Source organism: Chenopodium album, chromosome 26, assembly GCF_948465745.1.
Source record: "Chenopodium album chromosome 26, dcCheAlbu1.1, whole genome shotgun sequence".
NCBI lineage: Eukaryota > Viridiplantae > Streptophyta > Magnoliopsida > Caryophyllales > Amaranthaceae > Chenopodium > Chenopodium album.
In genome coordinates, this window is record NC_137859.1 from 35167585 (window position 1) to 35239673 (window position 72089).

The 72089-nt window shown below is 33.7% G+C and overlaps 5 protein-coding genes, 3 non-coding genes and 2 pseudogenes across 13 annotated transcripts in view; 7 read left to right on the plus strand and 3 right to left on the minus strand.

Annotated features, from left to right (window-relative positions):
* The first annotated feature begins 9946 nt into the window (after positions 1 to 9946).
* LOC145616389 (putative pentatricopeptide repeat-containing protein At3g08820 pseudogene) lies at positions 9947 to 19748 on the plus strand (annotated as a pseudogene). The gene is made up of 7 exons (XR_014107637.1): positions 9947 to 10182; positions 11418 to 11529; positions 11635 to 14233; positions 15078 to 15309; positions 15573 to 15808; positions 17662 to 18366; positions 19706 to 19748. The product of XR_014107637.1 is annotated as a putative pentatricopeptide repeat-containing protein At3g08820 pseudogene (transcript).
* Positions 19749 to 21554: 1806 nt separating this feature from the next.
* LOC145617651 (PLAT domain-containing protein 3-like) lies at positions 21555 to 22628 on the plus strand. The gene is made up of 2 exons (XM_081672374.1): positions 21555 to 21790; positions 22011 to 22628. The coding sequence occupies exons 1-2, from the start codon at positions 21713 to 21715 to the stop codon at positions 22503 to 22505; spliced, it is 573 nt and encodes a 190-aa protein (XP_081528500.1). The 5' UTR covers positions 21555 to 21712; the 3' UTR covers positions 22506 to 22628.
* A 3019-nt stretch (positions 22629 to 25647) lies between these two features.
* Positions 25648 to 30622, plus strand: LOC145618272 (putative pentatricopeptide repeat-containing protein At3g08820 pseudogene; annotated as a pseudogene). 3 transcript variants are annotated; one of them, XR_014107888.1, is made up of 6 exons: positions 25648 to 25815; positions 26944 to 27056; positions 27184 to 29008; positions 29473 to 29712; positions 29809 to 30097; positions 30203 to 30622. The product of XR_014107888.1 is annotated as a putative pentatricopeptide repeat-containing protein At3g08820 pseudogene, transcript variant X2 (transcript). The 3 variants fall into 3 exon arrangements; XR_014107889.1 differs by having other exon boundaries at positions 29551 to 29712; XR_014107887.1 differs by having other exon boundaries at positions 27184 to 29712.
* A 736-nt stretch (positions 30623 to 31358) lies between these two features.
* Positions 31359 to 31429, plus strand: TRNAG-GCC (transfer RNA glycine (anticodon GCC)). The gene has a single exon. It is a non-coding gene; the product is annotated as a tRNA-Gly (tRNA).
* Positions 31430 to 32101: 672 nt separating this feature from the next.
* LOC145617922 (uncharacterized) lies at positions 32102 to 37590 on the minus strand. Of its 2 annotated transcripts, XM_081672691.1 has the most exons (4): positions 37253 to 37590; positions 36310 to 36379; positions 36113 to 36192; positions 32102 to 32370 (listed from the first exon to the last, which is right to left on the minus strand). In XM_081672691.1, the coding sequence occupies exons 1-3, from the start codon at positions 37442 to 37444 to the stop codon at positions 36140 to 36142; spliced, it is 315 nt and encodes a 104-aa protein (XP_081528817.1). In that variant the 5' UTR covers positions 37445 to 37590; the 3' UTR covers positions 32102 to 32370; positions 36113 to 36139. The 2 variants fall into 2 exon arrangements, with proteins under 2 accessions (XP_081528817.1, XP_081528816.1); XM_081672690.1 differs by lacking the exon at positions 32102 to 32370 and having other exon boundaries at positions 35982 to 36192; positions 37253 to 37588.
* A 1318-nt stretch (positions 37591 to 38908) lies between these two features.
* On the plus strand, positions 38909 to 38979 carry TRNAG-GCC (transfer RNA glycine (anticodon GCC)). The gene has a single exon. It is a non-coding gene; the product is annotated as a tRNA-Gly (tRNA).
* A 3-nt stretch (positions 38980 to 38982) lies between these two features.
* LOC145618781 (small nucleolar RNA snoR114) lies at positions 38983 to 39072 on the plus strand. Its single transcript, XR_014108030.1, has one exon. It is a non-coding gene; the product is annotated as a small nucleolar RNA snoR114 (small nucleolar RNA).
* Positions 39073 to 43363: 4291 nt separating this feature from the next.
* On the minus strand, positions 43364 to 45830 carry LOC145617307 (large ribosomal subunit protein uL16-like). The gene is made up of 4 exons (XM_081672000.1): positions 45695 to 45830; positions 44657 to 45158; positions 44176 to 44257; positions 43364 to 43542 (listed from the first exon to the last, which is right to left on the minus strand). Exons 1-4 carry the CDS (start codon positions 45702 to 45704, stop codon positions 43447 to 43449), a joined length of 690 nt encoding a protein of 229 aa, XP_081528126.1. The 5' UTR covers positions 45705 to 45830; the 3' UTR covers positions 43364 to 43446.
* A 1844-nt stretch (positions 45831 to 47674) lies between these two features.
* Positions 47675 to 58416, minus strand: LOC145616473 (uncharacterized). Its single transcript, XM_081671200.1, has 9 exons — positions 58002 to 58416; positions 55073 to 55236; positions 54323 to 54446; positions 54105 to 54234; positions 53030 to 53091; positions 49017 to 52929; positions 48350 to 48901; positions 48099 to 48203; positions 47675 to 47995 (listed from the first exon to the last, which is right to left on the minus strand). The coding sequence occupies exons 1-9, from the start codon at positions 58154 to 58156 to the stop codon at positions 47939 to 47941; spliced, it is 5262 nt and encodes a 1753-aa protein (XP_081527326.1). The 5' UTR covers positions 58157 to 58416; the 3' UTR covers positions 47675 to 47938.
* A 10604-nt stretch (positions 58417 to 69020) lies between these two features.
* LOC145618632 (short-chain dehydrogenase reductase 2a-like) overlaps positions 69021 to 72089 on the plus strand; it is a 3802-nt gene continuing 733 nt past the window's right edge. The window contains exons 1-2 of the mRNA XM_081673405.1: positions 69021 to 69109; positions 72015 to 72089. The exon at positions 72015 to 72089 is cut by the window's right edge and continues 733 nt beyond it. Coding sequence (XP_081529531.1) covers positions 69021 to 69109; positions 72015 to 72089 — 164 coding nt within the window. The remainder of the gene's footprint in view (positions 69110 to 72014) is intronic.

The window sequence follows — 72089 nt, forward strand, 5'->3', positions numbered from 1 at the left end:
ATGTATGTTCTTTATGAAACACAGGATGTTCTTTCCGCCTTTTTTTTATTTATCCGGGTGGACGATGAGCACTGTACACCCGTGTGTATAAACCACGGATTAGTTATTATTGTTATATAATGTAATATATATAAACTATCTAAATTTCAAAATTTGTCATGGACAAAAATAAAGTATTTCTCATAATGAAGCATGGAATATCATGCTTAATTAACAATCTTATGTTTCAACCATATAAGGAAATCTATATTAGCGGAATATAGAAAGATAAAGATTGAAATTTATTATAGGAATAAAAAAAATAAAAAAAAATCCTAATAAACCATAGAAAGAAGAATTAACAAAAGAGAGACGATGTGATAGTTTTGACAAAAAATTTTATATATACCTATATACAAAGTACTTATCAGTGATCATATATTAATGTCTTGTTTTTAGTCGTTCACTTTTGCCTTCTCAATTGTATCCTTGAAGCAGATATTATGTTTGCCACACAAAAACTTATAGTAAAAGAATGTATTTTTTAAAAATATTTTACAAAGATTATATTTTGTGATTATATTTTCCATATTAGTTAATTGAATGTCAATATTTAAAAAAGGTAGATATCATTTTTTTTTTTTTTGGGTAAATATCATTTCTATTTATATAATAATTAAATTTTACAATAATTTCCTTAAATAAACTTTCTATTAAACTAATTTTTAAAATCAGAAATTGACATAGTGTCTTTTTAATTTTTTCCTCAAAAAAAAATTGATGATAAAAAATGAAAGTGTCTTTTTTAACTAAATAGATTATTTTAATCTAAAAGAAGGATTATTTTATCCTTCCAAAAAAATCAAAAGGTTAATTTTCATTTAACCTTTTCCCCATAGTTTCGATTTATTATTTTTTTTTTAAAAAAAAAAAAAACCTTTCTCTTATTGTGCAAACCCTGGCAAAGCCCTATATAAAAGGCGGCCTAACACGTACATACATTAAACGTAACCAAAATCACAAGCCAAACAAACGCTCAACCCTACTATCTATGATGTTTGTTGTTTGGTGGCGTAGCAATGAAACTGAAAGCTTGATTGAAGAAGATGACACCGAGAAAAATCTTAACAATACGGTCAACAACAATACTCACTACTATGATCCATGTAACGATTTCCCTAGAGAATTTAAGCTATATTTTACATTAATATTATGTATGATTGTTTCACCAGTATTAGTTGTATTTGTTTTAACTCATCTACCCTTTGCCCAAAACGATTCCTTTGAATTCGAATTTCAAGTTAATTCTCTTGATGTTTCTTTCATGACAATGGATAATCGTACTGGCTACATGATCGAGGCAGATCTCTCCTTCATAACCGATAAAGACTGGACACTTTTTGAGGATATGTTAGTCTCTATAGAGCACGAAGGAGAGTTCCTTTCGTCGACTACACTCGAGCCCCTTTACCTCAAGGGTAAAGGCCGGAAAAGGTTGCGAGTAGATTTAACAGTTAAGGATGTGGTTGCGGACTCAATCACCAAGGATTTGGTAAAACAACAAGAGTTGCAATTTACTGTAAAAGTTTGGAGTCATTATAGGAGATTATCAGATGATGATGATTATTCACTCAGGTGTGGCATGAAAATTGTTTGTGAAGGGATTAATGTTGGATTTTTCCCTCCATATAATAATATGACAACTGGGAGTATGATTGATGATCAACTTCCTTGCAAATTCAGCCTCTCCTGATTGCTACTAATTATAGATTTTTTTTTTATTTTTTATTTTTTATTTTTTATTTTTTTTTGAGAATAGATTATAGATTACCATGTATATTTTATTGATATTTAATTGAATTAATAAAAAATTTTCCTCAATACAATATTATCTCTTATGATTCATTCTCATAGATATATGCATATATAAGTTACATATCTTCATGATTTTAATTAGTTTATTCTAAATATGAGCATATTCTGTTCTATCTTTGTACATAAGGATATTTTTTTGGGTGCTAAGTACGGATATTATTCACCATTCCTAGTGTATCCTAATGGCCCCGCAAGACAAACGTCCGGAACAAGAGACCGATCTTGAGCAAATCTTATTTAATGTAGGAATGGAATTGAAGCGTAGGAATTGAAGAGTTGTATTGCATTGTATTGTAATTCTTTGAGAGGGTTTGGCGAGAGTTACTTGAATATTAGGATTTTTTTTTTTTTTTTTTTTTTTTTTTTTTTTTTTTTTTTTTTTTTTTTTTTTTTTGAGATTAAAAGGTGTGGTGAGTATAATTCTTTGAAAGGGTTTGGAGAGAGTTGAGTATGTTAAGTAAGTACAACAATCCCTCAAAAAAAAAAAAAAAAAAGTAAGTACAACAAAGGATAAATAAAATAAATATGTATGCAAATTGAAAAATATAATAATAAGAAAAAGCCCCAACAATTCTAAGACATTATAGCGAGTTAACTATTCTCTTTAAATCATCTCTTTTTTTTTTACTAACACTATGTTTTAAAATAGCAATTTGGTACAACCTTAAGGTCACACACTAGTTGAAACCTAAAACAATGAGAAAATGCAAGTTAATGGCGCAACCTATATATATATATATATATATATATATATATAAATTTTTCAAGGTATGTAAGTTATATGAAAAAGGGACATTATGAGAAACTATCTAATAAAACCAAAATTTTGTAAGAAATTACTTAATAAAAAAATGTTGTAACAAACTACCTAATAGAGGGTAAAATGTTGTAAGATACTACCTTTGACCGACTTTCCGTCGTTGACTTAATTTTCGACGTTGATCTACCTTAAAACACCCACGAAACCACCATGAGGGTTGGTTTTCAAGGTGGTAAGGTTATTTTTCAGATGGCTGGAGGATATTTCAAGTTTGTGAGGGTAGATTAGTGCTACGGGATGGTGGTTTTTGGGTAGAGGTGGTGGTTTTGGGGTCGAAAGGTGGTTTAGGTGTGGTAGAGGTGATTCCATGCAAGTTGTGTAGGTTTTCGGAATGAAAGCGGAGGTTTCGAGAGTATTTTGAGGTCGGTAAATGGTAGAAATTCGGTATAGGTAGTATTTTAATTACAACATTTTACCTTTTCTTAGATAGTTTTTTACAATATTTTACCGTTATAACAACATTTTTTAATTAGGTTGTTTCTCACCAAATCTTGGTTTTATTAGGTAGTTTTTGACAAAAAGTCCTTTAAATCCAGCACAAATGTTTAAAAAAATCGGATGTACAATAGTGCTATTGTAAATCAATAGCACGTGAGCCTCTTCATTACTTTCTTTTATCAGTTTCTCTCTCTCTCCTCACTTATTTCACTCATTATGGAAGCCACCGTCACCGCCACCACCGCCGCAAGCTTGAGCCTCTCTCTTTCCTCACTTATTTTTCACCCACCACGGGAGCCGCCACCACTGTCGCGAGCTTGAGCCTCGTCAACAGTTATCTGACGGTTGTTGAGTGTTTGGCCGTTCATTCCTTCGATCGCGGCATCAAGCTCTTCGTTCCTTGCTTCCGAAGGTAATAATAATGACGATGCTTGTATGGTAATTGGAAGCAGTAGCAGAAATTTTGGAATCAAAGTAAAATAATACTTGTATGGTTTACTTTTGAAAAAAAAAACAAAAAAAACTAGTGAGATTTTGATACTTTGTTTTGCAATTTGCATATGTAGCTTAGTTACTTTTGTGATAAAAAGGGTCACGTTTGTGAAAAAAGGGGTCACTTTTGTATAAAAAAGGGTCACTTATGTTAAAAAAAGGGTCACTGTTGTAAAAAAAAAGGGTCACTTTAGTGAAAATATGGGTTACTTTTGTAATAAAAAGGGTCACTTTTGTAAAGAAAAAGGGTAACTTTTGTAAAGAAAAAGGGTAACTTTTTGCAAAAATGTTCGATGTACAATAAAATTATTGTAAACCGGGGGCACACAAAAGTTTTTGTAAATCCAATAAGGTACGGAGTACTAATTCACAAAGTGGAGTAAGATTATGTTTTATTTTCCTCAATTTTGCTAATTTGATCTTATCAAAACTAATTTTTCTTATACAGTAAATATGACCTCATAATTTATTTATTTTATCTAATTTAAAAGCAAAATTTGATCTTATAAGTATGTGAATCCATAAGGAAAACAAATATACTAAAAATTCACTTTTATATGTGGCTAGCCGCATCGTGTGGCCTCCTACCATGAGACTATTACGGTTATAGAGTTGGGGTTAAGGGGTTAACTAGTTAGTTATATAGAGGTTACTCTATTAAATTAGTGCTTCAGGGATGTCTCTGTGATTTTTTTTATTTTTGGTGTTCCACCCGATTCACCCTTTGGGCTAATTCGGATTCGAGAATCAGTTCTTTGTTATTTAAGAGTTACTCAATAAGTATAATAAAGGGTTACCTTGTCAATATAATAGGGATTACTTTATCAGTGTAATAGGGTTTACTTTTTTTTTTTTACAAGCTGTGTGACCAGCCACATATAAGATTTTGTATTCAAAGTATATTAATTTGTATTTTCCAAATAATTTTCATAATTTTTTTTTATCACAGAACGAAATATAAATAGCACATTCTACAAACATATTACAAAAAGTGTAATAACAATTTTTTTTTCTAATCTAAATTAATTAATAAGTTACCGAGTACATTTTTGTAAAACTAAAAACAATACGTGAAATTAACATAAAACTAAGAGTTTATTCAAATAAAAAAAAAACTAAACTAAACTAAAAACAGTATATACACTATATAATTTTTTGTTAAAATTATTATCTATGTAAAATCATGTGTAATACTCTGTATTTTTATTATATTATATATATATAAATTAATTTTTATTTATTTATTTTATTTATTAAAATGATTTATTTCATTTTAAAAAGAAATTATTTATTTAAATAAATTATAATTGTGTGTAAATTAAAGGGATCATGAATTGAGGCAACAAAAGTATGTTTAATTGGGTTAATCCTATTTAAAAGGATAGATCAACTTATTGGGAATTTAAGGGCCAATAAGTTGACCCAAAGGGAGAATTTGAAAGGGACTTAAGGGAATAAGAATTAGTAATGGCAAAGTCATAAATATGAGTTTCATTTTTAAAAGAAGAGTATAAATATTTTAAAAACTCAAGATTTTTCCCGCAAGTTTAAGAGTCGTGGCACCCGGTTTCATGAGAGTGTGAACAAGGTCCTTTGAAATGGTTCCATAGATCTATTAAGAACAAAGTGTAGAGTTGTAGAGAGAGAGAGAATAAGAGAGAAGTTTAATCTAAAAACTAAGTAGAGAGAGAAAGACTAAGAGAAGAGGTAAAAGAGAGAGTCATCGTATCAAAACAACTAAAAGCATATTTATACAAAGCTCCTAAAATCCTAATTAGAAACTAAGTAAAAATCGTTGGAAATCGCACTCCAAAACACGCACTCGATCGGGCGAGGCACAGTCCGATCGAGCCCGCCTTTTTTTCCACGGGGCTTCTCTCGCGCCCGGTCGGACACAAGATCGAGTGAAGTGCACTCTTCCTTCATCAGCCCCGCCCCGCCAGGCGCGCCTCAGAGCGAGGGCAGCCAGTTCAGGCGAAGGGCTGTTGGGCTATCTTGGACTTCTGGATTGGGCTCCGATTCTTCGACCCAATCCGGATTTCCTCTTTGGGGCTTGAATACTCGGTGTCCAATGCCTCGATATTTCATATGTCGATCCTTTAATCACCGGTTTGATGACTCCAACTAGCCTTAGGCTACAAAAAGTGGTCGTGCTCCTCCAATGCTCGTAGTTGCTCCATATAATCTTGGGAAAATGCTCCAAAAGTGCAACTCTCGATAAAACTCAACCAAAACTACAAAGAGACTAATTAGTAATAAAAGTGGCTCTAAAGAGCCAAAAACACTACCAATTATGACCAAGGGACGGGGGTAAAATACTATTATAATATAGACATATCAGGTAACCCTACTAAACTCTCAAGTAACCCCTGACTAGAGGTGATCAAAGTTAGCCTAGCTGACTCGAATTTTTTTTTAGAGCAGGTTTGGGAATGAGTTTTTAAGCATTTTTAGTTAATTTATTTTGACCGGCCTGAAAAGCTCACACAGCCCGACCATTATGGGCGGGTTTGGGCACAAAAATTTCGGCTTGAAGCTTGGCCCGACCCTAAAAGTTGGCTGGTTTTTTCGGCTTTGACCCAGCCCGCCCAACGATCACCTCTACACCTAACTGAACCCTCAAGTAATAACCCCTGACCGATTACTCGAGTAACCTTTGACTAAACTCCTCAAATAACCTCTGATCGAGTAACCCCTCGAGTAACCCTAAACCGAGTAACTCGAGTAACCCCTAACCGAGTAAACCCCTTGAGTTACCCCTTAACTAACCCCTAACTGAGTAACTCATGTAACCCCTAATCGAATTACTCGAGTAACCCCTGACCGAACTCGTTAAATAACCCCTGATCGAGTAACTCGAGTAACCCCTAACCGAGTAACTCGAGCAACCCCTAACCGAGTAACTCGAGTAACCCCTGACTGAGTAACCCGTGACCGAGTGAACCCCTTGAGTAACCCCTGTCTGAACTATAGGACTTTAGATACTCTAAACGGAATTTCATGAATCATATTCATAAGCATCTAATAACCAAGATCATTGCATAACACATAAAGAACATATAATTGTAACTTTGAAGCGTAATTCCACGTGCAATCAAGCAAGAACAATAAGAGATAAAGAACCCCAAGGCTGATTCCTCTACTTGGTCCACGGGCACAAGTTAAACCTCAACTAATGCTAGTTAGTTGTGATTGAACGCTTCAATCAACCTTCAACGGAGAAGAGAGACACGAACTAACCACAAACCACCTAGGGTGGCCGGCCATACGGACATGAAGGGGAGGAGAAAGAGCCGTGAGTGAAGAGCGAGAAAGGGTAATTAGGGTTTGGGAAAACTGGTTGCCTTGTGTCACAATTCACTGTATGTTACTTGTGTCTCAATTCAACCCTGGGCATGGATCTTATAGATCATATCTCTAAATTAAATGAGAGTTCATATCAAGCTCAAAGTCCTAACCCTAATCAACCTACTCTAGCCCAACACTCCATGTGCTATATCATGATCTCATGAGGCCCATTGATGGGCCTCTTACTTGCTTAACCTAATACCCTTGTTGTGTGACCTCATAGGATCCATTCTATTAGACTTTGGACTATTTAACTTGCCCAAAGATCATTTGCCATATCTAGCACTAGACAATGATGACCATATAGAATGAACTAATCATCTCCATAAAAGTGATCCTTGATATATCTAGTAATTGCACTTATCGAAGACATAATTCCTTCACGAACCCCTCAAGTAACCCCAAACCGAGTAACTCGAGAACCTCTGACTGAATAAGTCGAGTAACCCCTAATACTCGGGTAACCTCTGACTGAATAACTCGGGTAACCCCTAACAAAAAAACTCGGGTAACCCATGCAGCATGGTGTGGCATGTTGCACCAAAAAGTTGCTGATATACCAACTTACTTTTATGTGTGGCTAGCCGCATCGTTTGGCCTTCATTCCTCCTTGAGTCGATTACAGTTATAAGGTCGGGCTAACTAGTTAGTTATATAAGGTTACTCTATTAGTACTTCTTTGTTATTTAAGAGTTACTAAATAAGTATAATAAAGGGTAACTTTATCAATATAATTAGGAATACTCTGTTAGTGTAAGAGGGTTTACTTCGTTTTTTTTTTTTTTTACAAGCTATGTGACCAGCCACGTATAAGATTTTGTATACGAATGAAGTATATTAATTTGTATTTTCCAAATAATTTTCATAATTTTTTTTTATCACGGAATGAAAATTAAATCACACATTCTGCAAACATATTACGAGTACAAAAAAGTGTAATAATAACTCATTTTTTCTAATCTAATATATCTAAATTAAATAATAAGTTACTTAGTACATTTTTGTAAAACTAAAAAAAAAATTAAAAAAAAGGGTGAAATTAGCATAAAACTAAGACTAGTATATATACTATATAATTTTTTTGTTAATATTATTACCTATGTAAAATCATGAAAAAAATATAGATTTTAATAAATATATTCAATCTACAAAACCTTTTTTTTTTTTTTTTTTTTTTTTGTTGTTTACATTTTGGATACTAAAAACAACATAAAAGAGCATGGGCTATGCGCCTATGCAATAACCCAAAATGTAAAATAATCCAACCCACTTTGTAAATTTTCCATTTACCTATCTTTATTGATCGATTATCTATAAATCATCTATTAGGTCTTTTTTATGTTGTCCTAAAATCTTTGCTCTACTCACTTGTTCATCATCAGCCAAGGTAAATTTCTTTTTCGTTTCTCCCTCATTTCATTTCTTAGTATTGTTCTTATCACTTGTCTTATTACTTGGTTTACTCTATAAAGATTCAAACTTTGTTCTTATTACTTGGTTTACTCTATAAAGATTCAAACTTTGTTCTTATTACTTGGTTTACTCTATAAAGATTCAAACTTTGTTCTTATTACTTGGTTTACTCTATAAAGATTCAAACTTTGTTCTTATTACTTGGTTTGCTCTATAAAGATCCAAACTTTGTTAACTGAGTGCACGTTTGATTCAAATTTTGTTCTTATTACTTGATTTACTCTATAAAGATCCAAAATTTGTTACTGGTAGTATAATTTTTATAACTTGGTTCACTATATAAAGATCATAACTTTATTACTACAATAGAAATAAAGATTAAAACTTGTGACAAATAAACTTAGTTTTCCATGGAGGAAAGATAAAAGTTAAACTTTGTTTGCTTATATTTAGTGTCACATGATTTTGTGTTGATTAGAAATTCTCACTACTGTATTATTTATACAATTGTTTAATCGTAAAATTTATTTTATGCTTAATGTTAAAATGAAGGTTTGTCATGGACTCATCAATATTAACTCCAATCTTGGTGGAAAGTAACACTGACAACAGGAGGCGGTATATTTCCCACTTAAAATTTTTATTAAGTGTTTTAAATATTTTCTTAGTCACTAATTTTAAATTTAATTTTTATTAATTAGTATTAAGAAACTACAATTAATTGGGGAAGCTGCATTATTCTGTTTGATGGCTGGAGCATTTGTGGAGGGTCTTTTTAGTATGACCGGATTATCACCTTTTGATGATTCACAGGTAGATCTTAAATTTTAAATAAAGTAATTAAGCTAATGTAAATTAATTAAGTGTTACATTTAACTTAATTAATTAAATGTTGCAGTGGCGATTTTATATGGTGATGGTTGCTATTTTGGTTTTCACTGGTGCATGCGGACTTATTGTCTACTGTATTGTGAGAAAGAAAAATGAGTCTGATGATAGCCCAATTGCACCAACAGAGGAACTGGAAACGAGCCCAACAGAGGAACTGGAAACGAGCCCAACAGAGCAATTGGAAACGAGCCCAATAAGCCCTGAAGACCAAGCTTGATGATTTATTCATCATGTTATCAACTTTTTTGTGAATGTGAACTTTTATTTTATGCTTTTTGTCAACTTATTAAATTAAAGGGGTATGGTGTAGTATCCTGCTTCAAGTTTCTACCAAAACACTATTGTTATGTTTATGTTATTGCTTTTTATGTTAATTTTTTTTTTTTGGTTACCGTTTTAATTTTTGCTATTTACTGGTATTATATTGTAAAAAACTTCACTTTTTTTGGGCACATAGATTCGAATATTTTGGTGAGGTATTGTTAATTACGATGTGTTAATTACGATAAAAAAAGAAAAAAAAAATTAGTAGAAATATATAACTCCATGTTGTTTTAGGATAAAGAGATAGAAGATATGGTAGGGTAAAATGAGTTTTGTTGATTAAAAGTGAATAAAAATACGAAATATAAGTAAGTGGATGATGAATCCCACAAAAAAAAAATGACAATTTTAAATAGGGATAAACATTTGGAGAGAAAAGGGGCTTTTAGTATCAAAAGTCAACCAAATAAAATGGTAAGTCGAAGAAATTTGGATTTTGGGGTATTGGATTGACAGCCTTCGAAAATAATACTACTTCGAATTACTACGAGAACTCCACCAAAAATTGAGGAATTGTTGCTCAAACAAAAAACAAAAATATCGAGAAGAAAGGATTTGGGGCATTATTAAACTTTTCAACAAATTCACTCCTTAATTACTAGGTAAATTCTTGCATTGCCTAGCTCTTTTCAATTCTAATTGAATTTCTTTTTCTTAATTTTTACATTGGCGAAGGTATTTAACTCTTAATTTGTAGTTTTGATTATGCTTTATGCCTTGAAATTGGACTAATAGATGTTTAATTCATGCCTAAACTAGTTAATTACTGGCTATTTTTTGTGTAATTTGCTAGGTTGTGCTTCTTATACTAACTGCTAATAAATAATGAAACCCATTACTAGTAATTTGGGTTTTGCCTTGCAATTGAAACTTTTCAGATTATTTGAGATTTATACTTTGAGCTTGTGTGATAATGACTCAACTTAATTGCTCTTGAATTGGTTAGAGTGTTGGTAATTTAGTGTTTGGTTTGCAATTGAAACTTTTCAGATTATTTGAGCTGTTAAATTTTGAGTCAAGGAGCTTGTTCTGGATTTTGATTTGGTTAGTGTGTAGTAATTTAGCGTTTGGCTTGCAATTGAAGCTTTTCAATTTATTTGAGCTGTTACAATATCGAGTCGAGAGAGCTTGTTTTGGATTTTGATTTGGTTAGAGTGTTAGACCATGTTTCAGGGCTTGTTCTGTTTATTTGTGGTTTAGGAAATATTTGAATGGAAGACAAGATGTGCTTGTTTGCGTTCATTGCTTAATATTAAAGGTGTTTACATGACTTCTTTCGTTCAATTATCAATTAGTATTCATATGCCATGATGTATCTTCCGATTCCTACTTTGTTATCAGTAGTCTGTAGTTGTTTCACTTGTCATTTGTTGGATTCATCAATTGATATTAATCTTTTTTAAGTACTATGTAGGACATATAGCTTTTAATCTTTGTAGTTTAGATGACAAGAGGAATAACAATAACTTGTTATCTTCATTTATGCGTGATGGGAAGCGGGTTCCTGTTGGTTACATAAAGTGCTTCATTGAATACTTTTAATTTGCTTCTGTTCATGGCTTAATGCCCAGTTCAAGTAGCATTACCGTATGGAACCCTCAAACATTATTATTTCAACAGTAGTTTAGTAGTCTTTGAGTCTAACTTTATTGCTGTTCGTTTTCGGGGGAAGCATGTCCAAAGATAATACCTTTTCTAAAAGAGTGTACGAATGATGCTAAACTTTTTACAGGTAAAATGATTCAAAAGTTTTGATTGTTGGAGTCAGAAATTATTACGTTTGAAAGTGGAAATTCAGGAACTATTTCATAATGTAATTTCATACTTTTTCTTGAAGGTTTCTTCTCATGAGTTGATGTTGCAAACTTGACTTTTTCTGCGTCCTTTGTAAGACTAAGGAAGTTTGCTTGTACAAATCGTTGATGGAAGTACCAACTTGCAATTCCAAGGTATGGTTTCGTCTCCTGGACTCGATGTTTGGTGTGTTTTTTATTATTTGCACAGTAATTGATCTGTGCCACAGCTGATGATCTTTGTATGCATAATGGGGAAAGGTACTCAAAGGAGATGGTGATGAGTTTAGCAGGAACTCCAGCAGTTCGACCGTCCATTTCTGTCATAAAAGCTTTGGAGCTGAAAAGTTGTTTCCACATTGGCTTCAGATCCTTTGAGCACCTCAAACAAGCCCATGCACGCCTTTTACGCCTTGGGTTAAGTCAAGAAAATCACCTCCTTGATACCCTTTTGGGATATTACACTCAATTTGGCAACACCCATTATTCCAAATTTGTTTTCAATCAAACCAATAAGCCCAATATCTTTCTCTTTAATACAATGATTAAAGGGCTTGTTTCAAATGACTTATTTGACGAAGCTATCAAATACTACCAATCTATGCGTTCAAAGAGCATATTTCCCAATAGATTCACTCTTCCATTAGCCTTGAAAGCTTGTGCTAGGATTTTTGACTATCGGTTAGGATTGAAAATCCATAGCCTTGTTGTAAAATTGGGTTTTGATAACAATGTGTATGTTAATACTAGTCTGGTGTCCATGTACTCAAAATGTGGGAATATATATGATGCCCGTAAAGTGTTTGATAATATGCCGGAGAAAGCTTTAGTCTCTTGGAATGTTATTATTAGTGGGTATTATGATGTTGGGAAATTTTCTGAAGTTTTGAGCTTGTCTAGAGGATTTTTGAGAAACAGTTTGAAACCAGATGGTTTCACTCTGGCTATGATTCTTTGTGCTTGTGCAGAGTTGGGTGCGCTTGAATTTGGTGAGTGGATTCACAAGTATGTTAATGTAAATGGCTTAGGAAAAGATTTGGTTCTAAATACCTCGTTGATTAACATGTATGCGAGGTGTGGATGTATGGACAAAGCACGGGGCATATTTGATCAAATGCTTGAAAAGGATGTAGTTGCTTGGACTTCTATGATTCAAGGGTATGAGGCAAATGGTTTTGCAACGGAAGCAATAGGCATGTTCTTTGAAATGGAGAGAGAGAATGTAAAGCCTGATTGCAATGCCGTTATTGCCGTGGTACATGCTTGTACAAAGCTTGGAGCAATGAATTTGGGAGAGCAGGCAATCAACTCCCTTAAGTGGGAAGAAGTGGTAACCAATCTTCCTCTTGGAACAACCATAATTGACATGTATGCTAAATGTGGGAATTCTAACTCTGCATGGAAAGTTTTTAAAGAGATGGAGAGAGACGTTGTAGTTTGGAATGCTACAATATCTGGCCTATTCATGAATGGACATGCTAAAGTTGCATTTGGTCTTTTTGCCCAGATGGTGAAATTTGGTCTCCAACCAATGGTAGTACTTTCCTAGGCCTGCTATCTGGCTGTACCTATGTCAGTCCTGTTGATGAGGGGTGGAAATACTTCAACAGCAGAGCGTATTTTTTCCGTGACTCCCGCCATAGAACATTATGGCTGTATGGTTAAACTTCTTAGTCATTGGGGATTATTACAAGAAGCTCATGAATTCATTCGAAGAATTCCCATGGAACCAGATGTGATTTTTTAGACTGTGTTGCTTGATGGGTGCAGATTGAATTGGAATAACAATTTGTCTGAGCATGAATTAAAAAATTAGTCCAATTAGAACCCTAGAACTCAAGAAATTATGTTCTTTTTTCAATTATTTACTCAGTAAACAATAAGTTTCATGATGCAGAAAGAATTAGAATAAGAATGACTGAATGAGGGATTGAAAAGATAGTTGGTTACAGTTTGATTAAAATGGATGGAATGGTACACAAGTTTGTAGCTGGTAACAAGTCACATCCTGTGTCTGATCAGATACGCAGAAATTAGGTGAATGGTGCAAGGATTTGCAAGCAGCTAAGGGAGCTATTAAGTAAGTATCACAGTGAGAAGCTTGCTATTGCGTTGGCTTGTTTAGCACTCCTCTGGGTTATGTCATTAAAGTTGTGAAAAACCTTTGTGTATGTGGTGATTGTCATTCTGCAATCAAGATTATTTCGAGGATTACTGGAAGAGATTGTGCGAAGAGACACAAACCATTTCCATTGCTTTATTGAGGGGACATGTTCATATTCATGTTTATGCAGCAAACATTTCTATGGGAAATCTTGCTACTGTAACTTGAACTTTCATAGCATACTCGATCTTCTTGATGTTTAAAGTCTGTTGTTGAAATGATAATTGCTTTATACTGACTGCTAAATGCTCCTGCGATACATACTGTACCATTATTATACTGGAAAAAATCTACCGTGCTGCTCAATGACCAGTGAAGCTATATTTCTCTGTTTCTGTATCTCTTGCTTCACCCTTTTTCTTTAATCAATACTTACTCTAAGTTATACTTCACCAAACTTCATGATTTTGAACATTGAAGATAGGTGTTTTGTTCCAGATTTGAGTAGAAGGTTCTTCATCTGATCATTCAAATTCAGAATCTCCACATCACAAGATCTCCAACATTTCTTTTCCCTTTCTTTTTCCTTCCTTTCTCTGATTTTAATCTCTTCCATTCATTTTCTTCATCTATGAGTTGCTTTTTTTTCCTCTTCTACGGTACGCTCCATCTCTCCCCTTTATTAGAGTGTTCACAATGAATCCTCCATTGAAGCGCCTTCTTAGCACTCTCTCCTCTTTTGAAGCAGCTTTTGAGGTACGCTCTTAATTTTTTTAGTTTGGCTTTTAGGGTTTTGTCTAGTTTGCAATTTATCTACTGTGTATCACCTAATTTTCTCTCCCTGTTTCTTCCCAATTTGAGATATGCTTTGATCGTTGCTTTCAATTGAAAAATCAAACAATTTTTGTATGGAGTAGTGAAACTCTGATGAATTTAGTTTGTTTTTAACTTCAATCCACTGTTTCGTTGTCTTTGAGCTCATGCTTTGTATATAATTTTTTTTTTTTCAATTGGTTATATATAGTTTGTTTAGGGTTTTAGTGAATTGGGTGAGGAGATAGGTTATTTTCCCGATTTTAATAGGTTATAGCTGATTATGAGAATAATATTTATCAGATTTCCTCTATTTTTCAACAGTTTAGTTGGTATTAAGTCTTGATTTGATAATTTGATGTCGATTGCCCTGATTATTGTGCATAAACTTTTTAATTAAACTTGTAGTTCCTGAATAAAATTTGGGTCATACAGATTTAAGTTACAATGATTTAAGGTTATGGGATGATTCAACTCATGGCGCTCAAGTTATAATCAGGGCAATTGACATCAAATTATCAACCTTAAATTTGGGCTCAGAGTTCTACCTTTTCTCAGGTTGAATTTTATGCTTATTCTTTGTTGATTTTGGAGGGTATTTTGGATTTAATTTTATGTGGGTATGATTGTTTTTAATTGATCTGACGTTTAAATTTTCTGTGTCATTTTGTTTTGATGGTATGGTTTTCCTGATTTCCTTGTGCTTTAAAGTTGACTTTTTGGTATTAAAAATATTTTGGAGATGTTCTCTCCCTGAACTTTTTGAGAGGTCATGTGAAATTTACAGAGATGAGCCCCTTCTTGGAACCAGAAAGCTGATTGCCAAGGAGACTGAAGTGACAAGAGATGGGAATCCCTTTGAGAAACTTCACTTGGGAGAGTATGAATGGCTTACCTATGGAAAAACATTTGAATCAATCTGTAGTTTTGCTTCTGGTTTGGCACAACTTGGACATTCAAGAAATGAACGGGCTGCAATCTTTGCTGATACACAAGAGGAATGGTACATCGCAATGCAGGTACTTGGTAAATCTTTTCGTTTTCCATTAATTAGAATAAGAAAAAAGCAAATTGAAAAACTTGCTGATTAATGATTATGCAGGTGCTTATCCAAAAAGAAACTTTTGTGCTGTAGGACTTACTTTTTGTGTGTATTTCAAGTTCATATTACAAGTGTTTGGATTTATAGTATTAGTTATCGATTTTGTTTAATTTGTTTTGGCTGATCTTATGAAGTAATTTTCTCATATTCAATTGAAAAATTGAACTGATTTTTTGATAGAGGAGTAGTGGAGGCCCGGGAGCTTCAAAGGGAAGGTCACAAGGGGTGTTGTTTGAGCGTGGGGTCCACTTAGGTGGAGACCAAGGTTGGCTGGGTATACTCACTGGAGGTTGAGTTTGGCCCGCTTTGACTCGAGGCAACTAGGAAAGTCGTTCACTCTAGCCTCTATAGCTCTATGTGCACCAATCTTCTTAGAGAAGCTATGGAATTTCGTTATTTCCCCTTTGCTTCTTCTGGTAATTCTCTATCATATTTATTTTGATTGATGTGATGATTTTAGTATTAGAATATGGTGGTTACAAAGATTATTTATGTTTTGTGTGTTGGTAATAACTAATAATGATAAGCTTTGTTGGTTTGAATTATTAATTTGGTTTTTGTGCCATTGTTTTACTGCACACACACCCCGCTGCATAACAATCGACTTAATTTAGTTGATGGTAGCCTATTCTATTACCACAATCAACTTAATTTAGGTGACCCCACTTATGGGATTAAGGCTTTGATTGATTGATAGCGTATTCTATAGTTGATTTGACATCTTTATAAGTGAGATTTTTGACAAATGAACCCATCTATGAAGTAAGTAGTAACATTTTTGATGACATGTCCAGGAAAGTATTTTTAGCATTGATCAATACTATGTCATACAAGTTTCTGGAAAAACGTTTTTAAAATCCAAATACAGCCTTAGGCTGTTCTGATTTACTGAAATGAGCTAAACTGAAGTGAGCTGAATGAATTGTTTATGAGAGAAGGAAATTAGGAACTGAACTGAACTGAAATTAAGCTGAAGAGAACAAGCCCTTAATGTGATGTGTGACAATCCTACCAGTTTCCTACATATGCTCCTTCCTAAACCCAGCTAATGGGTCTTGATTGAATGAACTTTGCATAAAAATAAATCTCACAAGGAAGGACTGAGATATGTATACCCTCTTTATCATCTCACTCTCTTTCCTAACAATATTGACATACCCTCCCACCTTTCTACATTCTCTCCTACTATATCTTACACCCACCCATCGTTTTACTCTCTCTCTTGTTTTTTTTTTATACCACTCAACTTTTTCCTTAACTACATATCTGCGTTGAGTCGAACAAAATAAAAATAAAAATAAAAATTTTTAAAAAATAAAAAATAAAAAATTAACGGAGGTAGTGTTACATTCATCATTGTAAAATATGAAAATCCAAGATTGTCTTGTCTGCAGTAAATATTGTACTTCTGCTTTTGGGTCACTGGCCTTTTATCTGCATGGCCATCAATTCATCTTGATCATATGATCAACACATTAGTGTATCATGTTGGTCTAAGTTCTGCCAGTTTCTGCTTCAAGACTGCTCAGAATGCTACTTTTTGAAAATTTTCAATACTTATTTTTTTCTCTTTGCCTGGTTCGCCTTGAAGCATTTATATATTTGATAAGCATGAAACACATTGCATTTTACTAGATATCCATTTAGAGACTTTCACATTCAAAGATCCTCAGAGTTGGGATGTTTATTCCGTCAATTTGATTACTGTTACCTGTGCAGCTGCACTGTGTGGACTTTGGTTTGTTTTCATTTTTGTTCATTTGATTTAATAGTGGTTTAGGTTTTGATTATGGTGTTTGTTAATTGCTTGGATCAAGGAATTGTTGTTGGTTTGATTTTGTGTTAATCCAATTTAATTCTTAGTATTTTCATCAATATAATTTTTTCTTTTGGTTAGCTGTGTTGAATAACTCTTGCAAATTGATTAAAGGGTATGATTGCATTTTATGATTATCAAAGTAGCAAATTGAAAGTTTATACGGTAGTTTGCCTTTTTGGCATGGGGGTTCGATGGAAAAGAACTGGGTCATATCAGAATTAATATGTTTGAATTGTAAAGTCTGATTTATAATATGGTTGAAAAATCTATTTTATGAAGAAAAAAAAAATCTATTTTAAATAGTATGATGTTGTGGAAAGTATCTAATTTGAGAGTGAAATATAAGATGCATCCTGTTGTTTACGTACATCATTTCTACTTTTAAAGATATATGGTTATGACTTATGAGTATATGATAGATGTTGATCACCATGTATGCTGTGCAAGCAGGATATGAAAAGTGTGGGAATGCAGTACTTAGAAGCTATTAGGAAGCTGAAGGATTCTGGTTTCGAGCCAATTCGTACTATTAGATTATCATGTGCCAGATGAAGAGATCGGGGGACACGATGGGGCTGAGAAGCTGGCCGAGTCTGATGTGCTTGAGAAAATGAATGTGGGCTTTGTGCTGGATGAGGGAATTCACCAGATAAGAAGTATTTGGCGTATAATGGGGAGAGGTCACCAATGTGGCTGGTTATCAAGGCTACTGGGGCACCTGGGCATGGGGCAAAGCTGTATGACAATACTGCCATGGAGAACTTGATGAAGAGTGTTAAGAGTATCAGGGTTCAGGGGTTTTCGTGCGTCGCAGTTTGATATGCTAAAAGCTGGCTTGAAAACTGACGTAGAGGTGATTTCGGTGAACTTGGTATATTTGAGAGCTGGCACACAAACACCTAATGTAAGTCCGTGTCTTTATTGTGGTAGAGGGTCTGATGCTCAATGATGAGAATCATTAGATCACAGTTGCCTAAGATACAATTGTTCTTGAGTGATTTTGTTATTGTCTCTTAAGGATTTGTCATGAATTTACAACCTTCTGAAGCTGAAGCAGGTATTGACATTCGGGTTCCACCTACAGCTGATCAGAAATCACTTGAAAGGTGTATTGCCGAAGAGTTGGCTCCTGCTTCATGCAACATGACATTCGAGGTAACAGTTTCCTGATTAACAAGTTTTTTTCCTTGCTGAATCACACAATGGAATAAAAACCATTGTTGCCTTGCATTGTGAAAGCATGTATCAACAAATTCAATTTCATCGTAACCTGCTATCAACTTATCTCTTTGCATGCTTATGCTATTGTTTGATCCGATTGTATATGCTGTACTACTGATAGCCATTCTTTTATTACAATTATTAATCATGGGATTCATGTCTGAATTTTTAGTAGAAAATAAGATGTATGTACGAATACTGATAGTCATTATTCTAACTTTCTAATAGGCATAAACCCATAAAGTAGTCATACTAGTATTTCTTATACTCATATTGTAAAATCAATATACTACGGAGTAGTATTAAAATAAAATAGTAGATCCATCAGAAGACTACAATAGTTAAAAATTCTTAAAGACAAAACCACTTTTATTATTAAGAGAAAACCACTTATGCATGCAATATATATATTCAAGGCTTTTATAACACTTTTTGTGAAATCAACACCTTATAAAAATCAACACCTTAAGCCGGTTGTAGGTCATTGACTTGGTTTTCCGGCGTTGACCCCTTACGTGTTTAGATTAAAACCCTCCCCTTTTTTTTTCCTCCAATTGAATTTCCTCTAATTTAATGGCCACAATTTTATTATGGCCGCTCAAAAGTCATCCAAAAAATATACTGGTATAAGAATTCCATTAATAACAAGAAAGCTAAGCCAACGTACATAAGAGAATTGGGGATAAGAATTCCATTAATAACAAGAAAGCTAAGCCAACGTACATAAGAGAATTGGTGACGAAAATTCAACAATTCCCTAGTATATTCGACTCATATATATTAATGCAATAAGATGAAATAGACATCTCAATAAAATACTTGATAAGCCAATTGAACACGTATATACTATGATGTTCAACCTTAAATGAGTAGTACTACAAAATATCATTTTTTTTTCTTGGAAAATAGTACTAGGGATATAAATCCTGCCAAACTAATTATTTGAGTGTCCTTAAATACGTGAAATCTCAACTAGCTTAGCCTTTTCTTGAGGAAGAAACAGAGAGAAGGCCTATTCAGTAAATGGCAGTCATTAAACACATATTCTCTAATTTAGTCATCCTCATCCTTATATGCTTCTCCATTTTCGGTCTATCTGTCACCGCTGTAAGTACACCTATCATTGTTGTAACATTACTGGTTTAAATTTAACGTAACAAGTAATTTCAGATAGAGTTAATCCGAGTATTATTATAATATATATAGAAGTATTCAGTCCGAGTATATTGATTTAATTGGTGAAAATTATATGTTTTGTTGGTTTAATATACAGGATGATTATGAGTGTGTATACACAGTGTATGTGAGAACAAGCAAGGCCATCAGGGGAGGAACAGATGCGATTATCAGCGTAACATTCTACGATGATACAGGCAACGGTATACGAATCAAAAACCTTGAGTCATGGGGTGGGCTTATGGGGCAAGATCACGACTACTACGAGCGAGGTAACTTGGACATCTTCTCAGGCCGTGGTCCATGTCTAAGCAGGCCTATTTGCTCCATGGAGCTTGCGTCCGATGGGTCTGTCGGACACCATGGTACAGCTAGGTGGTACTGTAACTACGTCGAGGTCACCACCACTGGGCCCCACATCCAGTGTGCTCAGCAGTTGTTTACGGTCGAACAGTGGCTGTCAACTGATAAATCTCCTTACCAGCTCTTTGCTATTCGGGATAATTGTGAGAACTCTGATGGAGTAAAACGACGTCGTCCAAGCAGTGAACTTCTTCCTGTGGAAACCCAACTTGCTCTTGCTTCCTCTGCAATTCGAACCTCTTTGTCTTGATTAATCACGAAGTTTGATAATGTAAAATTTCTTATTATATATGTGGACCTTAAATTTGTATGATCACTTAAATAATTGGAGTTTCAAAGTAATAATCTTTGATTTTAATGGCACTATATGTATATGATACGGACTATTGAGTATATTTTGTGCAAAAATATGCTGATTTTTGTCATCTTTTCTCTATTTCTTTATATTCAATCTGTCTAGAACTTTGCTAGTTTTAATACTAAGGGCCTGTTCTGTTCAAATTATTTTCTTAATTTCTTTCTCTCATAAAATATTCAGTTCAGTTTAGCTTATTTCACTTAATCAGAACAGGCCCTAAGTTATTTAAGTTTAAGACAAAATGTATGGTTTGTAATCGTCCATTCAATATTATAGATATAGAGTATTTTCGTACGTAAAACTACATTTAACATTTTTATTTTTGACAAAGACGTTTTCACAATCACTTATTCACTATACTGATTATAGACGGTTGTACATTAATAAGATGGTTCTTATATGTTTTCAAGTTTAATTTGCCATGAGTCAATATCTTGGTCGTGTGTGAACATGATTGATTAAGTGGCCAAGACAAAACCAATGCGTTTCCAGCTATCTGAAAGTAACATCTTTAAATTGACAACTCAGTCAAAACGATGCAAATCGGGATGTTAGGACTTAATTCTTTGAAAGATTGACAATTAATCTGCCTTCTTACCATTTACAATGACGCCAATCAACATATTTGAGGCTCGTTCTAATTACGTGGCACATTATTATCTATGTTGTAATCCATAAACGTGGTTTAGATTGGTGGGCATTTGTATTTTTTTTTTTTTTTTATCTCATGAATGTGGTGGAATTTTGCTCACCAAAAAAACTCATGAGGAAAGTGACGTGGATGAGTGAGAAAGTAGGTAGAGAGAAAACCGTACTCCGTGAGCATTTTTTTCTCTCATGAATGGGAAGATCTAAGGAAAGTTAGTAACGTAGCATTAGTGAAAGGGATAAAATTTTATAATGAAATGAAAAAAAAACGAAGAAAAAGAGATTTTTCATACGTTGAATTTCAGTTCAGTTCAGTTCAGCTTCTAATTTTCTTCTCTTATAAAATACTACCTCCATTACATATTAGTTGCAACTTTGGAATATTTTATCTCTCACAAATATTGCCCAAAGTTGCAACTAATATGTAACGGAGGTAGTATTCATTTCAGTTTAGTTCAATTCAGTTCAGCTGAATTCAGTCAATGAGAACAAGCCAGTTGAAGTTTTAGTACCTTTTACGTATTACTTATTCCTCTTATCAAAAGAATATCCCAATGCTCTTATTTCTATCCCTCGTATAACACGCGCATGGAAGTAATTCAAGTAATTGGACAAAATTTCTTAAATTATTGGAGTATCCTCTTTAAATAAGTCAATCCTCAGATCTATCTGTTGGTTTCTAGAGCTAGAGAGAGAAAAGCATTATCACCACCTTCATCAATTATCACAAGACAAATGGCAACCAAACACATCCTCTCCAGTTCACTCATCCTCCTATCCCTCTTCATTTTCGGTCTATCTACAGTCACCGCTGTAAGTACATCCACCTATTTTATACTACTCGAATTTAGTTGTCGCGTTATCGGTTTAAATTTAACGTGACAACTAATTTCAGACAGATCTGATCGAATTAATCATCTTAGTTTTTATTTAACTGATATTGTTTTGAGAACATAGTAAATATATCACATATATTTTCCGATATGATTTGATCTCGTATCTCTAATATGTTTGTTTGATAATATATTTACAGGATGATTACGAGTGTGTATACACAGTATACGTTAGAACAAGCAAGGCAATCAGAGGAGGAACAGATGCTAATATCAGCACTATATTCTACGACGATACAGGCAGCGGTATCCTAATCAAAAACCTTGAGGCCTGGGGTGGGCTCATGGGTCCAGACCATGACTACTTCGAGCGAGGCAACTTGGATATCTTCTCGGGCCGAGGCCCCTGCCTCAGCGGCTCCATTTGCTCAATGGTGCTAACCTCCGATGGATCCGTCGGACACCACGGTACAGCTGACTGGTACTGTAACTACGTCGAGGTCACCACCACTGGGCCCCACGAACAGTGTGGTCAGCAGTTGTTTACGGTTGAACAATGGCTTTCTCCTCCTGATCAGCTATCTGCTGTGGTTGATAATTGTAAGAATAGTCATGGTCTAAAACGACGTCGTCCTACCAATGTACTTCTTCCTGTTGAAACCCTCCTTGCTGCCTCCTCTTCATCAACTTATTAATTACTCAGTGTAATTTATGATTGAGTTTGATTATGCATTACTTTCCATTCAATAAAATATTTTCTTGGTCATTTAAATAATTGATGCATCAAACATTCAAACGTTAATAGTTTTTTATTTCAATTAGCACTGTATTTGATATTTACTCGTATGCGTTGTCCAATTTTCGCTAATCTCTTATAATTATATTCGTCTAAAATATTCTGAAAAGCATTTATCTTTTTAAAGAAGGTAGACTCGATCACAATCACATAACCATTAATTCAGTATATTGATCATGGAAAATTGTAGAATTGGACATGAATGCTAATGATAAAAGTGACATTTATTTTGGAGGTGTGGACATAATCAAATTGTCAGGACAATAATAAACAACAAAACAACCCACCAATACAGCGGCCACGTCTCTAGCTACCTGAAAGCAACTTCTTTGACATGTTATATGCTGAACGAGTTGAGGGGATTTGTGTTTTTTTTTATTATTATTTTTATTTATTTATTTATTTATTTTTTTGAAAAAATCAAAAAATTGAGTTGAGGGGATCAAACAACGTGGATTAGGCGACATTAGCGGAACTTTAATTTTATTTTAAAAGGATCATTAGTTAGGGTCTGTTCTCATTGACTGAAATCAACTGAACAGAATATTTTATAAGAGAAGGAAATTAAGAGCTGAGCTGAGCTGAGCTGAACTGAAGTGAACTGAATTTCAACGTAAAAGAACAGGGCCTTAATATTCACCCTCCCACAAAATATAAAAAATAAAGAGAGTGAGAGACAACTCATCAAGTGGTTAGAGTTTTCCTCCCGATTTCAAGGGATTTTGGGTTCGATTCTCATCATCTGTCCTTGTGGCTCCCTAAACACCAAACAAAATATAAAAAATAAACTAATAAACGTAAATCAGTGCAACTCGTGATGTTTAGGATGCGACTTAATATGTGTTGTGCATGAATTTTATTTTATTGTTTTGTTAATGATACCACCTGCTGCACTCGGTTGTTGTTAAATTATTGGTAGACCTAAAAATAAAGTATGCCAACTTTGTACAATATGGTGTTAGATATATGACATTTGGCATCCCTAATAATATTACGACTTCTTTAATACAAAAATGAATTAATTAATAATAACTTGAAGGCAAGGAGTTATTTTCTGTGATTTCAATAAGTAAAAATATAACAATTGAATTTAATAAACTATATATTGCGACAATTTCAACAAATCTCCACAAAATTATATACGTAGTATATATTCTTTTGTATAAGTAACAAATATTAGTCATAATTAATTAGATGAATAGTGTAAATAGTCAAAATATATCACTTATATAAATGCAGAGGCAGTATAAATTAAGGACATGGTTAACCCCATTTGGTAGGTGTTTGCCCTCCATTTATTTTTTCAACCTCGCTCCATTTTTACAAAATTCAAGCTTCATAGTTGAGGACTAATGAGGAGAGAGATAGCGCCCACTTAGGATCTGTTCACATATACTAAACTGAGCTGAACTGAAGTGAATTGAACTGAACTGAACTGAACTGAACTGAATTGACTGGAGCTGAACTGAATTGAACTGAACTGAAATTAAGTAAATGTGAACAGGCCCTTAATAACTTCCAAGCCAAATATATGTAAATTACGATTGTATCCCTTTGTAAAGTGTACAAAACGACTAAAATACTCACATAAAAAACACATTTTATCTTAGGTTGAGAAACTTGTAGTTTAGCGAAAATATAAGTTTCTCACTATGAGAAAAAATAATATGAATAGCGCGATGAGACCCAATTTTATTATATATACAATAAAAAAAATTCCTAGTAAAAGCATTAACTATACAAGTTAACGGTGTGATCATAATAAATAAATTCAGCAAAACTGGAGATTATTTTGATAGAATAAGTCAAGCATTAATAGAATTTCAAGCTCAATTATTTTAGCTACGTACATTGGTAGACATGGTTACCCTTACCCTTTGAGTTGACCATGCCCTTAATTTCACTCTTTTTCTAGGGTTTTTATTTATTATACTCTTTGGCGTTGTTTTCAAGGTTAACTTCCATGGAGCTTTAATAATGGCCTGGTGTTGGCGATAAGGAGGAAAAAGGCTTCAAAGGTGTCGAGTCATTGGCTTCAAAGGAGGAGCACAGAGCAAAGAGGATGAGGAAGAAAGAAGGCTTAACTCTAGCACACAAGATAATAATTCTAGTAGACGAGATATTACATATGCATGTATCTTTCAATTTAAACATGAAAATGACAAAAATACCGCTTGATAAAACAATAAGGTGAGAAAATGGGCATCCCTTTGATTTTTAGGGCCTCTTCACTTCAGCTTAATTTCAATTCAGTTTAGTTCAATTATATTCAACTCCAATCAGTTCAGTTCAGTTCAGCTTCTAATTTCCTTCTCTCATAAAATATTCATTTCAGCTCTATTCAGTTCAATTCCAATCAGTTCAGTTTAGTTCCAATTAGTTCAGTTTAGTTTAGTTCAGTTTAGTTTAATTCAGTTCAGTTCAGTTCAGCTAAGTTCAGTAAATGAGAACATGCCCTAACTCTCGTCCAAGTCATCCCATCTATAAATCTATATACTTCGTATATATTATACGAAGTACTAAAGTGGAGTTCTTTTTTGAGGGAGTTTTCTTTCCTATTTTATTTTTTTGAAAATTATATTGTATTATGAAAATAAGTAAATAACATATTTAGTTTATGTTTTCCAAATGACAACATTCTAACTACTCCATCCCCTTAAGAAAAATTATACTTGTATTGTAAAAGTATTTTAAACAATTTCTAACCCATGTATATTGACTAATTTTTTTGAACAAATATACATTGACTATGTATATATAATATAAAAATAAGTATAAATATCAAGCCCTATTCACTTTACTTATAAAAATAATAATCGTATTTAGTAAAAATAATTTCAATTCAATAAAAATAAATTCAGTTGCAAAACAATTTCACTTAAGTAAAAATGAGTAGCTTTAAAAATGAGTAGTAAAGGAGAATTATTAGTTCAACAAAACACAATTTCATTTTAATAAAATTTTAAATTCAACATAAATAATTTCAATTTAAAAAAAAATAAGGTGAGATGAACCGGCCTTTAATCGACAAAAACGTGTGGTCTCTTAATAACTCGCATCCCTATTGGAAAGAAAGTGAGTATTGGTTTCGAAAATAATTTTCCGAAGAACACAGTCACACTTCTCAAGTATGAATTTCGAGTAGAAAGAATTTGGGCATATTCAAACTCTTTTCAACAAATTCAACTCATTCACTCCTTAATCACTAGGTAAATTCTTTCATTGCACATCTCTTTCGAATTTTAATTGAATTATAAGAGTGTCAATTTGTGGTTTTGCTTATGTTTTATTCCTTGAAATTGGATTTATAGATGTAAACTTTATGCCAAAACTAGTTAATTTCTGGCTATTTTTTGGTGTAATTTGCTAGGTTCTGCTGCTAATACTTAATTGCTACTAACAATTAATATAACCCATTACTAGTAATTTGGGTTTTGCCTTGCAATTGAAACTTTTCAGATTATTTGAGATTATACTTTGAGCTTTTGTGATAATGGTTCAACTTAACTGCTCTTGAATTGGTTAGAGTGTTAGTAATTTAATGTTTGCTTTGCAATTGAAACTTTTCAGATTATGTGAGCTTGTTCTAGATTTTGATTTGGTTAGTGTGGCAGACCATGTTTTACGGCCCGATTTCAGTATAAGAAATATTTGAATGGAAGACCAGATGAGCTTGTTTGCGTTCATTGCTTGATGTTAAAGGTGTATACATGATTACTTTCGTTTTGATGATCGATTAGTATTCCTATGCCATGGTGTATCTTTCGATTCCTACTTTGTTATTAGTAGTCTATAGTTGTTTCACTTGTTTGTGTTCGTCATTTGTTCAATTCATCATTTTTTTGTTAAGTACTATGTTGGACATATAGCTTTTAATCTTTGTAGTTTAGATGGATAAGAAGAATAACAATAACTTGTCAGCGTCATTTATGCATGATGGGAAGCAGGTTCCTGTTGGTTACGCAAAGTGCTTCTTGTTGCCATTCTTGTTAATCACTAGGTTCTTATCAATGTCATCATCAACTCAAGATAATTGTCAATTAGAATTGACTTAATTGAATACTTTTAATTTGCTTCTGTTAATGCCCACTTCATGTAGCATAATTGTATGAAAGTATGAAACCCTCAAACTTTATTACTTCAATAGTAGTTTACTAGTCTTTGAGTCTAACTTTTCTAACGGAGCTTACAAAATGATGCTAAACTTTGTACAGGTAAAAAAATATTAAAATGTTTTGATTGTTGGAGTCATTTCTAGAAGAAAATTTTACGTTTGAAAGTGGAAACTTAGGAACTATTTGGTAAATGGTAATGTCATTTCATACTTTATCTTGAAGGTTTCTTCTCATGGGTTGAACGTTGCAAACTTGACTTTTTCTGCATCCTTTGTGAGAATAAGGAAGTTTGCTTGTTCAAATTGTTGATGAAAGGAACAACTTGCAATTCCAAGGTATGGTTTTCTTCTCCTGGACTCATACTTGGTGTGTTTTTGGTTACTTTTTTTTAATTATTTGAAGCATAGTAATTGATCTGTATGGAGCCACAGCTGATGATCTTTGTATGCATATTGGTGAAAGGTACTCGAAGGAGATGGTGATGACTTTAGCAGGAACTCCAGCAATTCGACCTTCCATTTCTCTCATAAAATCTTTGGAGCTGAAAAGTTGTTTCGACATTGGCTTCAGATCCTTTGAGCACCTCAAACAAGCCCATGCACGCCTTTTACGCCTTGGGTTGTGCCAAGAAAGTCACCTCCTTGACACCCTTTTGGGATATTATACTCAATTTGGCAACACCCAATATTCCAAACTTATTTTCGACCGGATCAATGAACACAACATTTATCTCTTTCCTACAATGATTAAACGGTTGGTTTCAAATGACTTGTTTGACGAAGCTATCAAATACTACCAATCTATGCGTTCAAAGAGCTTACTGCCCAATAGATTTACTATTTCATTCGCCCTGAAAGCTTGTGCTAGGATTTATGACTATCGGTCGGGATTGAAAATCCATAGCCTTGTTGTAAAATTGGGTTTCGATAAAAATGTGTATGTTAATACTAGTCTGGTGTCCATGTACTCAAAATGTGGGAGTATATATGATGCCCATAAAGTGTTTGATAATATGCCAGAGAAAGATTTACACTCTTGGACTACAATTATTAGTGGGTATCTTGATGCTGGAAAATTTTCTGAAGTTTTGAACTTGTTTAGAAGATTTTTGAGAAATGGTTGGAAACCAGATGGTTTCCCTCTTGCTAGGATTCTTTGTGCTTTTGCAGAGTTGGGCGCACTTGAATTAGGTGAGGAGATTCACAGGTATGTTAACTTAAATGGCTTAGAAAAAGATTTGGATCTAAATACCTCGTTGATTAACATGTATGCCAAGTGTGGATGTGTGGACAAAGCACGGGGTATCTTTGATCAAATGCTTAAAAAGGATATACTTGCTTGGACTACTATGATTCGAGGGTATGTAGCAAATGGTTTTGCAAAGGAAGCAATAGACATGTTCTTTGAAATGGAGAGAGAGAATGTAAAGCCTGATTGCAATGTCGCTGTTGCCGTGGTACATGCTTGTACAACCCTTGGAGCAATGAATTTGGGAGAGCGGGTAATCAACTCCCTTAAGTGGGAAGAAGTGGTGGCCAACCTTCCTCTTGGAACAGCCATAATTGACATGTATGCTACATGTGGGAATTCTAACTCTGTATGGGAAGTTTTTAAAGAGATGAAGGAGAGAGACATTGCAGTTTGGACTTCTACAATGTATGTCCTATTCATGAATGGGCATGCTAAAGTTGCATTTGGTCTTTTTGCCCAGATGGTAAAATTTGGTCTTCAACCAAATGGTAGTACTTACATAGGCCTGCTAAACCTTCATGTCTGTGGTAAATGTCATTCAGCAATCAAGATCATTTCAAGGGTTACTAGAAGAGAGATTGAGCTAAGAGACACAAACCTCCATTGCTTTATTGTCGGGACATGTTCGTGTAAAGATTATCGGTAAAGTTTCAATTCACACAGCAAAGTTCTTGGTTGGATGACAATTTAACCAAGACAAACATCATAGCTCTTTCCTCTGTGAACTTCACAAATATACGCGGAAGATGCAAAAGAAAGAAGGTGATGTTTAGTTGAGTACTTTTGTGCAGCAAACATTTCTATGGGAAATCTTGCTACTGTATCTCTTGCTTCCCCCTTTTTGTCACTCTAAGCTAAAACCAAATTTCTGATGATTCCAAGGATCATATTCATTTGTTTCTGTATCCCTTGCTTCCCCCTTTTTCCTACATCGATTCTTACTCTGATTTATACTTCACCAAACTTCACGAGTAATGAAGTTGATGATAATGAAGATAAAGCTGAATTTTGGATAAGCTTCCTGTAATGTTTTCAGGTTCTCTCTCCCTCTTTTTCTTTTCCAGAATATATTTATATCTGCTGCATTATTTATCAGTGGTATCTGTTTTCAAAAAAAAAAAAAAAAAAACAGTGGTATCTTGGGAATGGGGGATTTAGGGCTCATTTCTCTCACAGTTTCACTGTAAATTTGTTAAAAATAGCAAACATGTTTCAGTTGCAACCATTTAATAATTGACCCCTATCAGATCTTAAAAGTTTAGGTAAATCTTTAATTTGAGTTCTTTTTTTATATTAGAAAGTTTATTTGTTACCCTATTGACAAATAAATTCTACTTTTTTTTTAATATTATTTATTTATTTACTTTTGTGAATATGAGACTGGAACCAACAGGAAATTGGGGCAATTTTCTCTGGTTTAAAAGAAATTTTGATGATAATATATCTAAGCTTCTTTTATAGATCATTATGGGTGGTATATCATAATTGCTTGTGTTATAGTGCTAGGTGACCTGTCTTCAATAATGCATGGGACATATATATTTGTGTGTTGTTTAGTCACCTGTTATGCTATGCCAGCAACTGGAAAGAAGTTTTGATTCAATCGGAAGATATTCAGTAAGTTATCTTATGTATTGTGAGTTACGGAATTAAGGGAGACCAATGCTAGAGTTTTGATGAGATAAATCAAGAAGTAGCGCTTTTTGTGGAGGAAACAAAGACCAACTGAGAGCACATATGGTAAGCATGTTAACAGCCACTGGACACAGAAATGCAATGAGTTTTACCATTTTCTCCCCCCACCTTTATTTGATACTTTTCTATTTTCTTTTTCAGATTTAAACAAAATTTTGCGCTAAATGATTTGAAGGTGGTACGATTTATTAGGAAGCATTTCTATACATTGATGCATCAGCTAGATTCGCCTCTGACTACTGTGACTAGTATAGATTAGGAATCAAATAAAGACCTAACCTAGTGCAACTGATCAAGTATTGGCAATCAACAATTCAAAAGATCTTAAACATTGAAGATGGTTCTTCGTTCCAGATTCGAGTGGCAGGTTTTTCATGTGATCATTCATTTTCAGATTCTCCAGGTCACAAGATCCCCAACTTTTAACTAGGTATGGACTTCAAATCTTTTTGTTGGAAGTAAATTTCTACTGTTAGCAATCTAATATTGTACAAGTAATTTGATTAGATATTGCCTGAATATAAACATCTTTCAGGATGAATAGCTATTTATGATACTATCGAATGGATTCATAAGCATTCTCAGAAGAGAAATTCTTTGTCCAATTTGAGGCGATGTAGTCTTGTAATGCTTCACGATTTGATGACCTACGACTGCATGAACTTCAGTATCAGCCTACTCAATGTGTTCTGCATTCTCGACTATAACTATATTTGATAAGCCAGAATTGAAAGTATTGGAGTTAACCAGCGGCTTGGTGTATGATTCTATGCATAAAGATATGCAATTATGCAGAGTGGAGCAGTGGTAGTTTGTATGATAATATTACAAATATTATTATTTAGACATTGTAACATTGACAAGAAAACACTATTGAAAGTTTGTATGATGGAATTCTCAATTTCTTCTTTTTTTCAATAATATTGTATTGCTATCCGAAGTTATTTTTTTTTTTTTTGAAACAACTATTCGAAGTTTTTTTTTTTTTTTTTTTTTTTTTTGAATGGACTATCCGAAGTTATTTGATTACCCATAAAATGTCTTCTTTTGTGATGTACATTTAGCCTATTAACTTATTCCCACTCTAAAATAACATAAAAACTGATTACTCTCTTTGTTTCATTTTTTTTTATTTAATCTTAAACGCGCATCTGTCAGTCTGTGACTATCGATATGCTCAATTCTCAATTAAAAAATGTGTGAAAATTGTTTAAAAAATGTTACTTTGAAAATTCATTTCAAGACAAATCTACACACGTATCCTACATGGTATTATTCTAATGACATTCTAATAGCGTATCTATGTAATTTAATTTTTTAAAATTTGGCCATAAAAATCTGAACGTAATAAGAAAGAAAAAAACAAAACAAAAGGAGTAATATTTAGTTATTTGGTGTGAAATTATTTTGTTAGAATCTATCTTCTTGAACTTATATTTCTAAGTGAGATGAGCCAATAATTATTTTAAGAGAAATGAAATAATAATATACTCGTACTTATGAATAAATGGTTCTTTTTATATTAAACTTTAAAAAAATGTAAGATCTTTCTATTAATCAAGGCTACAACAGTTCAAAACAATTAGTATGATACAACTTCAAAAGAAAATTAAATTCAACCTCCAAATTATCTTGGGAGTATTTACTCTTGGAAGAAGTACTTCAATATACCACAAACAATAAACAAAAAAGCACCAGTGGTCTAGTGGTAGAATAGTACCCTGCCACGGTACAGACCCGGGTTCGATTCCCGGCTGGTGCAACAATCATAACAAGTTATGATGAATTATTTGCGCCCTAATGTGACAGTTGCCGTCACATTTGAATCTGACTTGATCAGCTAAATCATAGCGCATCTGAACTTGAATTTTTTTTATGTTTTTTGTTTTGTAAGAACTAAGAAATATCATTCTACCATTTTATGCATTGTTCACCTTAGACATTTTTGGCTATCATTTGCTAATAGTATTCTTTTTGTCTATGTTTTCATGACTTGTTTAACCAGCTCATTGAGACCATTTTCGTGGTTGTTCCATTGTTCATATGAGTATGTGTCATCTTAAGTCGAAATCTTGAGAGGCTTTCATCTCATATCCATAAGCTTCTTTCTACGAAAATGATGTTAGTGTTATGTTACATCGTCTTCTTTTTTTCTTCTTTGTAGCATAATAGCATTTGCTTGTTATCTTCCTTTCAAGAAAAGCCAATGATAATTTTGTGTGAGCAAGAATACTGGTTAAGAGAGAGAGGAAACATATATTGTGCTTTTTTTTTTTTTTAATTATAAGAAAAATAATCATTAGGAAGCGCTCCTCACGAGGGGAATTCCCAATACCACAATTATTTTCCGTGTATGCTTGAACTATTTTGCTTACACTTGTGAGAGTTGTGACTTGTTTTACTAGTTAGGAAGGAGTATATCAATAGTTATACTTTTAACAGTGCTTAAAATATGCATCCTTGAAACAATTTCTTTCCAAAATTAACGAAAGGTAATTTTATAAACATTTATGAAGATGATAAAATAGAAAAAACAGTGCTCGAGCTTCTTTTCTTAGTTTCTCAGGCTTCTGATTTCCATGGCCCCCATCCAGCTTTCGCATTCCATCCCCAAATCTAAAGTCCAGATTTTTTAAATACCTAGTTGGCTTCTCGATCACTTTCCAGCTTCATACTACAAGATCGACGAAGACAACCTTAAACCTGATGATGCACAACTATTATCAACCTTTGAAATCTTTGATACGAAGTAGAAAATACTATCTATTATAATCAGCAGTTGCTTAACCTGTTATATTTTTTCTCAACTACAAACATAAAAGATATCGGAACACATCTATATATGCCAAGCGTAGAATGGACTATGGAGTAGTGTACGTCAAGAAAGAAAGAACAGAAGAATTTACAGACATGTGATTTCCATTATAAACCTTGCCAACCTCCCCAATAAAGAGGTTTAAGGTCTTGCAGACAGCTCTACTAAGTTTTATTCACATTAAAATTTGAAATCCGCAGTCTGTAATCGACCAATGATCCTCCTGCTTCAGGACCCCCAAATCTGAGGGTGGCTGCCTGACTGGTCTACTGTCACTCCAAGCAGCTCATATCTTCAATCTCCACTAGTTCACTGCTGATAAATGATCTGAATTTAGAAATATGACCTCCAACCAAGGATCCCAAATCAGGGAGGTTCACATTAAAATGATACTTATAGATGTAGGTGTCGCTCTGAGGTCTTGTAAATGGTAAATCGGCTTGTCTACCAATTTCTTTCGTGTTACTAGCAAAAAACCTCACATAACCAAAGCCAGCATTCAATCTAACAAATCCCTAGGCTGTAGCTTGTCTTGTCTTTCAACTCTACCCCGTATTAATATGGAAAAAATTCTTTCAGGAACAATGAGCTGCATCAGCAGTGGTAAGACTCCTAGAATTACCCACATAATCATCTGAATGCCCTAGAGATTACTGAGCTAATTGTAAACAAGCAAGTGCATGATGCCCTGTTGTTAGGGTCACTACTTAGAAAGCAGCAAGACTATTGTGCCCTACTGGTAGGGTCATTGGTTATTTGGGAGCAAGTGTATGGTCTATAGACGGCAGATTCTTTATAAGTGCACATTGCACCATCTGCCTCTCTGTTGTATCAACAAAGGAATTCAGGGACCCACAGTCTCCACCGTGTAGGAAGGCAAAGGATCAAGATCTTAGCTTTTCCCAGTGGGGGTCTTAAGAAGTAAGAACAGAACTGGATGAAATGGAAGATAGTAAAAGATCCTATAGATTTGTTCAACTATGATACACCACTCGCCTGAGTGTAATAAACAGGAATTACAGGCAGAAATTAAAGAAAACGAAAATTTGATAGATGATATGTGGATTACAGAAAATTATAAAGATTTTCAAGGTTCCAAGAAGCTTGATCCTCTCCCAAATACACTGAAACTGGAACACTCGACAATATTTTAATACTCTTCCCTCTATTCTCCTATATATATAGACACACTGCTCTCTTCTATCTAATTCTCCCAGCTTTGTCCTCTAGCTATTTCATAAGAGAATTAAAAGATCATATTTTAATGTATCCCTCCCCTACACTCCATCCATGCATGACATTGAGCAGGACAGAGATCATAGAGCATAGAAGGTGTTCAGAACTCATTCTATAGCTTTGTATATAAGATATTTGAAAATAGTAGTATCAACAATGTTTGAAAATATTAGTATAAATAATGTGCAGCAGAAGATTGTTAAAATTAAATTCTAACAAGGATCAATCTCACATCTTCTATTATTCACAAATACTTCTTTAGATGATTTAACTTAAGGAAATCTTTAACAAATTATTACCAACAAGATGCCAGTAAAACCACTAATCTCAGCTATTAAACAATTTTAGTATACATAAAATGCATAAGAAAATTAATTAGCGAAAAAGAACATGTAATTAAATAATAAGAATAGCATATCATAGAATCACATAGCTGGGATGGTATGGTTGTAACATTGTACTAAGATCCTAAAGTCGAGATTGTTTACTCAAATAGAATAGGAGGATTCCTCGAGATATGATTTCAATTCAGATGGGAATCAATCACTTCTTGGGTCATAATACTACATCAAAAATTTTGATAGAGATTTAAATGTTCACAGTATTAGGGTTGGTTCTATACGTCTATGTTTAGCTGGATGTAATCCAAGATCAGGAATATTTGGTAACTAAACAGGCTAACTTGAGTTCTCTACTTGGGTGGAAGCATGCTGTTTCCATGATGAAAGACCTTAATACTTAATAGAAGTGTACAGTGCAAGCTCAGCTGGTTTTGGTGAGGTCACTTGTGTTCTCTTCTCTCTCAATATATAGTGGTTTAAAGAGATAATGATATGTAACTTGTGTCAATCAATGTCCTATAATACTAGCAGATGGATCCACTTAAAGGTTGACTCTTCATCTAGGCAGCTGTAATGAGGCTTTCGCCATCTTCAAGCAGTGAACCATCAAGCAAAATGGAAACAGCATCAAAAGCTGGTACAGGAAGTTACAGAAACATCACAAAAGGATTTATCTACCTTCTTCCAATCAGTTCTTCCTTATGCATTATGCTCAATTCTTCAATCTAATGGAGTCCAATGGAAACAGAAACAGGAAAGCTTTAGATGCTTCTCATTTATCAGAAAATAGCAACAAAGACGAAGAAAGAGAGGTAGATGATGATGGTCCTTTTTATTAACTCGTTCAAAACTATCAGCAACATTTCAATGATACTCCAACTTTTCCTCATCACAACCCATATCTAAACAATTTTCAACGGCTAATACAAACTTTAAAAGTTGGAATTAACATATTAAGAAAGAATGTCACCAAAAAAAGAAACCATGAGCAAAGGTCTTATGCTTGTTTTCATGTGGAACAGTGCATGATCATTGCTTACCACACTAGACATGGTAACTGCTTGAAATTCAGGATCAAGTAGGTATCTACCTACAAAACCTTGATTAATCTATACACATGGCACCAGACTCCTGAATCCTGACGAACGAGATTCTTTCACAAACATGCCATTCCTAGAATATTGCTTATTAGCTTGACCTAGTAAAAGCTCCAGTGGAGATGGATCAGTAGCCTCTGAGGGGAGCTTGACCAATTCATCTCTGAGTTCCAAAAGAATTTTATACAAGGAGATGAACTTTATCACCATGACAAAGTTATTTATAATTCTTCCACCGGCAGTTTCAGCCAATAAAAAAAAATATATATAAAAAATAAATAAATAAAAAAAACACTACTTGTAGTCTTGTAGATACTAGGTTCATATTCAGAATATGCAACACGGCTACACCAGCTTCAAGAATCACATTTATTACATATATGAACTGCTTCCTGCCACCGGAGGCACCTCAGGGCCCAAAAGAGAGCAGAGGTGCCTCCTAAATTTTAGGTTCCAATCAACTCCCAATTTCCAAATTTGTCCTATTGTTGCCCCTTCTACATGTTCTCCCTTCCACGGAAGAGCGCCATAAGGAGAATATCCCAATGCCCTCTGAAGGCCCTTCCCTCTTTTTCACATTTACTCTACAGGCATTTCAATCCCTTCCAGACCATTATCTGACCTGCCTTACCCTCTTATCCTTCACTTTATTCTAGGGTTTAAGGTGAGCAAAATAGAGGTTTAGTTTGAAGAGAATCCAGGTTTAATGATTTGATTTGAAAAAATTATATAAGATGACCAAATCAGCTTAGGCAAAAGAAGAGCAAGAAGCCGAAGAAACATGCAATCAATATAAATACAATGAATTAATTAGACTTCATGATTAAAATTGCACTAGAAATATATCATACACCATCACCACAAAGTGTGCATACAAAAAGTTGTACCACAAAATGAAATATCTCTATCTATAAAGTCTCAACTAGAAGGCCAGTGCCAAAGTAGTTAAAACTCACTTAGTTACCAATTTCCGATAAACGTAGTCATTGTGCACCGCCCATCAATTCATCAGAATCCGAATCACTTGCGTTATAGCCTATATAGACCACAAACAAGAAAACCAGAATAAGGAAAGGGAAAAGATAAGAATGATATAAGTGAGCAAGAACAAGAAACGTCAGGTTTTTTCCAAAGGAATGAAGAAGGACGTTACCAGGGTGCTTTTCGCCCACTCTCCAAACTGACGATCTTACCCTAGAAGCCTTTGACATCCATACTTTTGCCTGAAATCCATAAATAGTGAGATATGATCTCAAACAAATAAGCAACATTATGGCACAAACCAAAGTTATCAAGAAGCAACTTATAAAAAGCACACTAACAAGTAATAGTATCTCACATCAATTCTAGTTGCTTCTACTAGTTACAGTTCTTGCTGACAAGAGAGCCTCAAACTGCATAGATATGTATTCCTAGGAAGAAAAAAGGACTATGCACCAAAAGAAAAACAATCTTTACAACTTTAAAGCAAGCTATACAAATAACTATACCCCTAATATTTAGCCAAATCATGCGCCCAATTCATGTTGGAGAACAATCAAGTATCAGCAAGTGCTTCAACAAAGGAGCAAAAGAAGAACTAACATATTCTTATTCCAATTCAAATTAAGGAATCCAACCAAACCCTATTTTAAAGCAATTTAACTGTTTTTATGTTTTACTCGAGCACAACTAAAATCACAATACTACCCCATTAGAGAACAATCAACCCCAAGCACAAACTGGATCCCATACAACTCAAAAAACTGCCACAAAAGAATTTATGCATTCAATTCATAGAAAATGCAAAGTTGTGCAATCACAATAGTCAACAAACAAATCAATCAACTGACAAAAACCCACTATCACATTAAATTCAGCCAAAATAAAATCATGGGCATCCATAAAAATCACCAAAAACACCAAAGTTACAAAATTGAACCATATTCCCCAAAAAAAATTAATTTAAAAATCAAACCTTTAGGGCAAATTCAAATTCACTAATTAGCATCACTAATTCATGAAATTAACAAAACCCCACAATCAAACTCATAAAATTAACACAATCTAAAATGATGGGCATCAATAAAAACCTCAAAAAATAAAAAAGAAAGGACCTTTTGGACATCTTTGGGAACACCATAACCAGAGAAATACATCTGACTAACAAGAACTTGCATATTAGTATCGCCGCCTTTAGCCTCCTTGAGAGTGTCTTGAAACCACCGCATCACACAGTCGGCCACCACCTCCGACAACGGCTGCCGCGCCTCTCTGCCGCCGTTGCTGCTACTGCCTCCGTTTTGCATGTCGTTTTACTGCTAATTCTCTGCGTTTTGCTTAATTATTTTCTGATTTTTTTTTTCTTGCAAAAATGAAAGAGGAGAAAATCAAGGGGATGAAATGGAAGCAATTGTAGCAAGAGAGATTCTGGTGAGAAGGGTTTTTACAAAATTGAAGTCAATTAGATTTGTACGACGTCGTTTTGTATAGCAAAGCAGGGTCACTTTCAGCAGATATCCAGTTGCCAATTGATAAAGTGACAACCTTTTGCGGTTTTACATCAACCAGAATTTTTTCCTATGATTTCTCCCAACAAAAAAATTAAAAAAAAAAAAAAAAAAATCCTGTGATTCGTTTGTTGTAATTTTTTTTTTTTTTTTGCAACTTTAAACATTTTTTTTTAAGGTAGGAAGAAAATCATGTCGTATCAAAACCACTGACTAGGTCAACCTAGCCCAAGTTGACGGGCTGGATAATTTGGAAGAGTGGGAAAATATAAGGGAATCTCATCCTCAAATTATCATTAATAAGGATTGAACCTTTGACCTCATTTTGAATATGGTTAAAAAAAAAAAGTCACCAAATGATGATCTATGTCACTATGTGGTATAACAATTCTCTCTTACTACGACATTCGATTTTTTTTTTTCGTGTTACATGTATGAATAACTCTATTTAAAGGGTTACATGTAATAGTAATGCTATCTTAAAAATAACATGCACAATCTTAAGGATTATTCTAGCATAAAAACCTCAAGTAATGTATAGAATTATGGAGTATTTTGTACCTTTGATAGGATAACTTTATAGTAGTTATTTTTGTATTTGAGATGTACGTAGTTGTGTATATCAATGGCATACTTATGAATAGTTGCAAAAGTTTTAATGGAAAAATAAAATCAGTTTTCATTTATTTGGGGCTTTGGGCTAATGCGTTGATATCCCTCCTCTTTATCTTTTTCTCTCCTAAACTTCAAGATCAAATTGCTTAATGAAGGAGAAAATTTATATACCCATCTCGCACTTTTTTAAATCCTAATCAAATTTTGAATACGTCATAGTCTTTATGGTAGTTTTATAGAAGCACATGAACTATCACCATACATCCAATGATCCAAGTATATTTCGAATTTTATTTACAATATTTATATGTAGTATATAATTAATTATACAATATTTTGTCTCCTAAAATATAGAAACACTTTTTTTTTGGTGGACTTATATATGACTTCACCAATTCTTTAAAAACAAAAAAAAAAAAAAAAATATGGCTTCACCAAATACCCCTAATATACATTTGCTTGTTTATCCGGAATCGAATATATAATTGGACGACTTCATTTTGATAATGTTAAACAAAGTAACAATATTAAACATTATCAAAAATGAAGTGCTAGCCTCTTTCTGTTGCATACACAAAGCTTGTTACATTATATAGACAAATATAGTCATAGTTCCTACATGAATTTATGCTCAATTATATCAAATAAGCACCAGTGGTCTAGTGGTAGAATAGTACCCTGCCACGGTACAGACCCGGGTTCGATTCCCGGCTGGTGCAATAAAGCTATGAAGAAATTTGTGCTTAATGTGGCAGATTGGGTCCGCCACAATATGTCTGACCTTCAGATTATGCTAGAGCGCATCTGAGCTTTTTTTTTTTTTTTTTTTTTTAGAACTTATTAGATTTTATTTAACTTGTGGAACTTATTAGACCTTATTGTAACTAATTTTCATCATTAAATAATTTAAATTCATGTTATAGAATTATGATAGGTGTGTACTATGAAGTAGTATAGATAACACCGAAGTCAACCTCTAACTTTCATTAATTTGGTCTCATTTTACCTATCTCATTTACTCAAGATTTGTGAGAATTATTTTGGTTAAATTGAAGCAAGTAATATGAGACATATAGAATATAGGGTGTGTTCTATTCATCTTATTTTAACTTATCTGAACTAATCTGAACTTCAAACCTTATAATAGTTGTAATTTGAACTTAAGCAACTCTTATCAAAAATTATTTTTTCTGGACTGAACTTATCTGAACTTGAATTTATTAGACCTGAAATAAGTGAAATTAAGGTGAACAAAATGGACCCTAAAATGAATCAAATTAACATGTTGTATAATTTAATATTTATTATTGATTAATTAGCATTAAATTTTTTTTTTTAAAATGGTAGATTTTCCCTCCAAAGCTACTCTTACAATTAAGGAAGGATATCATGTACACATCTATGTACTCCCATGGTTTGCATATCAACATGATACATATTACCTTAAAAATACAAATAATAATCAAAGATATAATCAATGTGATAGTTATCTATAAAGGTATTACAATAATTGTTGTATTATTATTAATTATATGGCCTCACTCTAACCGTCCGATAATAACACAATAGTTTAATAACCCTTGGATCTCCTTTTTTTTATTTAAGTGTTCTAAAGAACAAATTAATATTTTCTTACATTATAAAAATAATGTACTTAATTTCATAAAGTGAATGAACCTAGTAAATTCATTTATGGTAAAAAAATCATACCAAACATGCTATAAAACTGTCAACATTTAGACCCTTTTAGTACTATACTATCACTGTCACCAATAATTCTTCTGTTGGTGAGAGCATCTCTCTCTAAAAACCCTGTTCAATTTCGATGGATAAGGGCAAAGGAAAAGAGATTGCTTCTTCCTACAACCTTGAAATCCTAGCTTCACCCCAGTCGAAGGGAGAGAGAAGTCGTCCGCCTACCCCAATTAACTCCCGATACCCACCACCACGACCTCCACCACCTCTACGACCACCAACACCAACAACGCAAACTTTTTCCTGCATCCACTGCAATGTAAGGTTTGCTTCTCAATATGACTTGCGTGGTCATATGATGTACATCCATACTAAGCCACTACCCAGTGTCTCTACCCAAGAGACGTGGCAGGCGGTCCTCCAAGCCCATGATGGTAATCCACCACCCCAACTCGTCGAATTGTTCCATATCCAATTAAAGCGTGAGCGTGAAATTGAGGCCGCCAACTTGGTCCAATTGCAACTACTATCACCACCAGCACTAGCGCTAGCACCACCCTCAGCCGCCTTGCCTACTATCGAGGAGCATCCTCGTAGGGTGTTTGACTTGAACAAGGAGGCATCCGATGAGGATGATGAGGAATATGAGGAGTAAGATTAGATCGTGGATCGGAGGGCTTTAATTTGCATGGATTGAGAATGTTACTTTGCATGGGAAATCAAAGGATTTTTAAAATTTAATGTTTTGTCATAATTAAATTAGTGGTCTTTAAGTTATGTTGTTATGATCTATGTTTCTTTATAGTTGATCTTCCCTACCGAAATTATTAATCGATTTATGTTGTTGTCTAATAATTGTCTGAAAACAAGAGTTAATTTGAGTAATTTGATTATCCAATGTGCAACTATACACTTTATACACGCATTATACAACAATTTTGTTTGTATAATAATTTGCGAATTTATAATACTTCAAATCTTCAAATTGTATTCATCATTTAATTTGGTGCAAGGTGGCCAAAGTTATCTAATACACTTATGCACACATACTTGAAATAAAACATAAATCTTAATGGGTAAGCTTACGATATAGATCAGTATTCATAAAAAATGAATAAAAAGTTAAATTTTCAAGATATGTGATTGCATAGGATGTAGGATCAAAATTAGATCTAGTCTATGTCCAGATTTAAAATCTTATGATATGATCAAAAACCAAACAAATGTGGTTAGTCCTCATTCAAAGTAGGATATTTGTGTCGCTTGGTACTTAAGATTATGTGTAGTTACCAATATAGATTGTTCGAATTTTAATTTATGATTTTGCTATCAGTAAATACAACAATGATGTTATGATGCTCGTAAATAACACTCCAAACATAGTGTTTGTTGATAGCATAATATCCAATTATAGAAGATTAATTCATTGTATAGTGTTGATAGATCCTTTGTACTCATGATTAAGTTCAAGTACACGATGACATGCATGTTGCATACTTTATTACACCTATTAAGTTCAAACCTTTTTATGTATGTTGACCCTTTGAGATTATACTCAATCTAGATCATGTCACAGGATTTACATTACACGTGTTAATAAGTTCAAACCTCTATATATATGTTGATCCTTTGAGATTATACTCAATCTAGATCTTGTCACAGGATTCACAAGCTCACAACATTTATGTGTAATGCTCTGATACCGATGACATGCCAAATTCAAGCCTTTTTGTGATGCGTCGTGTAAGTCTTCATTTGTGGCATACATCACCCTTGTCTAATAGTTCCCCATTTGAGTTTTTATGTCATATGCTAGGTTACAAAATAACAGGTACTCACATTGATAAAGTTTAGAAAAAAAAGATTTTGACAATTTATTCAGTATTATCGTATCAAAAAATTATATAACGGATTTTTATATTATTTAAATAAAAGTAAAAAAATGATAAACATGACCTTAAAGTGTTTGTTAAAGCTATTATCAATCGATTATGCGATGTTATTTTTAGGGTTGTATACATTTTTGTTGGAATTTTAAATTTCTCAAAAATTGATTGTAAGTAGGGATGTAAGTGGGGCGGGTCAATTAAGAGACCTGCCCCATCCCTGCCCCATTGGGATCGGTCTCGGTTTGGTGGGTGGTGGGGCGGGAATGGGGATAAAAACCATACCCTCCATGGGTGATGGGGCGGGGGTGGATTATAAGTTGTACCCGCCCCGCCTCACCCGCCCTACTTCCTACCCATCCCCACCTCATACAACATTTATATATCTTTAAAAACAAAATTATACGAAGTATATTTTTATACTACATTTTAAATTAATTACGTGAAATAAAATATTAATTATAATACTTTATACTACACTTATATTATAAACAAAAACGCGTGTAATATTAAAGAATGTTTTTTTTTTTAAATGTAATCCATATTAATTACATAGGATTGTGTATTTAAGATGCGAAGATTAGATGGGTCTTGGGTGGGGATTAGGCGGGTCTTTGGTGGGAATTAGGTGGGGGTGGATATCCAAGTGGGGGGGGGGGGGTCAGGCGGAGATGGTTTTAGAGTTGTACTCGCCAGGGCGGGGATGGGGATGAATTTTAGACCCGCCGCAGGGATGGGGGTGGGGATCTAAATGATAGGTGGGGATGGGGAGGCGAACATCCGTCCCGCGCCGCCCCATTAACATCCCTAATTGTAAGTACCGTTTGGCTATTTTATAAATAAAATCTTTAATCTTCCCGTCGAAAAAAAAGTATAAATCCAGATAATACCACGTATCTTAAGTATGTCCGAGACATATCGTCATATATCGAACGAGTTTTTTTTTTATGTCGACACAAACACTACAGTTGAATGATGTATATCGAACGAGTTTATTGATGTCCAACATGAACACTACAGCTGAATAAGTGTCCACTTATCCTAGGTCATATGTACTTCGCTACTTCGGCATGGTAGTTTACAATGGCGCTAATCTAACTTTGGTTTTTACTAAGTGTGCACTGGTAGATTAATGGCATTAATCTAAAACATTACAGATGCCACATTGAATTACTGTTGCCCTAGTCCAACTCTTCAAAATTCACAATCGACCACAAGAAATACAGGCTAGTAGGTGTAATACTGTAATGAAAAGTTGCTTCATGCAATTATATCTAATCAGCAAGGCAGAAAATCAGAACATAACAAACTTGCAAGCCAAGAACAAAATCAACGGATAGAAGCAAGTTACCCAATATTTTCAAATACTTTGGTCTAAAAAGAAAAACATAATCCTTAAAGAAGGCTACTAAGAGAGCAGAGCATGATTCAATATCAAATCGATCATTGATGCATAACACCAACATCTTAAAAAGAACAAGAATGAATCCCATATTTTTAATACTAGACTTGATGTATGACAGACAATAGTCACAGACAGTAAAATGAACATTAAGCTACAACCAAAAAGTCTGGTATAGATCAATCATATAGGAAGGCAAATATCTAAGCTTGAAGTTTCTCTTGTGCAATAGCAGTAGCACTTGTTAGAAAAGCCTGTCCAGCACGGCGGTTTGATAGAGGTCCATGGCAACCAAGAAGCTGCAAGGCACAAAACACATCAGACAGCCCCGTAAGTCACTATTAATTGTTAATAATAAGTGAGTTGCAGCAATGACGAAGGCAGAAGGAAAAACTCCACACAGACAAGAAATTGACAAAGCTATCAATTTGCTACAGAAAAGATTTCTGTTAAGGCATCAGGCAAATCCGCAAATCTGAATGTTAACATAACACAGTAAAAAAAATCCCAATAAAAACGCTAGCACAGGCAAACGGCATAGATAAGTAAATTCCAAAAGATTTTCCCTAAAAACAATTCCGGAATATAAGAACACCACGATGACTGGTATCAGCACTAAGCAAAGTTTTCCAATAAGCAAGCTCGATCACAATAATACAGAGAAACCTTAACAATTCATCAATAATAATGCATACAGCGAAAACCCCAAACATGCATAAACCAACAGTTATGAAGCACAATAAACGGAACACGTTGATAATGTAGTGACTGTTAATCCAAATTAACAGTGTAACAATTAACATATAAGAGATCCAACTACTACTTCCATTCACAAAATAAAAACAATATTATCTAGTGTCTCCAGGTTAAAAGAGCACAAAATCCTAAATCCAACCATCATACACAATTAAAAGGAAAAAAAATTAACCAACCTTGGCATTGACACCATCGTGTACAATCCTGTTCTCAGATTTGTACTTCAAATAATCAGCACGGTTGTGCTTGGTAAAGCCCCTGATCAATAGAGTTACAGAAATCAGTACTGGAAAACATGATATTTGTAATACAGGATGCATTTTAGAGTTCAGACTAGCATCAACCACTACTCTTAAGACTCAAAGACTAGTATTGTATAAAAGAAAACTGATCAAATAATGTATAACTAATATGTTCAAATGAAACCGATCAAATAATGTATAACTAATATGTTCAAATGATTTGAGCTTCCTACTAACATTTTATAACATTTTTTACAGCTACCAATGGTTGAACCAAACAGTTGAAGTTGTACTTACAGGAGTTACAGCTACCAACAAGTAAATGCAGGTACTCTAGTTCTAAGCATATAAATGACAAAGAAGACAGAGATACAAGTGATGAAACCTTAATCACAAAAGCAAACAGTAAACATACCACTTCCTGCTGATAATGATCTTTTGACGACCAGGAAACTTGAACTTAGCACGACGAAGAGCCTCCTGAGCATGGTGGCTGTTAGTGTCCTTGCAACGAACAGAAAGGAGGACCTGACCAATTGCAACACGAGCACAAACACCCTGAGGCTTGCCAAAAGCACCCCTCATACCGGTTTGGAGCCTATCAGCCCCAGCACACGAAAGCATCTTATTGATACGAAGCACATGGAACGGGTGAACCCTGACCCTTAGATGGAAAGCATCCTTTCCGGCAAACTTAGTCATGTACTTGTTACAAGCAATACGGGCAGCTTCCAAAGCCTCACTTGACACATTTTCCTTCTCCCAACTGACAAGGTGCACACAGAAGGGGAATTCATCGACACCCTTCTTCTTCATACCGACATCGTAAATCCTGATTTTAGGATCAGGGACACCACGGCAAAACCGGGATTTAGGGTATGGTTTGTTCTTAATCTGACGGTAACATCTTGCCGGTCCTAAATTGAATCCAATTAAATCAATCACAATTCAGTATTTTTAGCACAAAAAATCTCCATTTTCGCAACAATCATCTAAGAGAAAATCACTCATTTGAGCAAAGCATATTACTATCGAATTAACACAAGTAACTCCATGATATGAAAGACTAAAAGGAATTAAATTAACGGAATACCACATATCAAACAAAGAAAAAAAATTGCATCAATCTCATTGTCATTTGTTCATAAATCAATGAAATATACATCAACCCAAATTCATACGGAAATACCACATAATCAGTATTTAATAAAAAGAAATTTGATCAAACCGAAACAAAAAATATGAAATTTGTGAACTAAATTATGAAAAGTTACAGACTTGATAGCAAATAATCACTGAAAATGTTCATTAAAACACTTAAAATCAAGCAAAAACTAGTAGCAGATTAAAAACAGCAAATTTGATTAATCATCCTTAATTCGTCGAAAAAACTCAATTCACAAAATTGATTGAAATACAAAAACCAAAATTGAATCATAGATGAGGATCTTACTTCTTCCCATGGCGGCGAAACTTGAAGAAATTCCGAGCTCCCAAAATCGAAAACCCTAAGTCGGAGGACAGGAGAGGGTTTATAAATAAATAAGAGAGAAAAATACGGGTAGATCGACGGGCTGCCCTGTTTGTTGGGCCGGTCAGGGGTATTACGATTTATGACGTTTGTGCTGGCGTTTTTAAGTGTTAGATTGCCCATTTACGCTATCTTTTTTCAACAGTTTTGTCCAGTCTATGATCTACGGCCCAATAAATAATTATGATTATTCACATGATAATTATTTACTTATTTATTGTAAAAAATTAAATAATTTATTTATGAAATCGGTTTTTTTTTTAATGGAAAATTAAATTATCTTTGTTGAACTTATAATTTACATTAACTAGTTATTGGCTCGGGCGATACCCGAATCATCATAAATTCATAAGTTGGACCAAATTGATTTAGAAGAGTTAATGTTGACTAACAATAACAAACACGGAGTAAATGAAACATGATAAGAGGTTATACATATGAAGAGTTTTTCAATTAAATTAATCACTACTCCGTATTATATAGCATTAAAGTTAGTTTAATGAAGAGTTCTTGTTAAAGAGACTAAACGTACATTAGTACAATTTAATATGGTGACTGGTGAGAGAAGAGGGATGACACATAGGATGACATGTAGCGCACATGTGGCATATGGGTGACACATGTCGTGAGCATCTTGTTCCCATGAGTTTTAATAATATTATAGATATTAGTAAAAATTTACTTGTAATGTGAATAAAATAAGGCCTAAGGCCATAATGAGGGATTGTGGCAAATTATGTTACCCGGACTCTTCATTTCACCCCATGTAACCGTGTCGGACCCTTTACACTCGGACATGGGTATGACACCCGAATACTTCACTTTTATTTCAAAATCATTGAATTTTTTCATAAAATAGTCGAGTCGGACGCTTGGACACGTATCCGTGTCAGACATGGATACCCGAGTCCAAGTAACATAGATGGCAAACTTTTCCGTATATTATTGATATTTTTATATGACATGTTATACTTTCAAATCTCCCTTCCTTATTTCCTAAAAAAATAAAAAAAAATCCCCCTTCCTTATTTCCTTCAAAAAAAAAAAAAAAAAAAAAAATCCCCCTTCTTTATTTTGTAATTTGTACTCCATAGACCATACTAGAATTAGGAATCTCTTTGTTAATCACACCAAAAAAAAAAAAAAAAAAAAAAAAAAATCAAAGTGTTTGCACCTGTTACATTCAGGGCTTAGTTTTGGGTGGTTAGGTTTCGATCACCTCCCAATTCTTTTTGTAAGAGATCAAACATGTGATCCTCCCTACCAAGTACAACCCCAATTACCATTGCAACAATAACCAATTGGTAAATTTAAGAATACATTCACTTAACCTAAAGTTAGGTAATTTGGTTCCATATTTTATTTTATTTTATTTTATTTTATTTTTGGGAGGGTTTAGGTATAATCTATTCACCTGATGTTAGAACTTATTTTTTCTAAACTGAACTTATCTAAACTTATTACACATTCACACCTGAAATTGAGTGATTTTCATTGGTCAATTCATGTATTGGGAGTTCCTCAAAAGACTTTTTTTTTCTTTGTTGAAATAAAGAGTTCCTCAAAAAGACTTTGTTGTTATTTCACTGTGAGAATTTCTTGAGGAAATTTGATTTTTACCAACTGCTTTAAGACTGCAGGCAGTTTTATGTTGATCTTCGCATTCGCATAAGACAACAGAGATGGGATGTTATCCCCGATTTCTCTAAAGAGAACATAACAAAAACAGCATAAACAGAATTGGAATGCTAGTCTTTTCTTACAAAAGGGGAAAAGTGAATGATGGGGTGGGGAAAAATGCAGAGTACAATCTTTTAAACACGAACCCAAAATGTCTGGACAAAAATCAACGTGGATATACATCAATCTGATTGCAGACTCCTATTGCCAAAATTTGAAACATTGATACAAATTAATATGAACATTGAATGGTGCAGCAGGGCAGGCTGGAGATGCGCTTGCACGCAGAACCCCAGGCTGCTCGTGTATGTATGTGATACTGTTTCTATAAGATGGGAGGGGAAAACAAAAGAAAAAAATCACTATACATATATCTATGTAGGGTAAGGGACGAACTACAACCACCCTTGAATCTATATACTTCGTACTAAAGGTTGATAAAGTCTCATCTAGCATATTGACAATGGCACATGGGATGTGGTTGTATCAACTATCATCACTCCAACTATCTGCATCATCGTCTTCATCGCTTCCAGCCATTGCCTGTTTCAAAATTAGTCAGTTTAACCGTGGAAGAACTCTGAAATATAGATGGGCCTGACTGCAAAACAATGATTCTGCAAACATTTTTTGAGCATGGACAAACCTGACGAATAGTGCTTGCTTTTTCCAAAATGGCAGCAACCTTCAAATTTGTTCTTGGACCTTGAATATTGGGTCTAGCTGCAACTGCTGGTTTCAGATTGAACGACTGAAAGGAAGAAAATAAAAAGTCAGCTGCTAGTTTTGGAGTATTTAGACAATGTTCAGGATGAGCAACACCCATGAACATTAGGAAAGACAGTGTTTAGGATAAGTAACACCATGAACGTTAAGAAACGCTATCTGAGGGCAAACCTTATTTCTTATTTGTTCAAATAATGAGTCTCTCTCTTCTGCTTTTGGTTCGGCCGGAGGATGTGACCTTTCAGTTACCTTCCTCAGCAGCATTCGTGGGGATTCTGTTTCTTCAGTTTTCAGTTCAAGCTCTTCTCTAACCCTTTCCCGGACCTTCCTCAACTGCGCCATTGGTGAATTAATTTCTTCAACTTTAGACTCAACCTCTTGTTGAGGCTTTACCCCTACCTTTCTTAGCTGCAACTGTTCCAATAGAAATTCTCTCTCTTCAGATTTTGGATCAACTGGTGATTTAACCCTGTCTCCAACTTTTCTTAACTGCAACTGTTCTGGTAAAAACTCCTCTTCAGCTTTTGTATCAACTGGAGGTTTTACCCTTTCTCCCACTTTTCTCAGCTGCAACTGTTCCAGTAAATATTCTCCTCCTTCCTCTTTTGACTCTACTGGTGGCTTGACCCTCTCCACTTTTCTCAATTGCATTTGCTCCAGTATAGACTCTCCTTCTTCGGGTTTTGAGTCCAATGGTGGCTTTGTCCTCTCAACCTTTCTCAACTACAAAAACATAAGAGATATAGGAACACACCATTCTAAGTGTATGTTGTAAAAGCATTTTAAAAATAAAACTATAGAATCTAAATCTAAGATAACCAACGATTCCAGGACTAACCTTGCTTTTGTCAATGGAAACAACCTCAACAATGAGAGGGTTTCTAGGTCTTGGAAGCTTCTTCTGGAGAGTTCCATTAATATTGCCATCTGCATAAGATGGAATCTCATCATATGCACTTGACCATGTTCTTCCCTCCTCAGGAGCCACCAAACCTGGGGGTGCTTGATCCACAAGGGGATGAGAGTAAGAATTTGCTACATCCTCTGACACTTGTGGACTGTGTCCAACCAGATCATTTTGTATAGAAGTTTCAGTATTCACTTTCGTTTCTAGGGTAGATATATTTTCAGAAAAGTGACCAACCAATGATCCGGATTCAGGGGGATCCACATTAGGCTGACAGGATGCTTCAGATATCTGAGTGCCATTGAATGACGTAGAGGCAGAAGAGACCGTAATAGGTACGTGGTCTTGTCTTCCAACTTCACCTGTTTTAGCATGGGAAAAATCTTCAGAAACCATAAATGGATTTGACCGTGTATATATTCCTTGCTGTGTAACATAAGCATCCAAATTTGTGGATACAGAAGGGACTGTGGATGGTATACTGTCTTGTCTTCCAACTGCACTAGTGTTAATCTGGAATAAACCTTCAGAAACTCCAACCGGCATTGGCAGGGCAAAGACTCCTTGCTGGGCCACATAACCATCTGAATACCCCAGATGTCCCTCATTGGTGAGAGACCGAGAATTAATGTCAGTTCTGTAATCGCTAGTTGGTAGGACCAATGATTGAAGAGGAGAAAACGCATAGTGCACTGCTGGTGGAGCCAAAGGCAGAATTGTCGGTGGGATTGAAGTAAGTGTATTATTCCCTGCTGCAAGGGTCACTGGTTGGAAAGAAGCTATTGTATGGTGCACTGCTGGTAGGGGTATTGGTTGTACTGGAGCAAGGGAATGGTGCATAGTCGGCAGACCCATTGGTTGAAGTTGGACTGGAACACGGGTATGTTGCACCACTTGCCTCCCTGCTGGAGCAGCAGCAGAATTTTGGAACTTGCCCAGTCTCCATTGCATAGGAGGCAAAGGAGGCAGAGATGGTGGCTCTAGGTTGATTCGAGGAGGCTGACCAGAGTTCTCCAACTGGGAGGCTTGGTTTTCACTACTTAGCATGCCATCGCCATGCGCCAATACATTGGAGGTGTCCAGTGTATACTCAGCTGATTGCGGTGAAATTTTTGACAGTGTAGGTTGGTCATCATCATGTAAACCAGCCGCAGCTATGCTTGATTCTCTCTCAACATATTGGGCTTCAAAGACAGCATGGCCAAGTGAATCCAGATCCTTTGCTTCTGCAGCTGAGTTCTCACCGCTCTTGACATCTTCAGGCAGTGAACCATCATGTAAGGTGGGAGAATCAGCAGAAGATATGTTGCACATGTTGGCATTAGAAGTTACAGAAGCATCTCGAACAGGATCAATTTGCCTTCTTTCAATTAAATCTCTTCTTTCCTCCTTGTTCAATTCCTCATCATTTTGATGGAATTGCTCGGTGACTAAAAGAGGGGGCTCATGGAGCTTCTCAGGAAGTTGTGACAAAGTCGACCCATTTTGATGATAATCATCCATGACATCAACTTGTTCGGAACCATCAGCACCAGTTTCTATATGCTCCACCTTTTCCACACGGTCCGAATGTGACTCATCCTCAGATGCTACTACATTAGAATCATAAGTATGTTTATAGGGTATGTTAAGGGGGGATGCATCAGGAGAAAAGATCTTGTCCTTGTCACCATCCTGATCAACGGGAGCCTGATCAACGTTGGCTTCACCATGAATAATTGCTGCTTGAGATTCATGATTATCCACGACAGTATCTGACTCAAAGGCTTGTGTTTTATCTGGATTCCCATCAACAGAAACAGAGTATCCAGTATCATTACCAGAATATACCTCACAAGCTTCATCTGGGCAAAGCTCCAGTAGAGTACTATCAGTTGCCTCTAAGGGCATAGTCAGCCATTCGCATTGCTTTTCCAGAGGATCTAGAACAGGGGATGGCTTTCCCACCTTGAAAGAGTCCTTCAAGATATCATCAGCACACCAAAAAATCTCACTATTGGAGTCATCCCTGGAAGATGCAATAGCTGCATCAGCTTCAGAAGAGCCACAATTAGTGAGTTTAGCTGCCTCAGTAATCTCACCAGGTGAAAATTCTGGTACGGTAGTATGTAGCTGATTGGACATGCCATGCAAGTTTTCAGCTCGGCAACCATGCAGAGCAAAAGATACTACTTCTTTACTCACAGCAATATCATCTTCCATACTAGTATCTTCCCAGGAACATGGAGGATTTTCCGCAGAAGAACCAATAGATGCATGGCCAGATTTCTTTGTTCCAGGATGCAGCTCGTGAAGACCAAAACTCGCAGTAGAATCTGTGGCAGAGCATAAATCTTTTGAGTTTTTTCCAGTTGACGGAGTACAATCTTCTTCATGGGCCATAACGATGGACTTAGTTTTTTCTTGATGCATAGGAACAGAAGAGTGTTTACCAGCTGATCCAATGTCTGAACAAGCATTTAATTCTGCTGCTCCGAAACCCGTATCATGCCCTTCGACCAATGAACCAGCCGCATCATGGGAGTCTGTTTCAGGCAAATGTACCAAGCCATCTGAGTTATTTAACAAACCCCCTGATGCCTCACAATGTACACTACAATGTGGACTATCCTGGTCATGAACTGAAGGTTCCACACTGACAAGATGCCCACTATCCTCAAAAGTGTCAGAAAATGTTCTATGGGAATGCAAGATACCAATTTGATTTGTAAGTCCTTGATTCGTTTCTCCCAAATCAACATCAAGCTTTGCAGTGACATCTGATTCTGGGCATGGCAAGGGATCATCTTTTAAACTAGCTTTCACATCTACAGGAAGAACCTTCTTATTTGAATCTGCAAGAGATGAAGTATTCAAAGCTTCACCAAACTCCTCCTCACTCTTCAATATGTCATCAACTGCGGCATGAGCAATACTGGCTGCTGCATGCATTTCTCTTTCTTTTCTGAGAATCTCCTCGTATGTGGAATGATGGTCAAACAACATATTGTCAGAATACGAGTTAGAGGCTTGGATAGTAGTAACTGCTACATCAAGATCAGTTGTAGTCTCCATCAAAGTGTTCACACTATTTGAGCATGAACTTCCCCTCTCTTTGGATAAACCATCTCCATCTTCAGATGTGATGGAGTTTCCAATTGATTGTGAATCCAAGGATACACTATGGAGCTCCCGCCGTTTTTCGCTTCCATCAGAATCTGCCATAACGTGTTCCACATTCAAATAGTGTGGATTTTTCTTACAATCAGAATCTGTCTCAAATTCAGACTCCATATTAGCAAGAGCGTCCACATAATTATCAATCTCACTAGCAACATCATCAAAATCACAAGCACCATCAGCACTGCCTTCTGACATGCTTTCTCTATCTGCAATTTCTTCATTACTCACCACCTTTGAAATTTTTGAAAAGTTACTATCATGATTTTCATGATAGAGTCCAGGTACTTCCGCAGATTTATTGTCACTCAATGTATTCAACTTGTCCTGATTAAAACCACCCAGTGATGATTTGACCACTATTTCCCTGCCTTCAGGTGAGGAGCATAAGCTTCTGTCAGTCTCCATTGATTCTTTGACAGGACTAATAGCACCAATTTCCACAATTTCAAGACCTGTTTCACAAACAGTATCTGACTTCCATGTCAATGCTAGAGGGTCAATACATATTTCATGAAGAATTTTTTGCTCCTGTGGACTAGTATCCAAAAACTTTTCCATATAACTTTTCACATTATCCTGCTCGAAAAGAGATCCAGTAAATTGCCTCTTCTTCAATTTTACACGACGCGCTGGATCATTAATACCACTCTCAATACGCTCTTCCAGAAACAGCTGATGCAGTCTGCACTAACAAAATTCATACGTTAACGTTTATCAGTCAGCAATCTTTATTGTATATAAGAAAAAGAATTCAAACATCGATATATACGAAGGCTTCATACTTGGCATGTGAAGACGGATAGGATTCTGGAGTTTCTCCATTTCTCCAGCGCGGTCCTCTCTTCTGAAACATGACCAAAAAGACAACCTTAGGACAGAATTTTACATATACATGGAATTTGCAAGCTCGGAAACAAAAATTTACTTTTACAGTCACAAAGTTGTAGTAATAAAACTACACATCCAAACAGCAGAGAAACCAAAGATTAATCAAGTTAAGTATAAACCAATACAGTCAAGGTGGTGCTGAAAAAGTCTTCAGAAGCTAGAAGGTATATGCCAAGGGGCAAAACTAACACAGCAGCAAACTGCCCATTTTTAAAATTATATCTCAAATCAATATTCGACAAAGAGAAAGTTGCCAGCATGCCACCATTTTCCGTACTCACAGAGTTTTGAATTTTAAGAGAGTCAACAACAAACTAATAACATAAACCCAAATTAGGTCAGACATATATGAGAAGAGCGCCAAGAAATATTAAGCACCAATACTTCGAATTAGATATCAACAACAACTGGAGCTAATGATAGGGACAAGTTGTAATATGCTGATGACACAGGTCGATTGATAACAAGTAGTAACATTAAGCACCAAGTTTTATAGAAAACAGAATGATCGCTAGCAGTGCACACCAACCCATTTCGTCATATCAATATTCATCCCCTTCCGACCACCAGGCACAAAACTACTCAACTATTTAAGCAAGGTACTCCGAACAACATAAATCCAAAGAGGTGTAAGTGCAACAGAGGAGGTGTAAGTGCAACAGAGGAGCTGTAAGTCAAATGGATACACTAATTTACCCACCCAGCTCACTTTTGTATCCCTTAAGCAGAAATTGCCAACTGATAGAGCATACAAAGTCAACATCCTTGCATTACCATGCTGTAAATATATATTTCTTGGCCTTTGTCATCACCATAAGCCACAACTCAGATCACTTGTTATTGTTATCGTTGCAGCTACTCTTAATTTATAAACACACACGCACATGCACAGCGCTTGCGCTCGCGCGCACACACACACACACAAGCCACACAAGAAGTTTCTTAGCATATTAGGGTGTATCTTTCTACCTTTACTCTTCGAGTTTTCTTATCCCTCTGTCCTTCTAATTTTCTACCAGTCAAAGATGTTGATTCCATCTTAAAGAATGATGGGTCAGTGAAGCGCTTCAAACACGCACCGGCACCCGCAACATCAAACCTGCAACATGATAATCCGTCAACATCATCAACTAATAACATATCATTCTGTGGGGAGATACACAGTTGTCAAAATAAAAGAAACCTACTTGTCAAGAAGGAAGAGACGAGGAGGACCCCGACACTCCTCGTAAGAATCCATAACAAATCGAGGTAAGTCTTCTCGAGTAACCACACTCTGATCCGTACGGAGATTAGGATGCCAGTCAACGCCTACAACATACATATATTAAAGTAAGTCCATGCAATAACTGTTATCACAAAACTAACAGCTTTCACTACTCTAAAATCCAAGGGAAGTTTCGCTGTTCAAGTTTTATCCACAAGAAATTCAGATTAAAATTTGTATATCCTCTGAATATAAGATACACTAATTTCATCCTGCGGGCTGGGAATGCCTAAGTAAACGTTGTACAATCCAGACCAGATTGCCAGAAGACAGTATATAGGCATCCAAAGTATCAAATAATGAACCGAAGTTCAGACCTACAGCACAAGATTTACCAAAGTGATGCAAGGAAAGAAATAAGCGAAATCAATTTTTTTGTGAGTTACAATACTTACAAAAGGTTGAAATAAATGGGGTAGGAGCTTTTAATATATTATACCAAACCATGGTATCTTTAATCAGGCCTCAGCCCACCACATATAATAAAGTGAGTAGAGCAGGCCCTTAACCAACTACGGAACAAAATTTTCCTTTAGACCCTTGATTGTCAAACAAAGAGTGTTAAACCTGACGCTAATTGTTATTTTTATCAAACAAATTTACTACTAAGTTAATCAACAATAAAACCAGGCATTTTCCATAAGAAATACACACTTGATAAAATTCCCACCTGTGTTGTAGAGAAACGCTGTATGGCTAGTTTGGGTAAGGAGTGTCCTTTCAATTGAAGGAAATTCAGCTTCCAGTTGCTGGACACGAACTATCAGGCCATGACCTCTAGCAGAGGTAGCCATAACTTCTTCATGCAAGTCATGGAATATTTCAGCAGCAAACCTTTTTAAATCAGAAGATACAAGTAATCAGGGAACATCTCTTGCAGCAAATTATGAGAACAATAAATTTGATACATAAAGATGTTGTTTGGTTTGTATAAAAAACATGGGAATTGGGAGTTCTTAGGAATTGCAAAATGAGTAAGTTGTTTGTTTGAATAAAATTTGGTGAAATGGGGAAAGTAGAACTTCCTAGGAATTTTCAATTCCCACAAAATGTAGGAATTTACTGACCTAGTCCCCCATAGTTAAGTTGAAATTCCTATGGGAATTTACTAACCAAACTGCTTTCATGAATTTTGTAGAGTTTAATTCCCATACATTAGAGTTCATTGGGAATTTTCACTTTCTATGTGAACCAAACGACCACAAAATTCAGAGATTGACCCCTCAAAGGGAAAAGGAACAAAATAAAAATCTGCCTAGATGTAGATGCATCACACAAATACACAATCCTTTATCTCTAAACTATTACTAGTAACTCTTTATATGGTCAAAGATCTGTGTTTGTTCCAACATGTCATGGGGAATCATGGTTTGACATTTGCACTTTCCTTTATGCAGAGGTATTGGGTGCTCAATGCCTTATATTCTCTCAGTAAGATTGGTTAATTATAATCCTATATGAGACAAAACAGTTCCACAATGATCAATGTTGTGGACAGACAGAAAAACAATAGACAGAGTTTAAATGATGTTCCTCTAGCTTGATAGCACTTTTTAAATGTTGTCTAACAAAGAAAGCATGTGACTTTGAAAAACCCAAATCAATTAACCTTTCTCAACAGTCAATGTAGGCTTATAAAAATTATTTATCAGACAGCAATATTCTCTAATAGCCGAAGATGGAAAGGTTGTATTTCAATGTTTCATACTACACATCAAGACATATTCAAGTCTATACTGACAAACAAACAAATCATTACATCCTTCAAATCTTTACACCAATGCCCTTTAGCTAATTAACATACCTACCATTGTCATTCAAGTTGATCAACAATAATATGCTAATATCCTCTAATAGCTAATGGCACGGGATGAGAAAGGTCATTTTAAACCGTATACATCCAATTGTTAATTGCCATTATATATGCTTCGGACAAAATCTTCACCTCATCTTTTCACTGAGGTACGAAACCTTCCGTTTACTTATCTATCACTGCCATTGAGCTTGTTCATTAACATTAATGGCTGAAACTGAGTATATATTGGCATTTTTTAGCCAGCTAAGAAATTAGGATGCAAATTATCACAGCCTTCACATTGCTGCACTTGGGCACTTGGGTGTGTTTGGCTTACATCTCCCCATAAAACATTTAGTATAATGACTACACACTTAAAGATTCCTAATCCAAAAGAGCTGTTAATGCTAAATTGGCAACCACCATAGTATACAGCTTACAACCACATCATGATGACTAGGAATGTCTAAGTATGCAAAATCACAATGGAAAAAAGTATATAGCATAACTATATTTATGACTCTAAATCAAAATCCAAGATGATTTTTTGTTCTTTTTTGTTCTTTTTTTTTTCTTTTTTTTCTTTTTTTTCACTGTTCTATAGCTCCCCACAGCTGATTAGTCCTTTGCCTACCTCTAGATTTCCAGCCTGTTTCATGCTTGCTTTTCTGCACCTTTTCGTTTCATATTTTAAGCATTTATTCGCTCTTAGCCAGATGCAAACAGATTCTTTCTCTAAAAGTTTATCAGATTCGGATAATACAAAAGGTCAAAAGCTCATATGGAGCTTCATCATCTTATTAATCCATGTCGTTATAATAATGATGCATATCAACATCAAGTTAGCTATTAGTCATTTTTTTCTTTTTCTAGGGGTGCCAGAGTAAAGGAACTTTGTTATTCCCTTCAAAAATACTTGAGCTAAACCTTTTTTCTGATTCCAGAATAGGCTGCCCCTTTGTCATATGCTACAGTATCATATTTAAAATTTAGCTCAAGTTTACTCCCTATTGGACACAAAATCCCCTACCTTGGATCACTTTTCCGAGGAAAAAAAAAATCAACAAAGCATTATGTAATGCCCAGATGCTCTGCTACTCGGGATCAAATCAAACAGCTATTCACTAATCGGCTTCCAACATAATTTAACAGGCAGCAAACAATTTCAAAACATACAACACAAACCCTATTCCCCATATTTCCTTTCGTTTTCTAATTCAGGAAATAAGGCAAGAGTCTGATGAGATTATCATTTCTCGCTTAACATCACAATCAACAAATCTGTTAGGCATCAAATTCACATAATATCTTCCTGCAATTTAATATCACCAACAATAAAATCTAAATACTTCCATTAACAGCAAAAAAAAAAAGTGAAAATAAATACTTCAAATTCAAACAACAACTAATTCAGGCAAAATTCCGCAAAAATTGCATTTTAAGTCAATGTAAAGCTTAATCCAAAAATCAAACATAAAAAGTGAAATTAAATACTTCAAATTCAAACAACAACTAATTCAGGCAAAATTCCGAAAAAATTGCGTTTTAAGTCAATGTAAAGCTTAATCCAAAAATCAAAAATTAAAAAGTGAAATTAAATACTTGAAAACCAAACAATATCTAATTCAGGAAATTCCGCAAAAATTGCATTATGAGTCAATGTTAAGCATAATCTTAATTAATCAAACTGAAGCAGATCTCAACAATTGATTAAATTCAAATTCACGCCATAACAAACAACTTTTCACCATTCAAAAATTAAAACCCTAATTATAGTTCAAAAAATTGCAAAAATAAAACATACTCAGCTAAGTCACCGAGCTGGCGAAGAACACCAACAAGACCAGCCATGGCAACACCTTCAAGCAGAGCTTCAGGATCATCTTTATCAGCAACTTTATACAACTCTGGATCCGCTAAACTATACTCATTCCTAATTTGATGCCTATTCAAAGGCATTATCTCTCAAATTCTTCAATTGCAAACCCTAATTTACTCTGCAACAACAGGAAATTCCTCTTCTTCTTCTTCGTCGATGAAATTGATGATTGAATTTGGGAGAATTTGTCACATTTCAAGGAATCAACCATGAAAAAGCTTTGCCACCTAAAAATGGCAGCGAAAATAAATAAATTTATGAAAGTGAGGAGGAGAGAGAAAGTGGCTGAAAATGGAAGACTGAGAAAGAGTGACAGTAAAAAGGAGGAAGAGAAAAAAGCAGGAAGAATTTATTGTTGTTTGGTTTTATTTTTTGAGGGAATTTAATTTTTTTTTTGCAGGAAGGGTCCATTATATTTTTGGGAGAATAAATGAAAACAGTAAAATGTTTGGGGATATATAATGTGACCCAATTTACTACTTCTCCGTACTTGTGTAGTTAAATAGGCGCGCATCTTGCCGTTTTATTAGCTCATCGCTATTGTATCACCGATACTTCTTCCGTCTTACGTCTTGTGTAGAGTCATGTACGATTGTATTTATTGTGATCTTTGTATTACGGGTTAATTTAATTTTCTTTGTATAGAGAGTTAGGCCCTGTTCTTTTCACCTTAAAAAAATAATATTAAGTAAAAATAATTTCAGTTCAGTAAAAATAATTTCAGTTCAGTAAAAATAAGTTCAGTTCAATAAAATTCAATTTTCTTAAAGAAGAATTATAATAAAAAATCAGTAAAAATAATTTCAGTTCAGTAAAAATAATTTAATTTCAGTAAAAATAATTTCATTTTGGTAAAATTAAGTTCAGTTCAGTAAAAATAAGTTCAGTTCAGTAAAAATAATTTCAGTTCAGCAAAATTAAGGTGAATCAAACAGGGTCTTACAAAGAGGAATGATGAAAATCAATCTTAAGATTCCTTAAAAATCGAAAAGGAAACTCTAACCATTTGAATTAAAGTCTATTCTCTTCAGCTTAATTTCAATTCAGTTCACTCCAATCAGTTCAGTTCAATTTCTAATTATCTTCTCTCATAAACTATTTCTTTCAGCTCAATTCAGTTCCAATCAGTTTAGTTTAGTTCAGTTCAATTCAATTCAGCTCGATTCAGTAAATCAGAACAGCTTTCACTCCTCACTCTTTAATACTTCATATTAGTGATTACAAGTATTTATTTTATCTGATAAGCTGAAAAAAAGTTTACAAATTTTCTATTTCTCCCTGTAAAAAAAAAAAAAAAAAGAATGAATCACATTTCACACTAGTTCACATGTCAAATACGAAGATACTACTATTACCGAGGTACTCCACTAGTTTTACCGAGTACTTGGTATTTTAAGATAAACGGGACCCACTTGCCACTACTAAAAGATTTGTGGAAAACGCCAAAGTATCGATTTTGACATTTGCAAACCGCAACAATTTTCTATTCCTTCTCCACAAAAATACACCGTAGGTACTACTAATAGATTTTGTACCATATGAAAATAGTAGGACTACAATGATTTATTTTTTTTTTTTTTTTTTTTGGGGTCATAAATATTTGTCTCACTATATAATTCCATAAAATATAAATGTACTCGTATTACTCCTCAAAATGTTAAACTAGTAGTCTAGTAGTACGAAATATCACATGAAGCATACTCCACAATTTGTAGACCGGCTTTTGTTGCATTTGAAGATAAAAATATGTGGTTGGTTCTTGGGAATTTTTGTTTTTGGAGCAATGTTTTATGATTGGGTCTTTCCTTATGAGTATGGATAGAGGATAAGATGGCGAGATTAGTCATTCACAAATTCTTATATGTGGCTGGCCACACGGTGTGATCGTCCAATATAAGGATTACTTCTTTAGTGTTATCGGGTTACTCATTTAAGTTTACATGAGCTATTTCATCAATGTTATAGGGGTAACTTGGTCAGTATTACAGGGGTTACCGGGTCAGTGTTTTAGGGGTTACTTTGTTATTTTTACAAGTAGTCACATAGTGTGGTTAGCTGCACACAAGATGCACTGCTAGTCATTATATTTTCTAACTTTTTTCATGACATTTTGTCAAGATTGATCATACTGTGAATATATTTTAGGCAATTAATGGAATGTGAAAAATTCAGGTAAAACCAATAATTATATATACAAAGAAAATGTCGTTTATACTTTTAATTAAAGGTTTTCACAATTTCGGAAATTTGATCCTTTATAGACAATTATCTGAGGATGTTGTATTAATATACGTAGAAGAAATGAAGTAAAGATTGTATAAGGAAGAGAGAAGACGATCAAGCTGAAGGGATTACCAGTTTACCACCATCATAGATTAATAGGGTAATAAAATTAATTACCTGCCAATACAATAGTAATAGTTCTTCAATTATTACTACATGCATGCATAATTCCTTTGATCACCACTATACCTAATTAGTAATCAAACTCATCGCCATTCTCTTAATTTTGTCTTTATTATCCCCTTAATTACCCTAGTCCAAGCACGACGACATGATCACATGAATACAACTTAAAAATTTTATGGAATATATGTTATTGCCCGCAATGAGTTAAGCTGAACTTATGTTAGGACTATAACACAACTAATTACCATTTCGTAATGTTCTTCATATTCCAATTAATATTAATTTACAACCGCACAATTAAGGATCTGTTCTCTTCGACTTATTTTCAGTTGACTTCAGTTCAGCTCCAATCAGTTAAGTTCCTAAATTCCTTCTCTCATAAAATATTGAGTTTAGTTTAGCCCCAATCAATTCAGTTCAGCTCAGTTCAGCAAATGAGAACAGGCCATAAGTATAGATAATTAAATAAATATTAACACTAGTATTAATTTACAACCGCAACCCTAAAGTATAAATAATTAAATAAATAGTGTACGTTAGCTTCAAGGCTAGGCTTTGCTAGAATGTTGTTAACCAAAACGTGGGAGCAAAACTTCATTGGCTCCAGAAGTCACCAACAACGTGTAGACAGTCTGCATTCTGTTGCGATCATAGCAACGTTGGAGCTGCATGTTTGATACTTGGGTAATTTAATTTGGCATAATTGTCACTGTCTTCTAATTTGGCATAATTGTCACTGTTTTCTATCCAACTTTTAAGAAGCATGCAATGTTGCATTATTGGATGCTTGGTTTAACACTACTACGACAACTAAGGTAAAATTGATAGCGTTGAATCAAAATTGATTTCTACTTCGTAAATAATAAATTATACAAAGTATTTGATTGAATTGATGATTGGGGATTGTCATTATTTTGAAGAGTTTAAAAACTACAATGGTAGATTAAAATGGAAATACAAACAAAGTTAGAAAGTCGTCTCTTAAAACTAAAGCCTAACTTATCACTACTTAAAATAAATTCTACGGGCCTGTTCTCATTGACTGAATTCAGCTGAACTGAACTGAACTGAACTCAGCTGAACTAAACTGAACTGAACTGAACTCAGCTGAACTGAACTGAACTGAAATGAATATTTTATAAGAGAAGGAAATTAGGAGCTGAACTGAACTGAACTGAACTGAGCTGAGCTGAACTGAACTGAACTGAACTGAATTTCAACGTAAGAGAATAGGCCTGTAGGACTTGCCTAAATGATCCAACGAAGCAACATAATCTGCTGCACAGTAGCTAGAAAAGTCTTTTCTCAATTATTGTTGTACATGCAACATACAATAACAATAGCATATAGTAATGTAGAAAAGTTCAAATTAAAGTTTAGAGAATGACTTGCTAGCTATTATTATAGAACAATTAAAAATTGAAATTTGGTATCCTCTATTATATAAGCTAACTTTTTAATATGTTTGCTGTACTTGTATTTTGTCATTTAAAGCATGTATTACATTTGTATTAAAAACCTAAATAATTTATCTTCATCAAAATTATAACATAAATAATTTTCATTTGATAAATATAGATAGCAAGGAAGAGTAGTGGATCTCTAATCATGCAATCTTTGCTTAAAAGCTTTGACTGATTGGTGGAAACATGCTTTCAAATGTTTTACTCCTAGTCTATATGTATGCCCACTATAAATTTTGCTATCTATCATATATTTACATTTGTATTGAAAACCTCAAGTTCAACAACTGCACGAACTATATATTAAATATAAATTTACATAAACTAATACACATTAAATTATTAGTAACTAAGGTTAGTTATGGTGGTAGGAATGATTGCTTGTTATGGTCAAAACTACCACCACCTAGCCCGTTAAGTTGGTAGTTCTGTTACCTTATATAACTAATCTAAGCAGCAGCAGGTATTAGGAGAACCAATGTTAATACTTTGTATTCAATCCGTCTTACTTCCTCTGTTTTTTTTAGTTAACACCTTTCTATTATTACGCTTGCCAACGCATTTTTTTAACATTTAATAACTTCAATTATCAACATTGAAAAATTATAAAATGTGGATACTAATAAAATATACATAAACGATGCAAACAAGATCCCACATGATTATAATTTATCGTATCTAATTAAAAGGTGGATATTAATAAAATATGCGTACAATTTGTTTATTTATTTTTTTCATTTCAAGCTTACAAACAATTTATTTATCGACGCGTCTTGTGTGCGGCTGGCCACAACTTATGTCTGTTTGTAAAATAACAAAGTAACTCCCAAAACACTGTCTAAGTAACTCTTATAATATAGACCGGGTTACTCGTATAACACTAACAAAATAACCCCTATAATACTAACGAAGTATCCCTTGAACATTGACCGAGTAACCCCTAAACACTGACCAAAGTACCAAACAACCTATACAACATCAACAAAGTAACTCCCATAATGGCTGATCACACGGTGTGGTCAGCCACAAATAAAAATTTATGGTAATTTATTTACTATTTTTGTCATAATTTTTTAATTACGAACAGAAGTAGTCATAGTGGGCCAACGTACCACTCTATCCCCTTAACCTTCTGGAGGCCCAGTAACACACAATCTAATTGAAGAGGCCAGTTTTGATCTAATGCAAAAATATGGGCCTAGCTTGGAATGGATCCACCTAAATTCTTTCTAATTGATCCAATTTACTTGTATTCCTTGCTCAAGAAATGTAATTATCAATGTAATTGAAATCTGATAAATATTTGTATCATTGTATGTAGGCATGTAGCAGGTATTCGAACCTCTGCCTCATGATTATGATTATGATTATGATTATATTCGATGACAATATAATTAACAATAATACTATACTTTATAAACCAAAACACATATGTAAATTAGTTCGTTGAATTGATGTTGCGATTTACATGATTGGCAAATCATTTTTAATTTTACGTACTCCATATCACTCTGTCATAGATTCTTAAGTTGGATAAGGTGGGCATTAAGTAAGATCATAATCACAATTTAGTTCTTTCATGGAATATATAATAAAAAGGATAATTAGAAACCAAAATTACTACTTAAGAGTTCGTTTGGCATTGCTGTGGTTTTCAGTTTTTTGATTTTTTGTTTTTCAAAACCATGATATATGACATATAATGAATTAAAAATTAGTTAAACTTATTAAAATCATGGTAATTTAGAAAAACTGACAATAAAAAAGTGAAAACACCGTACTCCCTCCATCCCTTTTTTACATTTTTATTTGTAAAATTACATGGGAATTAACAAACTTGAAATAAAACAAAGAACAATAAACAAAGTACAATGGGAATTATAAAACATTAATTGTTGTCTTTGAATAAAACAAAGGTAGAATAATATTTAATGATGCACATGTTATTCAATCCTTTGAAAAGAAAAAAGGACCAATTGTTATAAAATATGTTATTATGGATGGTCATTAAGCTTATAATTATCTCTTTTATGACTACCTTAAGTATGGTTTTAATAACATCCTTGTTACCCTCCTTTGTCATTACTTCACATTAAGCCTCTCATGAATGTACTCTTCATTGTCCATATATGTTACAATGTTTTATCATGTATATATATAGGTGACTCATGAAATGGATGAACATAGACAACACAATTGCATATCTATCTCTCTTTCTTATATTCTCCTTTTCCCCTTATTTTATAATACCAATAACATTTTTTGGTGAAAAAAAAAAACAATTATATTCATCTAAATTGACGCACATGGATTCTAAATTTTTTAAAGGAGGAGTGAGAAAATAAGAGGGATGAAAATAGAGAAAGCATTAATTACAAAACAGAAAAATAGTAAAAATTTACTTACTAAGAAAGGAAAGTAGGAATGTAATTTGAAATACCCAAAAAGGAAAGCAGGAATGTAAAAAAAGGGAACGAATGGAGTACCTTTTTTTATTTCTTGTTTTTGGTTTTTAATTTAAAAAAAAAAAAAAAAAAAAAAAAAAAAAAAAAAAAAAAACAGAAAACTGAAAACAAGAAATAATGCCAAACAAGTTTCGTTCTTCTTATCATATACGAATTATCAGGTATGTGAATATGATAATTAATTTCTAAAATCAATGCATTTTTTGGGTAAAAAGAATTTCTAGCCCAAAATCTACAGCTGGTAAGGAACTAAGGATTAGATTTATGAGAGATCATAAGACTTCCAGCTATATATACAAAGAAATAGTTTAGAGATAATGTAATTAGGTCATATAGATTTCAATAAGCTAAGGTGTATGTATCAATCATAATGTCAATTCAATGCATGCTTGTCTTTTAAAAAAATTGAAAGAAAGAAGGTGTTTAGTTGCTCATTGATCTTACCACTTTTGTAATGATCAATGGACAATAGTGAGGCAAGAAATTACAATACAACAGACAATGGCTCCTTAGTCACATTGCAAATGTGCAAATGGGGGAAAGGAATGTACGCATGGTTTGTATGTATAAAGGTGGAATTCTTCTGATCAGTGGCGGATATTGTGCAAAAAAGTTAAAGGGTTAAGGTTTGATCCCCTAACCTTTTATGTAAAGACAAATATACTTAATCATTATGCCACAATCATCTATATTGACTATATAAGTATCATATTACTTAAATACAACAAAAAGGTTAGGAAAAGCTTGGAAGGGCCTGACTCCTATCCGTCCCAACTAAGGTTGTTGAAGAATAGACCTCTCAAGTATCACTATATGTAAGTGTTCCATATTGATATAAGAAGAGAGAGTTAAACATTTCATAAGGCTAAGCGGCTACTCCTCCTCCTATTACCATAGAGATAAAATCTCCTTTGGTCTTGTAAAATGGACTCTCTCTCTCTCTCTCTCTTGATTTGTAGGTGCGGCCTAAACCCGTATTTAACAAAGGTTCACCTTTGAAAACTCTTTCTGTTTCAAATGTCACAATTTAGCTGAAAATGTTTGTTAATGCAGAAAAAGACCAATAATATATATATATTTTTTTTTTATCATCAATAAGAATAAATTATATATACATTGAAAAGATTCTAACAAGTACTCACATGATATATTTTTATAGTTCTCGTGTATAATTCACTGATAATGGTAAAAAAGAATTACATATAAATAGTGCAGAAGCTCAAATTATAACATTTGTTTTGAAATCGAAGAAGTAACTAAAGTAAGGATCTTACATACGATGATAGATTGATAGCTAGTGATGTACTTTACATAGTTCTTAGGGCCTGTTCTCTTACGTTGAAATTCAGTTCAGTTCAGTTCAGCTCAGTTCAGTTCAGTTCTGTTAAGCTCAGTTCAGTTCAGTTCAGTTCAGCTGAGTTCAGTTTAATTCAGCTGAGTTCAATCAATGAGAACAGGCCCTTAGTCACATTGCAAAATCTCGATGTTATAAAAAGAAAATAAAAATAAATGTAAAAATAATCTTGCATAAGGGTTTCCTTCTTCATTTTTATTCTGTTTTATTCAAGTACATCATATCTAATTTTTCAAATACTCTACACTACACATTTTACCATATCTTTCTAGAGTATTTACAACTTTATGTCGACTAAGGGTCTGTTCTCATTGACCGAACTCAGCTGAATTAAACTGAACTGAACTTAACTAAGGTGAACTGAACTGAAATGAATATTTTATAAGAGAAGGAAATTAGGAGCTGAACTGAACTGAACTGAATTTCAACGTATGAGAACATGCCCTAAATTGATGTAGTAGGGCCTGTTCTCATTGACTGAACTCAGCCGAACTGAACTGAACTGAATATTTTATAAGAGAAGGAAATTAGGAGCTGAACTAAATTGAACTGAACTAAACTGAACTGAACTGAGTTGAACTCAACTGAACTGAACTGAACTGAATTTCAACGTATGAGAACAAGCCCTTAAATTATTAATGGTAGAAAGAGAACTTATGACTTGTTCTCTTCAACTTTTTATAGAGACCTATTACTTATATAGACAAAATTATATTAAAACAAAAATATTCAAATCAGAAATTTTAATTTTCATGACTTATTGCTAATTATATTTAGGCCCTGTTCTCTTCACCTTAAAAATAATAATATTAAGTAAAAATAATTTCAGTTTAGTAAAAATAAGTTCAGTTCAGTAAAATTAATTTCAGTTCAGTAAAAATAATTTCAGTTTAATAAAATTAAGTTCAGTTCAGTAAAATTCAGTTTTCTTAAAGAAGAATTATAATAGAAAATCAGTAAAAATAATTTCAGTTCAGCAAAATTAAGGTGAATCAAACAGGGCCTTAGTTAAGTAAACCTAAACTCCAGTCAACATTAGTCTAACTAATTCATCAGATTAGACAAAAAAATAAATCAAATCAGAACATTTATTTTATATGAACGTATTCGAAATAGATGTTTGGATATTGACACAAGTAGAGTACACTATATCATTTGTCACATTTTTTTTCATAAACTAAAAACCATTCTTTGACCATCCAATAAACTATCATTAACACACCTCAAACAACATCTACCAAATCTTAAAAACCAACCAAATAATCATTATCCAACCAAATAGAAGCAATTAATAATTAGAAATATTTGTATGAGTAATTAAGGTTTTTTCGTCAGATCCCGGATTTAAATAGATACTATCTTCCACTACAAGCATATCCCACTTCTGATATCATTTGATATGATTCTCCTAAAAAACCTTTATTAAATTATTAAGTTGAATTTTAATATGGGTTTAAAAGTAACTATTCGAGTCAATGACGTTTATAGATTACGGAATTTGTTGTATTTTAGACTTTTATCTCTACCAAATTTGACTTGACTAGAAATAATAAATTCTTCGTACAAATACACGTACAATTCTTAGTCTAGTGTTTATGCATTCTAATCCTTCAAATAATTGTGAAGTAGATAGTGTGACATGCATGTACCACAAATTTCAACACATCAAATTATGATACCATAATTGTGAAACTATGAAAGTATATTGTTATGTCATAGCTATACGCCTACATATACCCTTACTTTGTAGGAAAAATATAGTGTTAAAGACTCGCTCTTCTCCTACGCACAAATCGGAGTATTTCGTTGTTTTTTTTTGTATGAGAGGTTTTCAGTGCTTATTATAAGAACCAAAGTAACTTCTATAACACTAATCGAGTAAGTCCTGTAATACTGAGTAATCCTTATACACTGATGAGTAACCTTTATGACACTGACGAAATAACATTACCAAATAATTATCCTATCACACTAACGAAGTAACCCTTACCACATATAAGAACATAGATTTTAATATTATAAGCTATTTTATATTACACTTTCAATATATTTTTTAAAATTTTTTAATTTCTCTTTTGCCATGACATTATAAAATTTCTTTTAAAAATACAAATATTTGAAAAATACCAATTTATATCGCTTTGGACAGTTTTTATTGATCAAGTTCTTGCACAACTAGTCGGATCTCTAAATCTCAAATTTTATTTATTTTTATTTTTTATACTCTCTCCGTGTTTTAATAGGTGTTACAGTTTGACCAAACACCCATGCCGAGACACAACTTTGACCATTAATTTATCTATTTATATGTTAGTAAAATCATAGGAAATTTTATAATATGAAAGTATACGTTGTAACAAATCCAACAATGTCATAAACTATAACATTTGTTTTTTTTTTATATATTAGTAAAATAATCAAGTCAAAGTCATTATGTGAATAGTAAAAAAAGTCAAACTGTAACACTTATTAAAACACGGATGGAGTAATATAATGAGAGTGTCACAAGAGATGGTGTGGAGATGGGTAGGTGATCCTAGATTTAAGTATCAACCCCTCAAAGATTTAATCAACTAAACCTTGTTGATCATCTACTTAGGGTTTGTTCACATTTACTAAATTGAGCTGATGAACTAAACTGAACCGAACTGAATAGAGCTAAAATGAATATTTCATGAGAGAAGGAATTAAAAGTTGAACTGAACTAAAATTAAGCTGAAGTGAATAGACCCTTAATTAATTTCAGTTAATGAAATTGATTTGACGTAAGTTTTTCTTCTTATTGATAAGTACGTATCTCAAGAAGTCAAGACTCAAGAGTAGCTAAAATGTTAAATATCACAATCTCATAGTGTGAGTATCATACATGATTTTTAATTTTTTATTTTATTTTTTTGATGTATCATACATGATATTCATTTAAAGAAAAAAAAAATATCAATAAGATTCTTAAAAAAAAAAAAAAGAAAATCAAACATGATTGCATATTCTGATATTCTATCCTGTATGGCTGTATTACTTCAAAAAAATAAAATCCTGTATGGCTGTATACAATGAATTATATAATAAAATCTACAAATACACCAAACTTTCTGTATCCTATATTCCTATATATATAAAGCAATATTATCTGTTTTGCTTGAACATTTTCTATCCTCCCCAATCAAAACATTTTCTATCCTCCATTAAAACACACAAAGAAAAAATATAAAAATTCCCATACATTATTTGTTGCATATCAATAATAATCAAGATGCCAGTTCATCAATCAGCATTCGAAGAGACACTTCAACCAAATGCCGTTCATCAAGATATGGGAAGCACCTCTCTTCCCATTAAAAGGTACGCTTTGTCTTTAAAATTAAATTTAAGAGCATGAATATGTTTTCTAAGACATTTATTATTACTTATGATTTTACATAAATTACGATTTTGGTGTTTAAAATTTTGCTAAGTAAGTCCCATGCATACATTAATTTTACTTTATTTCAAAGAGGTAGGTTTATATGATTAATCTTTTTGACACCAGGTTTAGGGGTGTCCGTTCGGACTTTGGATTAAACTGAAGCCTAGTCCAATCCAATCAAAAATATATTTGGACTCTCATTTTATAGTCCAAATCCAAATCCAAAGTATTCAAAATCCAATCCAATCCAAATTAAAATCTCATAGTCTGAATCCAGTCCGATCCAATCCAAATTAATAATAATAAAAAAAATTCCTAAGAAATTCATAAATATCATAACTCCAATAAACAAAACAAACTTTAAATTGTAATAAGGGGATTTGGGCTTACTAATTAATGTTATATGGGTTGAGGTTTTTTTATTATTATTATTATTATTATTATTATTATAAAAATATCAAAAAATCTACAAAGTCAATCAATTTACAAGAAATTATTATTATTATTATTATCATCATTATTATTATTATTATTTATTTTTTATATACATATATTTATAAATTCGGACTATTTGGACTGGATTGGACTTTTTGGACTAAAAAAATTTGAATACAAATCCAATCCAAATTAAAAAAAGTCCAATCCGAATAACTTATTTGGACTGGATTTCGGACCGGAGTCCGAATAATGGACACCCCTAACCAGGTTCATAGAAATTTAAGTAAGAGAAAATTAGGCAATTTCATTTTACTAATTTAGGGCAACACTATATATAATTTTAAAAATGTTAAAAAATTATTGAACTTTGATTAAATATTTTAATTTTCCCATTAGGGCACGTGTTGGCTTTTAAATCTAGGTTCTATTGTTGAAGCATGCTTTGTTATATATACTCTAGCCTCTATTGTATTGAAATAAATGTCGCTTTGTTAAAAACAGGGTGATCAAAATATTAAAATTAAAGTCGCTTTGTTAATATAATGTTGTTTGGCATGTATACACCTCAGGTCCACTATATTATTCTTGTGAACTAGGTTCATACAAGGTTTTTTTTTTTCTTAATTTGAATTCTTCCCATCATTTTCTTATAAGCTTTAGGATAGGGCTAAGAGATGTATATTATTTTAAAATCTTTTCATTTATTATGTGTTAGATGGAATAATTTTTTTGATGTCCATAAAATAATTAAAGTGAATAAAAAAAAAATTCTAATTTAGGGCTTGTTCATATTTATTGAGCTGAACTGAACTGATTGGAGCTGAACTGAACTGAACTGAGCTGAAATGAATATTTTATGAGAGAGGGAAATTAGGAGCTGAACTGAACTGAACTGATTAGAGCTGAACTAAGCTGATTGAAACTGAACTGAAATTAAGTAAATATGAACAGACCCTTAGACTATTTGCAAGAAATTACAATTGATCTAGATCTTTGTTTGTAGTTTGATATTAATTTTTTTCTTCTATTAATAAAAAATTCAACAAAGAATAATCTTAATTCATATATTTGAAGATTAGAACTAATTTCATATAATATAAGTTAGGGTTATTCACGTCAATTTTCCTACATTATAATTCCAATAATATAGCATGTAATGTTTTCCTAACTATACATTTTAAGCATGATTGTGGTTTAAATAAATTATATCTATTAAGTCGTTGAGGATTGAGTTTTTTACATATTTACCTATAAAGACTTCCTTTAATAATTTATAATTGTATCTTCGTACTAATGTCTAGTGGGAAATATCACACCATTTAATGCTAAATTTAAAGTTCAATTCTCGTAAGAGACATTTTTTTGTGCATAATCTTCTGTCCTTCCCCCTCAATCCCTCATTGTTAAAGTGTTTACCTCACACATATCGGATTAATAAATCTGGGAGAAAAAAAAAATATGCCAGAAAAAATAAAGTCAAGTCAACTAATAGTGACAGAAATTATAGCACGATTAGCAAATCTTCTAATTTGAGTATTTGATGTAAATTAAACAAGGCTAGCCATTACACGCCGAAATCGCAGAAATTTAAACAGTATTTGCCGAATTGCCAACTGCATGCATGATTTATTTCATTGCTTTAATAATAACTTGTCATCTGGCATTGACCACTAATGAAAATCATGGTATAAAAGAAAATAAGCTCTATATATATATTACGCAATAATAATGGATAGATCATTGTTTTAGACTTTTTAGTACGAGTGCTATGTTTTACGTGGATATTTAAAGAATTTAGATTGGGCTTGTGATATGTGATGTGACTATCCATTTGGCTACAAGCCAGTCAAGCCTGAAGGGGGAAAAAAGAGAAAACTTTATATCAAGCACATGTAAAACATTTTATAAATAAAGTACTGTAGTATATACTCGTACATACCTTTTTTTTTTCTCCAAATTACCTCTAATTACATTTACTCATATTAACTAAGGGTTTGTTCTCATACGTTGAAGTTCAGTTCAGTTCACTTCAGCTCAACTCCTAATTTCCTTCTCTTATAAAATATTCATTTCATTTCAGTTCAATTCAGTTCAGTTTAGTTCAGCTGAGTTCGATCAGTCAATGAGAACAAGCCCTAAGTCATCTTTTAATGATATAACAAGTCACTGATACGTATATAATCAGATGTGTGATATCGCTCAGACGCTCATTTACAACAACAAGTCCGTCCAAATCCCAATTATCTCGTGTATCAAAATAATGTTTATTTTATTTTTTAATTTTTTATTTTGAAGCAATCAAAATGATGTTATAAGATTTAATTAATCTCATATAAAGGTTTTATTTATTTTTTTTTTTTTTTTTTTTGGCATTCATTATAGTTTCTAGTTTTTAAAGTATAGGTTGGAAGGAAAAGTTGCAATTGTCACAGGAGGAGCAGGAGGTATCAGAGAAACAGTTGTGAGACTCTTCGCAAG

Coding starts and splice junctions, on each gene's coding strand:
- LOC145617651 (XM_081672374.1), top strand. CDS start 21,713: ATGGCAACCAAACACATCCTCTCCAGTTCACTCATCCTCCTATCCCTC. Junction 21,791..22,010: donor GTCTATCTACAGTCACCGCT/GTAAGTACATCC, acceptor ATATATTTACAG/GATGATTACGAGTGTGTATA.
- LOC145617922 (XM_081672691.1), bottom strand. CDS start 37,444: ATGCAAAACGGAGGCAGTAGCAGCAACGGCGGCAGAGAGGCGCGGCAG. Junction 36,380..37,252: donor TTCCCAAAGATGTCCAAAAG/GTCCTTTCTTTT, acceptor TATGGATTTCAG/GCAAAAGTATGGATGTCAAA. Junction 36,193..36,309: donor AGTGGGCGAAAAGCACCCTG/GTAACGTCCTTC, acceptor TGGTCTATATAG/GCTATAACGCAAGTGATTCG.
- LOC145617307 (XM_081672000.1), bottom strand. Junction 44,258..44,656: donor ATCATTATCAGCAGGAAGTG/GTATGTTTACTG, acceptor TCTATTGATCAG/GGGCTTTACCAAGCACAACC. Junction 43,543..44,175: donor ACGATGGTGTCAATGCCAAG/GTTGGTTAATTT, acceptor TGTGCCTTGCAG/CTTCTTGGTTGCCATGGACC.
- LOC145616473 (XM_081671200.1), bottom strand. CDS start 58,156: ATGCCTTTGAATAGGCATCAAATTAGGAATGAGTATAGTTTAGCGGAT. Junction 52,930..53,029: donor TATCCGTCTTCACATGCCAA/GTATGAAGCCTT, acceptor TTGTTAGTGCAG/ACTGCATCAGCTGTTTCTGG. Junction 47,996..48,098: donor AAGCAAGCACTATTCGTCAG/GTTTGTCCATGC, acceptor ATTTTGAAACAG/GCAATGGCTGGAAGCGATGA.